Source organism: Schistocerca americana, chromosome 1 (genome assembly GCF_021461395.2).
Source record: "Schistocerca americana isolate TAMUIC-IGC-003095 chromosome 1, iqSchAmer2.1, whole genome shotgun sequence".
Lineage (NCBI taxonomy): Eukaryota > Metazoa > Arthropoda > Insecta > Orthoptera > Acrididae > Schistocerca > Schistocerca americana.
The window spans coordinates 593,180,069-593,252,157 of record NC_060119.1 but is presented as its reverse complement, the minus strand read 5'-3'; the positions used below and the strand labels follow the sequence as shown (position 1 = coordinate 593,252,157).

At 40.0% G+C, this 72,089-nt stretch overlaps 2 protein-coding genes across 2 annotated transcripts; one reads left to right on the top strand and one right to left on the bottom strand.

Moving 5' to 3' along the window:
• Positions 1-13,389: 13,389 nt before the first annotated feature.
• Positions 13,390-32,739, bottom strand: LOC124606806 (probable 28S ribosomal protein S23, mitochondrial). Its single transcript, XM_047138877.1, has 3 exons — positions 32,474-32,739; positions 32,202-32,363; positions 13,390-14,047 (listed from the first exon to the last, which is right to left on the bottom strand). The coding sequence occupies exons 1-3, from the start codon at positions 32,515-32,517 to the stop codon at positions 13,726-13,728; spliced, it is 528 nt and encodes a 175-aa protein (XP_046994833.1). The 5' UTR covers positions 32,518-32,739; the 3' UTR covers positions 13,390-13,725.
• A 209-nt stretch (positions 32,740-32,948) lies between these two features.
• Positions 32,949-70,809, top strand: LOC124606796 (deoxyhypusine hydroxylase). Its single transcript, XM_047138868.1, has 3 exons — positions 32,949-33,325; positions 69,849-70,169; positions 70,263-70,809. Exons 1-3 carry the CDS (start codon positions 33,046-33,048, stop codon positions 70,568-70,570), a joined length of 909 nt encoding a protein of 302 aa, XP_046994824.1. The 5' UTR covers positions 32,949-33,045; the 3' UTR covers positions 70,571-70,809.
• The last annotated feature ends 1,280 nt before the right edge of the window (positions 70,810-72,089 follow it).

Below are 72,089 nucleotides of genomic sequence, written 5' to 3'. Positions count from 1 at the left end.
TTGTTGTGGTCTTCAGTCCAGAGGCTGGTTTGATGCAGCTCTCCATGCTACTCTATCCTGTGCAGGCTTCTTTATCTCCCAGTACCTACTGCAACTACATCCTTCTGAATCTCCATAGTGTATTCATCTCTTGGTCTCCCTCTACGATTTTTACCCTCCACGCTGCCCTCCAGTACTCAATTGGTGATCCCTTGATGCCTCAGAACATGTTATACCAACCTATCCCTTCTTCTATTCAAGTTGTGTCACAAATTTCTCTTCTCCCCAATTCTATTCAATACCTCCTCATCAGTTATGTGATCTATCCATCTAATCTTCAGCATTCTTCTGTAGCACCACATTTCGAAAGCTTCTGTTCTCTTGTATTGTATTGTATTGTATTTTTATTGATCCAGGCAATCATAGTATTGTACAGCTGTACATATGATATTGGATAGGTCAAGAGAGATATTTACAGTAATTTTTACAAATTGATGTTTACATTATTTTGTAGCAAGGAAATTATCTTTCTTCAACAAAACAGTTAATACAAATCAAAGAGATGTAAGGTTTTACATACGATATTGGATAGGGCAAGGGAACATATTTGCAGGTAATATTTAATAAATTGTTTTTACATTATTTTGCAATGAGGAAGTTAGCTATCTTTAACAAAACAGTAAATGCAAATGTTGTATGGTAAAATACAAACAGCCAATACAAATGTAATAGTAAAGTAGTCCAGTGTATTTCATAGACATGCACAGTATATAATTTTCAGACCTAATTGAACATTTATCATATTTTTTACATTTTTAACCCCTTTCAAAAAAATGATCAACTGCATAAAAGCAATGGTCCAAGAGATATTTTTTTAACTTATGTGTGAAGGCTCTTGGGTTCTTTGTTGCTTTGATTTCATTGGGTAAATTATTATACATTTTTATCCCAACATTTAAAACACTTTTTTGGTAGCAGGTACTTCTGGACTGAATCATATGTAGGTCAGATTGCTGCCTTGTTGCATAGTTATGAATATCTCCATTGAATTTTAGTGTGCAGTCATTGTTTAACAGGTATGACTTGACAAATGAGACGATATTATAAATGTAAGCAGAGGGCAGTGTCATAACGCCATTTGTTTTGAAATGTTGTCTGCATGATTCATTATGTCTTCGATTACATATTATGCATATTGCCATTTTTTGCATTTTGAAAATATATCTACCTCCAGGTGTGTTCCCCCAAAATATGATTCCATACTGTAATGTAGAATGGAAGTAAGCATAATATACATGTATGAGAACAGATTTTGTGACTGATTTTTTGAGTATCCTTAAAATGTAACACACAGTTGAGAGCTTTTTTGAGATATAATTTGTATGTGTCTCCCACTTAAGATTTTCTGCAAGCCATATACCAAGAAACTTGACAGAGTCCACACACATAAGCTCTTGGTTATTTAGAATCACATCACGCATTTCTTGTTTTTGGGATGAGAGTCTGAAGTTGATGTAGGTTGTTTTCTGTATGTTTATAATCAGTTTGTTCTCGTTGAACCATTTGCTGAGTGACGACATAAGCGGTTTAATTTTTTGGTTGTGGTCCTCTGTATCAGTACCCGTTATTAGAATACTTGTGTCATCAGCAAATAGTGTGGTATGTCCTGTAGCAAGCTTTGTGCTTATATCATCAATGTATAGCAGAAACAGTATGGGTCCCAGGATTGAGCCTTGTGGCACACCATATCTAATAGGCATTGTGTCAGAGGAGTGGACAGTAGATTGATGGGTGGTTGTATTCTTTTTTTCAAAATTAATTTCAACTTTTTGAAATCTGTTTGACAGGTAAGATTCTAACCATTTGTTTGCAATTCCTCTTATACCTTTATTTGCTAACTTCTTAAGGAGTATGGTATGGTCAATTACATCAAACGCTTTGGATAAATCTAAAAAGATACCAGAAGGTTTCGTTGAGATATTCATAAATAGCTGTGGTAGTTGTCTTTTGCTTTCTAAAACCATGCTGGTGTTTTGTCAATAAGGATAGTTTATTAGTAAAGTCTTCCAATCTGGTGTAAAATAATTTTTCAAATATTTTTGAGAATGAGCTGAGTTGTGCTATGGGCCGGTAATTGGCTACATCATTTTTAGAGCCCTTTTTGTGAAGTGGGGTAATTTTAGAAGTCTTTAGTAGGTCAGGGAAAACTCCGTTTGTAAAGGATGCATTTATTATGTGGGTTAGGGGTTCTACAATGGATTCTCCACATTTCTTAACAATTAAATCAGGAATATTGTCACTACCACTGGAGTACTTATTCTTTAGTCCTTTTATAACTGTAAGTACTTAAGGATTGGAGACTTTGTGAAGAAACATTGATGCCTGTACCGGTGCGGTTTCTATTAGTGTTTGGTGTTGAGCATTTGGTCTGTGGCAGTTGTTCTTTATCAGGTTTTCTGCTATTTTGCTAAAATAGTCATTAAAACCATTTACTATTTTTTGGGGATCTGATGTGACTTCATCATTTAGGTTTAGTTTTAATGTTTTGTTTATAACATGCTGCTTACTGTTTGTTTCATTTTTTACAACCGTCCACAAGCCTTTCATTTTATTGTTAGATTCCTTTATAAATTTATCATTGTATAATTTTTTTGCTTGTTGGATAACTTTCCTATAGATTGCAAAATAGGTCTTACAATATGACCTAAACTGATCATCGACGTCATGGTGTTTCATGTGATTTTATAAGTCACGCGTTTTTTGGCTGGAAATCCTTATCCCTTTTGTTACCCATGAGTTTGTGTGTTTGTTTCCGCTTTTCCTGGATTTCCGTGGAAATGCAGTATTGAAGTGTTGGAGAAATGTTTCATGGAAGGAATTAAATATGTAATTTACATCATTTTCTTTATAGACCTCTGCCCAGTTTTCAGCCCTTAACAGATAGTTAAAAAGCCTTATATTATCATCATTAAATTGCCTTTGCATTTTAGTTATTGTGGGATATTGTCCTATGTAATTTAAATTCACTGTTAGTATTTGGGCTTCATGGTCACTGTAACCTGTGCTGATGACTTCGATTGAGTGGTGCAGTTTGTCTGTGTTTATGAAAATCTGATCTAGAGCTGTTCTTGAATTTTTTGTGATCCTGGTTGGTGTGTTTACAGCTGGGGATAGGTTGAATGAATTTGTAATATTCAACAATTCATCTTTGTTTTTTCCAGGTGTGAGGAAGTCAATATTAAAGTCTCCACTTATTAATAGATTTTTGTTTAGTGAGTGAATTTTTGTGAGTAGTGCTTCGAGGGAGTGTTTGAAGGTTTGGATGTTTCCATCAGGGGCTCTATATATATTCAGTATCAATAGGTTATAGTCTGTTAAGATAATTAAGGAGAATTCAAAGTCTGTTTCTATTTGCATATTATTGTACTTTGTGAGGCTTTTGCATCTTAAATATTTTTTGACATAGATTGCTGCAACACCTCCCTTACTTTTGCTCCGACAAGAATAACCAGCTAGAGTAAATTCGCCAAGTGGGATTTTTTTAATTTTGTCTTCTGTTAACCAGTGTTCAGTAATACAGAGAACATCTAAGTGTGGCTTTGTTTTTAGGAAGAGATCTATTTCTAGTAACTTATTAAACATTGACTGCACATTATGGTGTAATATTTTAAAGGATAATAGTGACTGTTTTCCAATGGAATGATTTTTGACACCACTCACCGGGTTTTCTTGTAGTTTTGGTTCATGAAAATTTTGCTCTGCACCTGTTTTCCTTTGGTTTGCTGCTAGCAGGGAGCTACTGGTGTTCTTGCCCATAAAAAATCCTGGCTGTGGACTGGAGGTCTGCATTTTCGTGTTGAAGATCTTGTCACAGTTTCCAGTGGTGCTGATTTGGAGTGTGGCTGCACATTTTTTGCTGTTTCCACTTGGATGTCGTGGGCTGACTGATTTGTGGCACTTGACGAGATATTTGCATAGGATGTTGTTGGTGACTTAGTGCTGACTGTGGATACCTTCTTCTTTTCTAAAACTGTTTCTGGTGTTTTTCTTGATGACCCTGACTGCATATTCACTTTTGTTGTTGTTACTGATGGCTCTTCAGCTCCTGGTGTTGCTGTTGGTTCAGCTGTAGTATTGCTCATTCTTCTGAGATTGTCCACCAAATTAGCTTCATTGGACCACGAATATGTTTGATGTCCTGGTGTAACACGTTTTATGGCACTTCTGGTTACCAGTGGACTTTTGATGGCATTCAGCAGATTAACACACAGTTTCTTTTTCCCATTTTTATGTAAGTGAAGCCCATGCCTGGTGAAGTCTTTCCGTTGGAGGAAGCTATTTACATCTAAAACTCTGATGTGTTCACTGTAAGATGCCTTCTGCATCAAGTAACTGTTCATTTGGTAGATTTTGCAGTTTTCATTTGGCATCATGTCCAAACTATTTATTGTCCATGTTTCACTTCCATACATGGCTACACTCCATACAAACACTTTCAGAAACGGCTTCCTAACACTTATCTATTCTCGATGTTAACAAATTTCTCTTCTTCAGAAACGCTTTCCTTGCCATTGCCAGTCTACATTTTATATCCTCTTTACTTCGACCATCATCAGTTATTTCGCTCTCCAAATAGCAAAACTTCTTTACTACTTTAAATGTGACATTTCTTAATCTAATTCCCTCAGTATCACCCGACTTAATTCGACTACATTCTATTATCCTCGTTTTGCTTTTGTTGATGTTCATTTTATATCCTCCTTTGAAGACACTGTCCATTCCGTTCAACTGCTCTTCCAAGTTCTTTGTTGTCTCTGACAGAATTACAATGTCATCAGCAAACCTCAAAGTTTTTATTTCTTCTCCATGGATTTTAATACCCACTCCAAATTTTTCTTTTGTTTCCATTTGTGCTTGGTCAATATACAGATTGAATAACACCGGGGAGAGGCTACAACCCTGTCTCACTCCCTTCCCAACCACTGCTTCCCTTTCATGTCCCTCAACTCTTATAACTGCCATCTGCTTTCTGTACAAATTGTAAATAGCCTTTCGCTCCCTGAATTTTACCGCTGCCACCTTCAGAATTTGAAAGAGAGTATTCTAGTCATCATTGTCAAAAGCTTTCTCTAAGTCTACAAATGCTAGAAACATAAGTTGTAGGGTCAGTATTGCCTCACACATTCCAATATTTCTACGGAATCCAAACTGACCTTCCCTGAGATCGGCTTCTACCAGTTTTTCCATTCGTCTGTAAAGAATTTGCGTTAGTATTTTGCAGCTGTCACTTATTAAACTGATAGTTTGGTAATTTTCAAACCTGTCAACACCTGCTCTCTTTGGGATTGGAATTATTATATTCTTCTTGAAGTCTGAGGGTATGTCGCCTCACTCATACATCTTGCTCACCAGATGGTAGAGTTTTGTCCTCTCCCAAGTCTGTCAGCAGTGCTAATGGCATGTCGTCTACTCCCAGAGCCTTGTTTCGACTCAGGTCTTTAGTGCTCTCTCAAACTCTTCACACAGTATCGTATCTCCCATTTCATCTTCATCTACATCCTCTTCCATTTTCATAATATTGTCCTCAAGTACATCGCCCTTGTATAGGCCCTCTATATACTCCTTCCACCTTTCTGCTTTCCCTTCTTTGCTTAGAACTGGGTTTCCATCTGAGCTCTAGATTTTCATGCAAGTGGTTCTCTTTTCTCCAAAGGTCTCTTTAATTTTCCTGTAGGCAGTATCTATCTTACCCCTAGTGAGATATGCCTTTGCACCATTATATTTGCCCTCTAGCCATCCCTGCCTAGCCATTTTGCACTTCCTGTCGATCTCATTTTTGAGACATTTGTATTCATTTTTGCCTGCATCATTTACTGCATTTTTATATTTTCTCCTTTCATCAATTAAATTCAATATTTCTTCTGTCACCCAAGGATTTCTACTAGCCCTCGTCTTTTCACCTACTTGATCCTCTGCTGCCTTCTCTATTTCATCCCTCAAAGCTTCTTCTGCCATATTTCATTCCCCCATTCCTGTCAATCGTTCCCTTAGGCTTTCCCTGAAACACTCTACTACCTCTGGTTCTGTCAGTATGTCCAGGTCCCATCTCCCTAAATTCCCGCCTTTTTGTAGTTTCTTCAGTTTTAATCTACAGTTCATAACCAATAGATTGTGGTCAGAGTCTACATCTGTCCCTGGAAATATTGTATAATTTAAAACCTGGTTCCTAAATCTCTGTCTTACAATTATATAATCTATCTGAAACCTTTTAGTATATGCAGGGTTCTTCCATGTATACAACCTTCTTTCATGATTTTTGAACCAAGTGTTAGCTATGCTTAAGTTATGCTCTGTGCAAAATTCTACCAGGCGGCTTCCTCTTTCATTTCTTACCCGCAATCCATATTCACCTACTACGTTTCCTTCTCTTCCTTTTCCTACTATCGAAATCCAGTCACCCATGACTATTAAATTTGCGTCTCCCTTCACTATCTGAATAATTTCTTTTATCTCATTACACATTTCATCAATCTCTTTGTCATTTGCAGAGCTAGGTGGCATATAAACTTGTACTACTGTGGTAGATGTGGGCTCTGTGTCTATCTTGCCCACAATAATGGGTTCACTATGCTGTTTGTGGTAGCTTACCTGCAGTCCTATTTTTTTATTCATTATTAAACCTACTCCATCATTACCCCTATTTGATTTTGTGTTTATAACCCTATAGTCACCTGACCAGAAGTCTTGTTCCTCCTGCCACCGAACTTCACTAATTCCCACTATATCTAACTTTAACTTACCCATTTCCCATTTTAAATTTTCTAACCTACCCACCCGGTTAAGGGATCTGACATTTAATGCTCCGATCCGTAGAACACAAGTTTTCTTTCTCCTGATAACGACGTCCTCCTGAGTAGTCCCCGCCTGGAGTTCCGAATGGGAGACTATTTTACATCCGGAATATTTTACCCAAGAGGACGCCATCATCATTTAACCATACAGTTACGACTGTAGTTTCCCCTTGCTTTCAGCCATTTGCAGTACCAGCACAGCAAGGCCGTTTTGTTTAGTGTTACAAGGCCAGATCAGTCAATCATCCAGACTGTTGCTCCTGCAACTACTGAAAAGGCTGCTGCTCCTCTTCAGGAACCACACAATTGTCTGGCCTCTCAACAGATACCCCTCCGTTGTGGTTGCACCTATGGTATGGCTATCTGTGTCACTGAGGCACGCAAGCCTCCCCACCAACAGCAAGGTCCATAATTGATGTGGGGGAGGGAGGGGTGCATATCCCTTAGTGTGCAATAAATACAAACTATGCCACGCATCAACAAATTCAATAAAAGGTAATTCCGTGGTAACCGGTTCACAAACAAAGCCAGCTACATTGTTGAAAGTAACCTCTGTATCAGTTCTTCAGGGAAGAAAGTCCCACGTGGCACGCCTCCTGGTAATTCAAATTTTTGTGTTAACAATGACGCCTTTTGTAGCGGATGTGTTGTTGATGTGGGCACCTTATCTTCTTTGATAAAGGAAGTGGCGAAATGTAAACAATGTGATGGTGTAGTCTGTCTGGAAATAACTGAACAACAAAGTAGCAGGAAGGGTTTTGCATCAAAATTAGTTGTTATTTGTAAATCCTGCAATAAATCTACCTCGAAAATGACTTCGAAACATTGTGCATAATTCATATGATGTGAATTTGAAGTTAGTGTATGCAATAGGAAAAGGAAAAAAGACGGCTCAAACGTTTTGTGGTTTGATGGACCTTCCTTGTCCTCCCAGTAGGTTCAGAAAGTATATAAAAATACTTTTAGGTGCCTTGACAATTGTGTCTAAAGCATCTATGAAACATGCAGTAGAAGAAACTGTAAATATTAGTGGAACCAGGGACATTGCTGTTGCACTTGATATGACATGGCAATGTCGAGGACAATGCCATGTCCTCTGGAGAATGAAAACATGTTGATGTTGAGTGATAATCTAAGTACTGCCACAATAACACTGAAGGACATATTGTACATCACTGTTCTAAGAATTATGATGGTTACATTGGAGGTATGGAGTGTGATGGAGCTCTAAAACTATTTCAGAGGTCGGTGCCCATTTATAACGTTAGATATACAAAGTACCTTGGCAATGGGGACTCTAAGGCTTTCAATAAAATTAATGAGCTCAGTGTTTATGGTGATACCTTGGTAACAAAACTGGAGTGTTGCGGACATGTGAAAAAGAGGATGGGTGCTAGATTGAGGAAGCTATGAAGAGAAATGAAAGGAAAGTTGCTATTTGATGGAAAATCTCTGATAAGTTGTCCACAGATGATCACCCTGTTCACGGACTTTGCCCTAAAGGAGCAGAATTTTGGTGTGGTTACCAAAAAGCAAAAGAAAGTGGTCAAATATACCATCATAAGCATTCTCTGTCTGAGCCTGTTATGAATGAAATAAAACCAATTTTTAGACCCCTGAGTGACCCTGTTTTGCTTAGTAATGTCTTCATGGGGAACTCACAATATAATTGAATGTTTCAGCAATTGCATATAGGAAAGATTACCCAAGAATGTTATTGTAGAACTAAATACATTAAAAGTTGGTGTACCAGATGCAGTGATATGTTTTAGTGGTGTAGTTACAGGAAGGTTGGAAGTCCTGAGAAATTTAGGCATAAAATGTGGCTCTAATGTGGAAGATCAATTGCTTGCATGTGACAGACAATGCAGGCATGAAGCTGAAAGATTCACTCGTCAAGTTACCAAAGAAGCAAGAAGTGCTCAAAGGAATGGCAAGAGGAACCTTGAAGATGAAGAAATGCTGTAGAATGAATTCAGTTATTATATTAAATCTGTACATAAATATGTTCCACCTTTTTTTAAAAGTATGATTGGGCTGTAACAGAATAGGGACATGGGCGTAAGTACAAAAGAAAGGTAATTTAGTGTGTTATTACTGAATCTAGACTTATTGCTAATTATAAATGTATTATGGATTTAAAGGAAAAAATTAACAATTAGCGATTTAATGTTTCAGGTGCCACATTTTTCTTAAATGCAGTGTTAGATGTCTGTATTTTAGGTGCTTTCTTGTGTGACAAGGCTGATTAAAAAAAGATCAAACATATACATTGCAGGTATATACAAAGTTTAAAAGAACAGTTGAGCATGGACTGGATACATAAGTACCCAACAGAACAGTTCATACAGGTGGGGACCCTCAATGGTACAGTGTCACTGTAAAGAAACTTCTAAAGAAACAGAAAACTTATCGGAGTATGTGATTAAATAAATTGCTGTGCACTGAAATATATCATAAATTAGTGCCTGGTGTAGTTCACACTGTCTGAAAGGCTGTCACAATGCATGCATGGAGAGTAGGTTCACCCACAACAGCAGTCAAATACAGAAGAGGCTTTACGTGAAAGTTCACAGGATTTACGTCAGGCAAACAGGGCGGTTAAGCAATCGTTCTACTTCTGCCTGTCCAGCACTCATGAAATTGTGCACTCGTGTGCCTCCAGGCAGTCAGACTGAATTGTGCAAGAGTACCACCATATACAGAATGTAGTTGTTGATGGAATGCACACGGTAAGTCTTCAGGCAATGCGGTATGCAGGAACTCTGTGTAGTTCTACACAGTAAGTCTCCCTGGAAGGATGTAAGGGCCCAGAAGCAGTCACCAACAATGGCTACTCAGTTAAGGGAGAACCTCTGTTGGTGAGACAATCGAAAAGTTGCATGGGGATTTGTGCCCACCCACAGGTGCTGGTTATACAAGTTTTGGATTCCATGTGAATAAAACAACAGCTCCAGCATTTTCCTCCACAACATTGAGTAGACCTTCCTCATCCTTTGGTGCTATACATTTTGGCCAAATACCGCTGCCTGGTAGATGTGTGAAACCTCTGTAATCACAGAGGTGGCAATGAATTCCTTCATATGTCTTTTGGTCTGGTAATCTGCACATTGAGTAGCATTCCTGGTACACGTGACATGCCTCCAATGCACTGCCACCTGCAAAATCATACATGTAATGCATGGTTGCGAGCTACTGCTTGGTGTATATTTCCAGACTGCAAGCCATCAGCACAGGGAATTAAACCACCCCATACACACTTTTGCTAATGGCTACTCATACATTTAACTTTCCGATTCACTTCAGAGCGGACTGCATATCACAATTACTATCCACGTAAATATTTAACTGGTGACCACTGTACTTCATCTGCACGTTCTGAAGGATATTCAGGCCCATATCACATTGATTCATAATTTGATTGAAAACCAGAATTATACATTTTCCACTGGCAAACAACACTTGACAATATGCACTGTGTAACAGTAACAAGTTCGAATAACTTGGCAATTATCCGTTTCTGGACCCATGTTGACACATCCTTTTCTTTCTTCTACTTCTTATATAAGGAATCAATTCCTGAAGTTCTGCCATTCAGTTTTGAAACACCCAGTATATGACAGAGGATGAAAATTTATCTTGGCTGGTGGCAAATTTTATTTTTTGTTTGAAATGCATTTCTTATTTTGCGTCATTTGAAGATATTAGCAACTTTCTGGGAGATATTACCAAGGAAGGGGATTTATGTTGTATATTCCTGTTTCTTGATGGTTATCTTCCTTTTTTTACTTTTTTAGCTAAATTGTCTATTAGTGTGGGTTTATACCTGTTAGATGTAGCTATTTGTTTTATGACTCTCATTTCATCCCAGAGGTTCTCATTACTCCGTGGGATTTTAGTGCTCTATGAATCACCAAGTGGTATGCCGCTAGTTTGTGCATGTTGGGGTGGCAGGAAGAAACATGTATGTTTATGTCAGTGATGGTTGGCTTCCCATAGATTTGGAAGACATATCTGTCATCTTGCTTTCAGGTGGTTAGATTAAGGAAGTTAATGATATTATTTGTTTCCCATTTACTGTGCATTTTGTTGAAGGTCTGGAGGGTGTCTTGGATGTCATCTTTGTTTATCCCGTCAGTGACTAGAAATGTATCCTCTATGTATCTTCTGTAGAACTGATCTTTTGGAGTGGATGCTGACTTTCCTTGTGGAAAGTTTATGCTCTTGGTGCTTGAGAAAAATTTCAGCTATAATTCCTGTTATGCTGGCACCCATAGCTACCCAATTTCTTAATTTGTAGATTTTTCCATTGAAAGAAAAGCAATTATTTTTCAATGGCAGTTCCAAGAGGTTAACGAATTCCAAGATTTCAGCAGGGGAAAGTTTCTTTGAGGTATATTTAGAGTCAAAAAGGGAGAGCCAACAAAAGTAGATCGAAGATACACGCTGTGGGCAATAGTGAAATAAAGTGTTTCTTTAATGCATACAGAAGAATAATAAATAAATCAACAAACAGGACAACTTTTCGTGTCGATATATCTGTGTATCTGCACCATGGATAAGAAAGAGACAAAACATTATGAACCAACAAAACCAAACAACATTAGAGTATGGGTAAATGATAAATTTAATTTAGGGTGAAAATCTGTGAGTTGCAGGTATATTCATATTATCATTATAAACCATTAAAACCTGGCAATGTGATGTTAAGAACAAGATTAAAAGGGTTTTGAATAGAAAAATCAACATAAACCTACTGACACATTCTCTAGAGTTAGGCAGAGATATTATGTTGAGGGTGTGCTGAAAAGTAATGCCTCTCAATCTTTTATGTAAAAGCTCATACAGCTTTCTAAATAAAATTAGCTTTATTAACATTCTACATCTTTATTTTTCATATTTATATATTTACTTCTCATAATAGTCACCCTGGTGACAAACACATTTCTCATTGATATTGTCACTATAGAATGTTTGAGTTTGTTGACAGAGCCAGTGAGGACAAGTTGGGACTGACGGAGGATGACTGATGACAGCTGTCAGATTATTGTACATGTCACAGTGCTCATGTGTGACATACCGTTGTCATGTTGCAGGAGAGAGTACTCCATGTGCAGATGATCTCTTCAAATTTGTGCTTCCAGTTCTTCTCATGAAGCGACGTAGTTACGTTACACACTGCCATATTACACGCTACAATTCGGACTCCTCTAGAGGTAGATGGTTGCAACTTGCATCAGGGAAGTGGGAAAGTCAACCAAGTAAAATGTATGACTTATAATTACCCAACCAATATTGAGCATGTTTAAAAGAACTTAAAGGCATCACTTTTCAGTGTGACTCCATATTAGAAACAATTACTATAGGATTCAGTTGTATACAGTATTGAACATTTAACTACTTAGGTTTATGTAGTTGTTCTGACATCATTCATCCGAGGAGAGGGATGTGTGTTACATATCTCTCCAGTAGAGTGATGTGGAACCATACGTCTACCTAGCTGATGAACGATTCATCAAGACCTTTAAGCAATATAGCAATTTATTAATTACGAATGTGAAAGTAAAAGGTTTTGTTATCTGTTTTTGCAAGTAGTGAGTATACAGTGGGCTGTGACCGCAGTATCTCCATTAGATGAAGTATCTGTGTGGCATTGTCATCTCATGTTGGAGTAAAATGTAATCTCATAGAAAATGGGTGCAGCATAACAACACTGTGTGAGATCAGGACAAGAACACACAATATTTATTCATGTTACATTTTTATGTCAGAGCTTGATAAGTCACCTTCCCTGTGTTGTTTCCTGGGTTGTAAAGTTCTGAATGGAAGAAGTTGTATTTTACAGATCAATATAAAGAAATCATTCCAGAAGAAGCTCTTTGTATTTATTGATAAAATTTCCACATCTTCAAGTAGTTCAATTCCAGCATTAAACAACTCTGCAGCATCAACCAACCTGCTCCGCTACAATGATATGCAAGAAATTTGAAGTGCAAAAAGTTAAAACAATGGGAAATCAAGGAACTCAAATCTGAGACTATACAGATACATACAGGGATGATGCAGTGTGTTTGTGTGTAATTTACCTTGCGAAATAATTTTTCCGTAGCTAGCAAGTTTTCACTCTTTTGCGTGTGCCTGTCAACGGCCCAACACTTCTACTGTTTGGTGAATCAACTCCTCTACTTCCAAATTATTTACTTTTTAGAAATCACTTATGTAAAAGATGCTTGACTGAAAGCACAAGGTGTGTGAATTTACTAGCCACACACAAGGCATTTGGCCTTAAACCAGATGTAACTAAAGCATCCAAACAGAGATAGTCCAACTCGAACACAATTCAATATTACCAACATGCACAGGAATAATAAGTTTCCATGCAAACAAACCCAAATAGGGAAAAATTACAAATGATAAAACTAACCCACCCCTCTTCGCAAAAAATGTGAAATGATCACATCCAAAGCCCACATTTTTGTTTGCAAGTGTCAGATTAAAGTTTGGAACTGGATTTAACAAGACACAATAATAAATAAAACTGCAATGAGAACCACTGATATTGATGACTTATAACATCCTCATTATTTGTAAAGGATTGCAGCAGAATTTAAAATATTCTGATGGTTCCTTCATGGTTGTTGTTTGCTAATAAACATGTGTAAACAAATCCTTCACAAAGCATCCATCAATCAACCCCAAGGAGCTTCACAAGTAAATATAGCCAGTCTTCGTTACTGTTCCATGTGAATATTGTTCATTGTAATGTTCATTCAACATAACGGGCATATTTGAATGAGTCAGAGTTTTCAAGCAATAATACCAATAAAACATCTTAAAACTACATTTGGTTCTAATCATTTTTACAACAGGTTTGTACATTACATGGCAATAAACACTATTCTTTCAAAATTTCAGAAAGTTTTAATTTTTCACTGCCACTTCTATCCATTTCTCTTTGAGCTGCTTTGAATGATGAAACCAAATCACTTTTTTCCTCTCCATGACCTTCTCCAAAATTCTTCTCTTCTTGCTTCACTCTGCTTTCTCTCTCAGCTTCCAGCAACTCAACAGCTGACAAAAACAAATCCTCTTCAGCAGTATTTCCTTCCTCTTCTAGTTTTTTATACAATGATAGAAACTTCTGTGTCATTGAACGTCTGCTCTCATCAGCAATGTTAACTGTTGTCACGAGATTGGAATATTCCTTGTGGAACCGTCTGAAAAAAGAATTTAAGCTATGATATCAAGATGTCAATTTATTTTGAGACAAAATACCATCAAAAGGGAAATCTTAAGAAAAAGAAAATAACAAAAATGACAAAAATTCTTCAAATCAACTGGCTTTTCTAGTAAAAAGCAAGTACATATTACAGTAAACATGGAAAAATGCATACACAGACAAATACACATACAGGTATCAGATATATGGAATTTTTATATTGCAACACTTGTCCCAGTGTCCAAGCAACTTTTCTGGGACTTCCTATGCACTGCCTCTACAGCCAGGACCTTTCACTGTAAATTTTTGCTTCTTGCCTGTAGAAAAGTAACATATTTTCTCCAGGTGACAGAATACTGAATATATTAACAACCCATAGCAACAGTGTTTTATTGATGTGGTGTTTTTAAGTCCATTTTCCAATTACGATATTAGTTAGTGTACAAGAGAGGAGCTGTGTTTTGATCACTATCTGTATATGTTTATAAAGTTATTTTATGTATGGACTCAGAATAAATACAATTATCATGTAGGATAAAAGTTGGCTCACCATGTTTTTGTACTATTCTTTTTCAAAGTATCTAGAAAGTAGCATAACCATCTGACTAACTTGTAAGTGGCTCAAAGTTGCTTTCCAAGAGGATACATGTGTCTTGCATGCTTGATACTGATTTCAAGTTGATCACATTTCTGTGGTTATTAACAGTCATTCCCTGTGCAATGGACAAAGTATATGTTACTTTCATAATCAAAGTTAATTAGTTTCATGTTCCATGGATCATTTTGCACACAAAATCTTAATGTTGTGGAATGAATAATTTTACAGTCACATAATAAATTAAATGGTAAACATGGCTACATGCTGAACACACAATGTTTCTTAAACAGATGTCTACAAGATGATCAGGGATAATCACCACATATTATTCTTACAGCACATTATTGAGCTATGAAGACTTTCTTTCTTAAAGATGAATTACCCTAAACATCATTCCATATGACATTGTTGAATGACAATAAGCAAAAAATTTTAATTTACTGATTTGTCTTCCCACAATTTGCAATGATTTTAAGTGCAAATGTGGCCGACTACGATTTTTTAGGAGTTCCAAAATGTGTTTATACCAGTTTAAATTTTGAAGTTTCCATCCTATGTATCTGCAGTACCGGCTGCTATCTTGTCGGCCGCACAGTCAAATGCGTGTGCTGCCAGTTAGCCCACCACGTTATCTACAGCCGCCAACACAACACGAGGGCACTGCAATGAATGATTACACCACTGCCAATGAGATGCAAGCAAAACAGAGGACAGTTTTCCAAAACACAGAATGGACAATTGTATTCAGAAAACACATCACACGATGTGGATTAAACTGCAAATTTGTAATCAGTCAGTGCCTTTTCAACTAGCTACTGGAGCTTCTGTCATGTCGCTTAACCTATGAAAAAACTACTGCTTAACACATAAGAAATTTGGCCAACCACCTTTGCAAAAATCAAGTCTGCATCTCACCACATATAAAACGATAGTGTTTTAGTGCCTGCAACACACTGCTTACCTGCAAAATACAAAAACATGACTAAGGAAGTCCCTTTCACTGTAGTTTGCTCATGGGCAAGTCCAAATATTTTCAGCATGACTGTGTTTGATTCCTACCGATAGGATGTGCAGGACAATGTGCATGTCACTGACACAAAAGTTTCCCATGCCAAAATTCAACAACTCTGTGACATGTATCAACATTTGTTCGACAGACAATCACTGATTCCTACTGCTCCTATGTGTAGACAAAATTTTTGGATCACCTAGAGGGAAGACAGTTCTTCTCAAAAATTGATCTTGCTGAAACCTATCATCAATTACCACTGGATGAAGAGACAAAGAATATTTTTGTTGTGAATATTGATGTCGACATGTTTGAATATCAATGCCTATCTTCCTGAAAGGCTTCTGTACCTGTGTTGTTCCAAAAATTCCTTTAACAAGTAACATCCAAGATGTCTTCTAGCTTTAATTATTTTGATGACATCTGGATGAACAGCGGAACAACACCTTAAAAATTTGGACTGTCTTTTTCAAGTTTGTGGGCCTCAAACATACCTTGCAGAAATGTTCTTTTTTTAACACAATCACTGAATACTTAGGGCATATCATCGATGCCAATTATGCTCGTCCTATGATGAAACATTTGCAAGCAATTCAGCAACTGCCATCTCTTAAGAATTTACATGAACTGCAAGCTATTTTTGGAAAACTGACTCACTACTTGGAGTTCATTCCTAATGAAGCACAAATTGCCATGCCTCTGAACCACCTCAGATGTAAAAATGTTCTGTTTCAATGGTCAAAAGACTATGACTAGCTTTTCAAAGACCGAAAAATGCACTACTTTGTCAACACTGCTTTATCAGACCACTTGTGCTTGTGGTCAATGCCTCATCCCATGGTGTTGGTGTGGTTTTGTCCCATAAAATTGGCAAAACATAACACCCCATCGCATTTGCTTCAAAATTTGAACAGTGCTCAGATTAATTAGTCAGCTGGAGAAGGAAGCCCTGCCTATAATATATGGTGTCACCCAATTACATCATTATGTGTTGACAGAAAATTATTCCTGGTCACGGACCACAAGCCTATGACTACAAGGTTTCATCAATCGAAACAAGTTGCCAACCACGCAGCACAAAAGCTTCATTGTTGTTTGCTATTATTGTCAAATTATCAGTATGAAATTCTGTATCGCCCAACAGTGCAACACACACACACGCTGAAACACTGTCTCGTTTACCTGTCAGCACAGATGCAGCATTCGATGCATTGGAATCTTCTTTTGTAATTACTGATTCTAGTGGTTTGCAATCACTGGATTCTTTTCCTAGTGATTCACAGCAGATAGTGCAAGCCACGGAGCATGACCAATCACTACCATTGCTAGAAAGTTACATTCACAAAGGTTGGCCATGCTTTCAGAAATGTATTCCTGACTCCTTAGTGTGAAAATACTTTGTGTACTGCAACAGTTTATCTCTTCTGAATGATGTGATTCTGCTTCTCATGCCCAAAGACCAGACAAGAGTGTTAATCCTCACCTCATTGCAACAGCAAGTTTTAAGTCATCTACACAGAGTTCATTCAGGAACAGTTCGCACTAAGCAGCTGGTGCACCAACATTGTACATGGCTTGGTTTAGATAAGGAAACAGAATTCGTGACAGCAAAATGTCATGCTTGCATGGACGACAATCAGGCTGCTCTGCGCCAGGACTTTTTCTCCTAGCCGCATTCTGATACTGCATGGCGATGCCTCCATATAGACTCTGCTGGCCCCTCTTGGTAAACAGGTTGGTCAGTTATTGTCGATGCCAACTACAAATATCCTTTTGTTATCCCACTAAACAATTGTTTCTGGCAATGGACCTTGTTTTCCTTCCAAGGAATTTGCACGATTTTACACGTGCAATGGAATACAGCATGTCAGGACGGCAATGTTTTTGCCACAGTCTACTGGCATGACCAAACTTTTGTTCAAATGTTCACGACACAAATGTCAAAACTTCGAGTTTCACATTCACATGAAGATGTTTCTCAGTTTATATAACACTTTGCTAGCTCCCAACAGTTTTCTGACAGAATGTTTGCATGGGAGATGCCACAGAACTTTGCTGCATTTGCTCTGATCCAGCTTCAGACCTCAGCATGAAGTTACACCCAAATGTCAGAGTTCAATATCAAGTGTACAACAAGCCACAACTATGGAGATCCAGCATTGTTCTCAGATCAGCTGACAGAGCACAGTACACTATTCGTGGCAGTGCAGGTATGCATCAGCACCATCAAAATCAGCTACGGCTCCACGAATTCAGTGATCCTGCAGTAGATCAAACTGTTTTAGATTTCTTCACAGCATGACGTCCGGCCACTGTGATGCAGCCACATCTGTCTGATGCAAATGCATTGCTGCCAACGTTGCAGGTCACCTCTTCCAAGGATATCAATGCTGTCACCATCAGCTAGTTGCCGGCAACCTCTGCAGCACCCTCCAAGTCGTCGGACGCATCATGCGCCTGGCTTTCCAAGGCAGTTTCCCTCGTGCTTGCAAGCTGCAGTGTCTGGATACGGTTCGGTCTGCTCTGCCCCCAGACACATACCCAGCCTCATCACTATACACAGCACACGCCTTCACCCACACCCTCCAAGTTAGTCGGCCGCATATCCAAATTCGAGCAACGCCAGTTACGCTGCCACCTTTCCTACAGCAAGCACGGCAGCACAAGCGCACTACCATGAATGATTACACCACTGCCAATGAGATGCAAGCATCCCCTCTCTGGAGCTCCAGCAGCAGGTGTACTTAAGTTCAAACATACTTGCACTGACTCCATTTTGTATGTTTGCCAGTTGAGTAACATTTACAGACTTCCATAGTGGCCAGGGCTCATGATCTACTGAATAGTTATTGAATTGAAGACTGACTGATTTATAAATCTGCAGTATCTGTATGTATTTAAACATTCAAAGCTACTATTAGCAACTGACATTCCAACTACAGATACAAAGTTATTTATTATTTTTACTATTTGATCTTAGATGTAGAATAACCCCCCCCCCATGAACCATGGACCTTGCCGTTGGTGGGGAGGCTAACATGCCTCAACAATACAGATAGCCGTACCATAGGTGCAACCACAACGGAGGGGTATCTGTTGAGAGCCCAGACAAACATGTGGTTCCTGAAGAGGGGCAGCAGCCTTTTCAGTAGTTGCAGGGGCAACAGTATGGATGATTGACTGATCTGGCCCTGTAACACTAACCAAAACGGCCTTACTGTTTTGGTACTGCGAACGGCTGAAAGCGAGGGGAAACTACAGCCGTAATTTTTCCCGAGGGCATGCAGCTTTACTGTATGATTAAATGATGATGGCGTCCTCTTGGGTAAAATATTCCGGAGGTAAAATAGTCCCCCATTCGGATCTCTGGGCGGCGACTACTCAAGAGGACATTGTTATCAGAAGAAAGAAAACTGGCGTTCTACAGATCGGAGTGTGGAATGTCAGATCCCTTAATCGGGCAGGTAGGTTAGAAAATTTAAAAAGGGAAATGGATAGGATAAAGTTAGATATAGTGGGAATTAGTGAAGTTCGGTGGCAGGAGGAACAAGACTTTTGGTCAGGTGACTACAGGGTTATAAACACAAAATCAAATAGGGGTAATGCAGGAGTAGGTTTAATAATGAATAAAAAAATAGGAGTGCAAGTAAGCTACTACAAACAGCATAGTGAACCCATTATTGTGGGCAAGATAGACACGAAGCCCACATCTACTACAGTAGTACAAGTTTATATGCCAACTAGCTCTGCAGATGATGAAGAAATTCATGAAATGTATGATGAGATAAAAGAAATTATTCAGGTAGTGAAGGGAGATGAAAATTTAATAGTCGTGGGTGACTTGAATTCGACAGTAGGAAAAGGAAGAGAAGGAAACGTAGTAGGTGAATATGAATTGGGGCTAAGAAATGAAAGAGGAAGACGTCTGGTAGAATTTTCCACAGAGCATAACTTAAGCGTAGCTAAAACTTGGTTCAAGAATCATGAAAGAAGGTTGTATACATGGAAGAACCCTGCAGATACTAAAAGGTTTCAGATAGATTATATAATTGTAAGACAGAGATTTAGGAACCAGATTTTAAGTTGTAAGACATTTCCAGGGGCAGATGTGGACTCTGACCACAATCTATTGGTTATGAACTGTAGATTAAAACTGAAGAAACTGCAAGCAGGTGGGAATTTAAGGAGATGGGACCTGGATAAACTGACTAAACCAGAGGTTGTACAGAGTTTCAGGGAGAGCATAAGGGAACAATTGACAGGAATGGGGGAAAGAAATACAGTAGAAGAAGAATGGGTAGCTTTGAGGAATGAAATAGTGAAGGCAGCAGAGGATCAAGTAGGTAAAAAGATGAGGGCTAGTAGAAATCCTTGGGTAACACAAGAGATACCGAATTTAACTGATGAAAGGAGAAAATACAAAAGTGCAGCAAGTGAAGCAGGCAAAAAGGAATACAAACGTCTCACAAATGTGATCGACAGGAAGTGCAAAATGGCTAAGCAGGGATGGCTAGAGGACAAATGTAAGGATGTAGAGGCTTATCTCATGAGGGGTAAGATAGATACTGCCTATAGGAAAGTTAAAGAGACCTTTGGAGAAAAGAGAACCACTTGCATGAATATCAAGAGCTCAGATGGAAACCCAGTTCTAAGCAAAGAAGGGAAAGCAGAAAGGTGGAAGGAGTATATGGAGGGTCTATACAGGGGCGATGTTCTCGAGGACAATATTATGGAAATGGAAGAGGAGGTAGATGAAGATGAAATGGGAGATATGATACTGCAGAAAGAGTTTGATAGAGCACTGAAAGACCTAAGTCAAAACAAGGCCCCGGGAGTAGACAACATTCCATTAGAACTACTGAAAGCATTGGGAGAGCCATCCTGACAAAACTCTACCATCTGGTGAGCAGGATGTATGAGACAGGCGAAATACTCTCAGACTTCAAGAAGAATATAATAATTCCAATCCCAAAGAAAGCAGGTGTTGACAGATGTGTAAATTACCGAACTATCAGTTTAATAAGTCACAGCTGCAAAATACTAACGCGAATTCTTTACAGACGAATGGAAAAACTGGTGGAAGCCGACCGCGGGGAAGATCAGTTTGGATTCCAGAGAAATGTTGGAACGCGTGAGGCAATACTGACCCTACGACTTATCTTAGAAGAAAGATTAAGGAAAGGCAAACCTACGTTTCTAGCATTTGTAGACTTAGACAATGATGACTGGAATACTCTCTTTCAAATTCTGAAGGTGGCAGGGGTAAAATACAGAGAGCGAAAGGCTATTTACAATTTGTACAGAAAGCAGATGGCAGTTATAAGAGTTGAGGGACATGAAAGGGAAGCAGTGGTTGGGAAGGGAGTGAGACAGGGTTGTAGCCTCTCCCTGATGCTATTCAATCTGTATATTGAGCAAGCAGTAAAGGAAACAAAAGAAAAGTTCGGAGTAGGTATTAAAATCCATGGAGAAGAAATAAAAACTTTTTGAGGTTCTCTGATGACATTGTAATTCTGTCAGAGACAGCAAAGGACTTCAAAGAGCAGTTGAATGGAATGGACAGTGTCTTGAAAGGAGAGTATAACATGAACATCAACAAAAGCAAAATGAGGGTAATGGAATGTAGTCGAATTAAGTCAGGTGATGCTGTGGGAATTAGATTAGGAAATGAGACACTTAAAGTAGTAAAGCAGTTTTGCTATTTGGGGAGCAAAATAACTGACGATGGTCGAAGTAGAGAGGATATAAAATGTAGACTGGCAATGGCATGGAAAGCGTTTCTGAAGAAGAAAAATTTGTTAACATCAAGTATTGATTTAAGTCTCAGGAAGTCGTTTCTGAAAGTAATTTGTATGGAGTGTAGCCATGAATGGAAGTGAAACATGGATGATAAATAGTTTAGACAAGAAGAGAATAGAAGCTTTTGAAATGTGGTGCTACAGAAGAATGCTGAAGATTAGATGGGTAGATCACATAACTAATGAGGAGGTATTGAATAGAATTGGAGAGAAGAGGAGTTTGTGGCACAACTTGACTAGAAGAAGGGACCGGTTGGTAGGACATGTTCTGAGGAATCAAGAGATCACCAATTTAGTACTGGAGGGCAGCATGGAGGGTAAAAATCGTAGAGGGAGACCAAGAGATGAATACACTAAGCAGATTCAGAAGGATGTAGGTTGCAGCAGGTACTGGGAGATGAAGAGGCTTGCACAGGATAGAGTAGCATGGAAAGCTGCATCAAACCAGTCTCAGGACTGAAGACCACAACAACAACATGTAGAATAAATTAATATCTGAATTCTCTGTTCATGAACAGTGTCCATTCCTCACACCTGTACCCACTAAAGAACCACACAGTGAGCAAGGAAGTTATAACAGTATTATTTCCTCACCATTTGTTAATATAGACATATGCTACACAGTGCCAAACATAAGAACTGATGTCTTTTATGTCTCTAAATCTGCAACATTACTCCAGTCCTAGCGATAAATATGAATCATCCAAAATCATAAGTATCACCTAAAACATTACTCATTGCTGAAGATGAAATATGTGTATGTACGTTTCATACGACTGAAATTAAATGTATGTCTTCAGGAAATGGCTTGGATTCAGGTAATCAGCTTAAACTGGAGACATTTAAACCACAAACTATAGAACTTGAAAATTATCAAATCTGTGATTATTGTGCTTTCATATAGCTTAGTCCTGCACACTAAGGCAGAAATTTTTGGGTCTTTCTGAAGATGTCAGTCATGCACTACACCTAGAAAGCAGCTACTCAGATAGCAGAGAATGTGTGGCATGTAAATGTACACATCTGAAGTTAGAGAAACCCTCTGTAGGGCCAATAAGGAATAAATATGAAGCTCTATAGACAAAATAATGAGTTATCTGTATTTAGTATGTATGTGGGGGGGGGGGGGGGGTGGAAAAGAAAGGGGGTGGGAGTAATATACAGTCTTGCAGGTCAGGAAAAATAAAATGTTACATAACATTAGTTAACTGCAAACGCATTCAGGGAAGCAGCTCAGAATTTCTCTTACTCATCAACCATAAATGCAAACATAATACTTGGTACATAATACTGTAACCAGACATGAATATGTATGAGAACATTCTTAATTTCTGAATGGAAGAAATATTGTTAAATTGGCTGGACAGACAAGTACTAGCAAAGGAACTATTGCCATACAAAACTGAGTTATGTTTCATTAAATAATTACAAAGAGTATGAACATATGATAATCTTGGTGAAGATTACCTTGAAAGTTGGAGCAAAACTATACCGTAATCCTATGTTCCCATCAGGTGCCCACAGTAAGTACTACAGAGGTAAGATGCACCACTGAAGGTTACAAAATATTGCACTTCAATTTACTGGTGATGATATAGGCTATTGATAGTACCAGCCAGCCACATACTGGAACAAGCACTCTTTTAAAATGAGAATGGGTAGCATGGACAATGTTGCGTAACACACTGAACCAAATGTATTTTCCAAAGGCATCCAGAGATGATGGTTACACAATCCACCCAAGAGAGAGTAACACTAGTGACAAAGAAATACAGCTTTACGATTTACTGGATCAAGATACAAATATCAATAGCCAAGCACCATTAATCTCTTTAGTTGAGAGGCAGGTAAACAATCCTACATGAAAGTGTACAAAAAAGTAAAAAGAAGAGCAGCCAATAGCTAATATTTAACTTTGGTAAGAAGAATGAGAAGCTATTCCCATTTTTGGATCTCGCATATTGATAGTAAGAATACCTATCAAAAGTGGGGAAAATGGATTATCGCTAAATACAAAAAATTAATACAATATAAAGCTGTATATCAAAAAATGTCATTGTAATGTCTTTTAATAGTGTAAGATTTGCTTGTAGTTTAGGGAATGTAACTATGCTAATAAGAAGTGTTTATACATCATTTTACAGTATATCGTAATGGAATGTTATGTTGCTTTGGAATGTTGTAATCCTACAGTGCATGGTGGTGCATATATGTACTGTAAATCAGTTTCCATTAGCATTATAAACCAGCAATAGTTTTTTAAGGCTCTATCCACGCAGCAGTGATACATTGCTGAATCACCAGTTTCAATTATTGCTTTCATTATTAGCAATTTTCACAGAGTCAATTTTCTGTGCAGAGTGCTGTTTGGTGTTGACACTGTACAATCTTAGTGTTGAGTACTGAGTGTTTGAATAATCAATAATCATTGTTGTAGCTAAAGGTAAGCACTAAAACAGTATGTATTGATGGCCTAATTTGTATATTTTACATCATCTTACCAGGATAAGCCCATCCACTGAAGACATGGGTGTCATTGATGCTTGCTTTACTTCTGAAGGCCCAAGGCAGCATTACTAAGGTAATTGCCACAGCTGCTGGTGTGAGCCAAGTAGATATTGTTCAAATAAAAATGGAAGAGTGCCAAAAACTTAAAGATAAAGACACCTTAATTGAAGAACTTAAGATTAAGCTTCAGGCTTCAAGAAATTGCAGTAAAGTTCAAATTTTGATCCTGGCCACAAATAGCTGGACTATTGAAAAAAATGGCTAAAGAATTTGCTGTTTCAACTAAAATGGTGAAAAAGTCTAGGAAACTAAAGATGGAAGATTGGATTTTGGCAACACCTGCAAACCAAAATGGGAAAAAGCTCAGTGATGAAGTAAAACAAAATGTCCTCACTTGTTTGGAGATGATGAGTTTTCTTGTTTATGCCCAGCTAAAAGGATTATGATGCAGTAAGAGTAACTGGGAAAAAGATTCACAAGCAGGAACCACTGCTCCTTTGTAACATGTAAGAAATGTTCATTGCTTATTGTAAGCAATATGGAAATGAACTGAGCTTCTCAAAATTTTGTGAGCTCGGGCTGAAATGGTGCACTACAGTTGGTGCATCTAGATCACATTCGGTATGTGTATGTGCAATTTATCAAAATGTCAAATTAATGTTGGCTTCAGAAACATCCATCCGAGACGACTACAAGGTTTTGAGAAGAAACTATATGCAGCTTGGAATCAAAATATTATATACTGCAATGTTGCGACAAATGTCCAGGAAAAATACAACTAGAGGCTTTTCTTAAAGATGCTTTTAAAGATTATGACCTTGAAGAAACAATGTAATACAAGCAATGTGTCCATACCGACAGAGGCACATTAGACACATGCCTGAGAACTGTTGAAGGTTTCATGGAGGCACTGATTTTGAAACTTACTGGATTAAGAAGCCATCACTTTGTGACATAACACTGAAGTTTATACCTTAAGCAGCTAAAAAGAAATCTTGCAGGAAATGAATTAATTGTATTAATGGATTTTGCTAAAACTTGTTCATTTGTTGTTCAAGATGCTGTGCAAGGATTTCATTGGGAGAATAGTTGGACCACATTACATCTGTTTGTTATCTATTTTGGTGGCAAAGAATGTCAGAGTATTAGCATTTGTATTATCAGCGACTGTCTTCATAATGATGCCATTGCTGTTCACCCCTTTCAAATAATGTTAATAGCATATTTAAAGATAAAGAACGAAAACATTAAGAATATTTATTTCTTTAGTGATGGTTCATCAGCTCAATAAAAGAATTTCAAAAATTTCATCAATTTATGTATGCATGAAAAAATTTTGCCATCAATGTTGAATGGAATTTTTCTGGAACAAGCCACAGTAAATCGCCTTGTGCTGGCACTGTGGGAACAGCAGAAAGACTAGCAACCTGTGCTAGTTTGCAGAGGCCCTTTGATAACCAAATATTGACGCCATACGATTTTTTTCAAATTCTATGGTGACAGTATTCCAGGCATAGTTTTTTGTGTATAAAAAAAATTTGAAAAAGTTCAGCCTGATCAAGTAACAAGAAGAGTTTCCAATGATGCTACAGCAATCACAGTTAATGCCTCTGAAGTAGATGAAGAAATTCCAACAATCTTAACTGCAAGTTTACAACCAGGACAGTGTGTTGCATGGGTGTAAGACAATTTTTGGTGGGTAGGAAAAGTTTCATATGAACAAGATGATGTCCTCATCAGCTTTATGAACCCATATGGTTCTGCTCGTTCCTTGCACTGGCCAACTGCTAAAGACACCTGCTGGATTTCTGAGCAACATATTTTCATGACTTTAGAAGCACCATCATCATCAGGAAGACAATACAGTTTTCCTCAGTCTGTCATTGACAAAATTGTAGAACTATTTAACCAAAAATGGAGCTCACTCTTTAGTGTTTTTGTTTTGCAAATTTACTTGTGTTGTGTATGGCATTTGTTAAATTAATGTTTGAAACTGATTTATATACTAAATAAAAAATTTATTAGAGGACTTAATGAGCAAAATATCTCACTTTTCGATCTTCAGGAAGTGCTAAAATAATAACTTCTGAAATATATTCTTACTAATCAGTATGTAAGCTCCAGAAATTAAACAATATAGCTTTGAAAGCTTAAGCATGCTCTTTCCAGCTGTGGCAAGAAAAAAATGGTTTGAACAAGACACAGTTGAGATATTGCCCCCCCCCCCCCCCAAAAAATACGCTACAATTTGCACTTAGAAAATTTTGGCCAAACTTGCAGATGCATACCTTCTCATCTAGGCATCCAATGTTAATTAAATTTGATACATATAAAGACATCATAGGTAGGAATAAACCTCTGAAGTTTTGGTGTGACTGGTCCATATGAAAACAAGCAGTGGTTGGTCAAACCTTGGCTCTTAAAGTAGTGCGACAAATTTTTTAGCCATTTTAGAGGCTTGTATCTATGTTTAGGAGTGGCTAAATCTCACATTTTTGTCATGGTGTGATTCAGCATAGAAAGTTGTCTGTGCATATTAATGTACATGACCAAATGTTTGCTAGAAATTTTAAAAAAGCCTACCAAACTTAGGACATTTGTGCCTTTGTACATGATGCGAAGATGAATAGCCTCTCTTTAAAAGCTCCTAAGAATTCAACCACTGAAGGTACTGAACTGAAATTTGTTATATAACCATCAAAGACCATACACCTTGACAAGGAATGACTAAAAAGTAAAAATTGCAGGAAGGCCAAGGTTGAATAAATTAAGTAGGTGTGAAATGACAATGGGTTGCAGTTGGTGAACAGAGATGAAGGAACTTGTTTAGGTTAGGCTAACATGAATAAATGAATCAAAATTGTCTCAGGTCTGAAAACAACACAACACACTTATATTATTGTTGTTATTTCTTGAGTTCCTAAATTTGCACATTTTATTTATTGTTACTGGGTCATTCCATGCCAAGTGGTCTAAACCTTCCCACCATCATGTCTCCAATTTTCTTCAAATTTTATCTGTAGCACTAGTCAAGTGCTAAATTAAGTTTCTCAAGATTTCAAGCCTCTAGCTGCAATACTTGCTGATCTACACCCCCTTGTCTGAAGGGTAGTAAGTTCGCATGCGCGCGACATCAGACAAAATGCCATTTTTGGGGTCTCATAAAATTGAAACCAATTCATAAGAATGGTTAGTAAGATGAGACCCTGTACAGTTTTTTGTGCTGATTCAAACGAAATTAATTATAAGATTACTGATGCAAAATCCGGTCAAACAAGTCGACTCAAAGTGTACCCCTAATTCTGTCGTGACTTAATGCGACAAATTTTGACCAATATTCAGACTGCAATAATTTCCTTGCAGATAAAGATATGGACTTGAACTTTTTACCAAGTCTTATCTTTGTGCTGGACATAATACAGCTGGATTTCCAACTACCCAGGCTTTATAGTCGCCTTGCAAAATCTCTTCAAATTTGGCAGTGTCAGCGCAAATGGCTTTATTTACCAAAGTTCAAAGCCCATTACTACAAAATAGTCAGCCTGGATTTAATTGTGAATAGTATCATCTGAAAGAGAAACTCTTGCTCTACGAGATGGATATATTTTTCTTTTGCAACGCTTCCATTAAGTGCTTATTTACTCAGGTCAAAGTATCTTATATTTTGTGTGCGCAGTGCCCTGCGTTGGTCCATGATGGCTGAGCCATTACTGGTTATCACAATAAAACCAGCATCCCCATCGCCATAGGGGCCACGCCCGATAGCCATGCAGTAACAGCCACGGGTGGGTATCTTTACTGCAGGTTCCCAAGCCTGATTACAGGGTGTCTTTACCACAGGATCCCAAGCCTGATTGTGGGTTTCTTTATGCAGGTTCCCAAGCCTGTCTTCCTCAGTTACTTCATCATTCTGGAAGCATCGTTGATTTGCAAGAGAATGCTTTCAGGAAAACTGTATTGCCGACCAGATGATGTCACTGATGGAGCTGGAATAACACCAATGATAAGTTGTTCTGGAATCCAGCAAGTATCACGTCTTAAGGGCCAATAAAATGAACTTGCAGGACCATGAGGATGCATAAAGCTTATGAAAGCATCTTTCTGTTCGACTGAGATTTCAACGATGTTTCCAATCCACCATTTCTTTTCATAAATGCAAGCAACATACTGCCCAGGCTGAAGATCCATGACTTGAACTACTACTTCAGCAGCACTAATTTTGGCCAAAAAAGATGTCGCATCATTAGAAACTCTACTGACCTTAATTGTCGTCATATCAATGGGCAAAAAATGGTGGTTTTCTCTTGTGCCAGCTAGAGTGTGCCCTTGCAGGAATCTTTCTTCTTGAGAAGCTTTTTCTTCTTCAACTTCCTCTTTGCTGATGAAAAAGAATTTGATTCCATTGATATTATCATTGCAGAAGTTGAAAAGATCTTTGGGTGTTAGAATCTGGTTTTCATATGGACGTTGCAAACTTGCTCTTGCTGCCAACCGTTTTGTTGTGCCTCCAATGCCATCACAAGGCGACTTTCCATGGCTTGTTCCAAAGAAATTCCATTCTGCTGTTATTTCAAAATCTTCTTTGTGATAGCATAAGTTGAGAAAATTCTTGAAATTCTTATATTGTGCAGCTGAACCATCACTGAAGTAGTGGATGTGGCTTATTTTGGAAAATTGCATCTTCAGGTAATTGATTACTTTTCCAATGTAAACATGGACAGTAATCGTATCGTGTCGAAGGCAGTCACTAATAACACAAAGATTCACACATTGCACCTCTTCGTTTTCACAGTAGTAGACTACAAATGGATGAACTGTTGCTTGACTGTTTTCCCAGTGAAAGCCTTGCACTGCATCTTGAACAATAAATGAATAGTTTTCAGCAAAATCCATTAGTATTATGAATTCGCCTTCTTTCAAATCAGTTTTGAGAGCTTTCAGGTGCTGGCTTTGATGCTTGGCAATGTAGTGATGACAAGACAGGTTCCAAATTTTTGCTGCAATATCTTCAACATACTCTTCTGTTGAAAGCTGCTTTGTTTCTAAAGTATCCCTGTCGGTATGAATCCATTGTTTGTACTCAATCAGTTCTTCAGGGTCATTATCTTCAAAATATGTTGCAATAACTGCTTCTACACCTTCTGGACCAGGGCAGTTTTCACAACGATGAAGCATACAATCCTTGTTTTCCAAGCTGCAAACAGCTTTGCTAAGAATTTCCTTGTAGTCTTCATTGATTGATGCACCAGTGAGCATAAGCTTGACATTTTGGTGTATTGTACAGACACAAACTGAGTGCATTCCAGCAGAGCCAACTGTAACACACCATTTTGGTCTAAGCTCGCAAAACTTTGAGAAGCCAATTTCTGGTCCATTTTGCTTCTGATAAGACACGTACATTTCCTTCAAATTGCAAAGCAACAACCGCTTTTGCTTGTACACCTTTGTTCCTGAAATTCTCACAGGCACACAGTCTTTCTTCCCTGGACAAAGTCTGCTGAATTCGTCATCTTGAAAAAAGTCATGTACTTTCTGAACAACTTCATCTGAAAGCTTCCTTCCTTGCCGATTTGCTGGAAAAGCTAGAACACCTTGCTCATTCTTCAGTTTTCTCGCTTGCTTTACCATTCTTTCTGATACATTAAATGCTGTTGTCGTATCTTTAATTGTCCAGCTTCTTGGAACCAAGGTCAATATTTGAACTTTTGTCCTACGATTTGACACTTTACATTTTTCTTTCAACTCTTCTATAAGATTATCAAGATCTGCACAATTATTGCATGGGCGACTTTTACTTGAACTTGGCTGTTCATCGTAATTGATTCCTACAGCAGCAGCAATTTGATTCCCAATTAAACTTTGTGCATCCAAGATCTTTCTTTTTGCATAGCTTTGCTTATCTCTTTTACTTAGTTGTCTTCTTTTCAATGGTGAAGCACCAATAAATGATAAACTTTTGTTGATGGCTGGTTCAGTTTCATCCGTTGTGAAATCTTGTTCAGATTGGGTTGATAGTGATGATGAATCTTCTAGCTTTTGGTTCAGTGCCGACATGCAGCGAGGGCAAAGCTTCTGACCAGGTTTTATATCAATCACTTCTTTTTTCTTTAACAGGCAAAGTTTGGCAGCTGTTTCATTATCAAGCAGTCTAAGTCCAGCTTTTACATTGTGATTCCTCTTCTTGAATGGATTGCAACATTTCTTTTGCATCGCTTGATATTCATGTAGGAAGAGGGCTTCATGGTGGAAGCAAATGATGGAATTTTCGTCAAGTTTGGCTTCTGAACGCGAAACAAGCAATTTCTGGTCACATTCTGTGAAATCACTAAACGCTTTGAATCCAGTCTTCTTAGCATAGAAGATAACATGGCACTTCGATGCAGCAGCATCTTTTCCAATTGAACAGGGGGCCAACGATTCTTCTTCTTCATTAACTTCTGACATCTCTCACTGGCCAATCACTGAATAAAACACGAATGAAATATCCAATTATATCAGTAATTCTAAGCGACTATTAAGATTCAAATTCCTAGAAATGAAGAAAAATTAGTGCATCGCGCATACAAAATATAACAACTTTGATGTGAGTTAATGAGTACTTAATGGTCGCGTTGCAAAAAAAACAAATGTCAGTCTTGTAGAGCAAGAGTTTCTCTTTTAGGTGATACTATTCACAAGCAGATTCAGGCCAACTATTTTTTAGTAATTGGCTTGAAACTTTGGTAAATTTTACCGTTTGTGCTGACACTGCCTAATTTGAAGAGATACTGCAGGGCGACCATATGGCCTGGATCATTGCAAATCCGGCTGCATTATGTCTAGCACAAGCATGAAGCTTGGCCAAAAGTTCAAGTCCATATCTTCAACTGCAAGGAAATCATTGCAGTCTTAATATTGGTCAAAATTTGTCGCGTTGTGTCACGACAAATTTTGAAGTATACTTTGAGTCGAGTTATTTGACCGGGGTTTGCATGAGTAATGTTATACATAATTTCGTTGGAATCAGCAAAAAAAACTGTACAGGGTCGCATCTTACTAACCATTCTTATGAATTAGTTTCGATTTTATTAGACTCCAAATATGACATTTTTTTTATGTTGCATGCACACGGACTAAGTACACTTCAGACAAGGGGGTCTAGATCAGCAGCTATTGCAGCTAGAGGCCTGAAATCTTGGGAAACTTACTTCAACACTTGACTAAAGCTACAGTTAAAATTTGACGAAAATTGGAGACCATGATGGTGGGAACTTTTTTCAGTTTTAGACCACTTGGTGTGGAATGACCCTACTCTTATCTCTATTTCTCTCTCTTTCTGGTGTAGGGAATGGGGGAAGGGGAAGAGGGGGGGGGGCAGGAACAACAAAATTACAGGGAGAACTGGGACACCAAGGAAATTATTCCAACAGGATGCCAAAATAGTTACACTTCCAAAACTGTTTTAACATTCAACACCAATGAAGGCTGATTGGAGAAGGTGGGCTCTGTTGGAGATGACCCATTTTTGAAACTTTCCACTGATTTCAAATTTCCAGCGAATCTTGAAAAAACACATCGAATATAAAAATAAAGAAGATTTTTCAAAACTTTTGTCATGCAACTTTAAATTTAACGAAATTGCGTTATGTATGAAGCAAATGTACACCTATGGGTACTCTACAGAGGAATTTGTTACTATAGTATTTATGTCGTCTTCACACACATTGGCTTCATCAACTCACAGCCAAACTGTCCTCTTCCAACATAACCGAGACCCCAGACTACTTTACGAGATCAGTGAATCATCCCAATAAAGATTTCAAGCGGACAGCATCAGCACACTGGAAAGCAAGCGACATCCAGCTGCTGCAGAGGACTGGGTGTTGTGTGTACTTCATCACCATTTTCACCGTCATTGACACGCAAGTCACAGAAGTGGCGTCAACTAAAAAAACTTGCAATACGGCGGCCGAACCCTGAAGGGGATATCTCGGCCAATAAATGCCATACGATCATTTCATTTCATTGCCCCAGAGTTTGTCCACAAACATCTGTTCCACATTTACAGCCACGCACCAAATCAGCATGTCATTAGCACACCTTGAGGCCGTTTTTTTATGTAGTTTTCTACATCTTTACGATTCACATGATAGCGCCAAGATCTGCCGTGGTATATAACATTCTACCGTTTTGCAGTGCTCACTGAGATCGCCGAAGCATGCCCAGAGCGCAGAGTATTTGAGTTAATTGAAATTCTTACGCTCGCAAATTATCCTCGGGGTAAAAGATATTCCTTATGGGTACATTTGGAGCAGGTCTGGAGAAGGTTGGCTCGTACTTCGGTGGAAAGGATTTGTACACATCGTACCAAATTGGTCTATCTTCATTCTTCATGGCACCAGACTTCAGAAGACCGGTAACCCTGCGAACGAGAAACACGGACATAGTTTCCACCTGTGAACTACACTATCGTCATCATATGCAACTTAAGCCCACACGATGTGAGGTAGTAGCAAAACTACTAAAATTTACCTTGAATATATAGTTCCAACTTTTTCTAATCTGCTACTTGCCATGTCTCACAAGGACGCAATATTTCGAACAACACCACTTCTGTTACACTACGAAGAAGAGATGGTTTTCTCCTATAGACCAATAAGATATCTACACATCGCTAACATTGTTCACAACAAAAATATAGTACAACGCTGCTGCGGTCGTGGTTGTCTAGTGTTTGTAAACACACGAACTTATAAAGGCTCTATGCCACGCTACACTCGATGTTTACACATGACAGTGAACGAAGTCGCGGCTGCGCGTAATATAGGCGGCAGTGACACAGCTTGAAAATGAATAGAAAACCATTCCAAATAGAAGTAGCAAATTAGTCAAATAAGTAGAAAATATGCAGGAATAGTTTACTTTGTGTTAAAGGGAAATTAGAGGGAAAAATTATAAAAACAATACATGTGACAACCTAACAGCTTTCAGCGATATGCGTTGGTTGTGATTGTCACATGTCTTGGTGACTGGTGTTGTGACGTTGAAACGAAGTGTGTAACTGTGTATGTTTTGAATTAAGTTCGTTATAATATTGCAGCAAGATGAGTTTGATTCCTGAAGAGAGAATACGAGCTATTGGATCAGTGTTGAACGACCAGGAAAGGCCGCTGAAAGAAAGATTTAGAGCATTATTCACATTGAAAAACATAGGCGGACCTGTTGCTGTTGAATGTATTAAGCAATGTTTTAATGATCCTTCGGCGTTACTGAAACATGAACTGGCATACTGCCTTGGACAGATGCAGGATCCCATCGCAAATCCTATTCTGATAGATATTTTGAGAGACCGCAATCAGGAGCCCATGGTCAGACATGAAGCAGGTCAGGTTACATTAGTCGTGGAACTTTTAATGACATATCAGTTAATTTTGTTGAGAACTATAGTATTTTCAATGCAAGACCCTATACCGTAGAGAAATTAACATTAGACTATGTGATATCTGATAGTGTAACAGCAATATTATCTTAAATCGTTATCGATACGGAAAGCATTAGTAAAGATATTTCTTTTGTTTCAAGAATAAGCACATCAGCGGTTTCTCACAATTTTGTGATATTTTCTTACCTTTGAAGTGTTATGTTCTCGTAGAGTAGTGCCTATACTTAACGCAGTTGAAATAGCCTAAGTCATATCTACTTCATTACTAAAAGTTCTCATTGTTTATTTATATTTGCTAGTAAACGAAATGGTACCTATGATGCCTGGTGTATATGGGACCTTTTTCTTTTTTTTACATGGGCTGTATGAGTAGTAGGGCCTAGTGGTATGTAAGTAAAATACTGGTAGAAGGGAAAAAGAAAATTTATTTGAAAGATGTTGATTACACTTCTTTGTACTACTATATGCAAATCTTTTGGGCTTAAAGATTATCTCTACTAGTTGATAAAGCCTTTCGAAGTTTCTGCATGTTAGATCTCACTTAGCCAGTGATAACATCTTGAAATTTTTTGTCAGTGCTGGAACCCAAGGCACTTTGGATGCGTTAAATAGTGAATAATTACTTGTAGCGAAGTCCGAGCTACGTGGGCAGTCTTACAAAGTGAACACTTCGAATTGACACACTAATTATTTGCCAAGAAGTGCAACATACCAAGAATAACTGTTGAATCTCAGAGTAGCAGTTGCAACCTATGTCCTCAATTATTTGCTGGATGTGTTCCAGTCTGTCTTCCTCTACAGTTTTTACCATGTGCTGCTCCCTCTCGTACTATGCAAGTTACTCCCTGATGTCTTAACAGATGTCCAATCATCCTGTCCTTTCTTGTCCAAGTATTCCGTATATTCCTTTCCTCACCAATTCTGCTGAGAACTTTCTCATTCCTTACCCAGTCCACCTAACTTACAAAATTTTTTTGTAGCACCACAGCTCAAATGCTTAGATTCTCTTCTGCTTCAGTTTTCCCACAGTCCTTGTTTCACAACCATACAGTCCTGTGCTCCAAACATACATTCTCAGACATTTCTTCCTCAAAGACTATATTTGTTACTAGCAGACTTCTCTTTGTCAGGAATGCCCTTTCTGCTAGTGTGGCGGACAGCAGGTAAATAATCAAAATGGTCGTTACCTTTGTTATGTCACCATGAAAATACACTTAAATTGGGTAGCTGCGTGCTTTAAATCTACCTTCGCCATTTACGAAAGCCTGAAAATGATAATTGCAGTCAGTGAGAAAGTTGTGGAGAACATATTGAACATAATTTCCAGTCTGCCAGTCCACATAACTCTTTGAACTCATTGAAAGAAAAAAATTCCTACTTGCTGTTTACCCAGTTGGATCAGGAACTGCGACTGTAATTAAAAGTTCTGAGTTTTAACTGATTGATACATTCTTTAAAGGTTGACATGCACAAAATATGATGATTTCCCTATCAGAAACAGCAATATTAACAGTTCAGAGGTGACCTCTGTAGTAAGTTCCAAGTTAAATGGTCTATTGCCCTGACTTCTAACCAAAAGTTAATTACTTGTCTGAAAAGTAGAAATGATCTCTCCTCTTGCCTTGTGGTTTTGTCAACATGACGGGCAACACACAAACAGTTACGTCCGTGAAACCTTAACGACCCACAACAGTGTTCGGTCCTCATGAGTTCACTTCCTAATTTTACCAATAACACTTTTGATAGCTGCATGGCTCTGATGTCATCTGAAGCACAGCACACACAGGCGTTTGATTGACTCGGACAGACTGGTATCTTTGTGCAAAGTCTCTCTTCTAACTGCATCGCTGGCTGTATTTATGCACAGCAGATGTCCAAAAGGAATGTGTGCTATCTACTGACCTAGGCACAGGTAGCAGCATCTAAATGGCCCTTTCTTGGACATGTATTAATTAATAGCTCTCTTTAACAATTTACAATCTTCTTAATTTTTATATAAAGACAGTTATTTTTTTCTTTAGTTACTGAAAAAGTTTTTGCTCTACTGTGTTTAAACTTTGCTGGCTAAAATTTTAGTATGGATCTGATAGTAGAACATGGCCTTTGAACTGCCTTTTTAAGATTCCTTGTATTAGTAGTTATTTACAATACATTCTTGAAACTTCGTACAGCTTTATTATATTATGAATATAATGAAGTGCTATAATTAGAACTTTCTATTACAAATACAAATGATACTTAATCTATTATGAATAAAAATGTTTTTGTTCCAATTCGGTTTTCAGTAAAAATTTGAAAACTAGCAGAGGTACCTTATTTCAGCCTCTTAGTCTTATTATTTGGTGCCACTTATTTTATTCTTTGGATCATATATTATGCCTAATATATTCATTTGGTCATTCTGATTCCTTATGATGTTAACATTAACATACTGAAGAATACACTGACAAAGTTTGGAAAGTTGTTTTAATTTTTCAATTTCTCCCTTAGATTAGGGTGCAATTCTTTGACTGTTGAGCACAGATATGTTCTGATGATGTGGCGCTGGTAGTAGTGAATGGGGGTAAGCCCCAGCACACTCGCACGCTTCTGTACCTCTTACAATCATACAGTGCTTGTTTTGCCTCAAGAACGAGTCTGCTTTTTACATCCTCCTTGCTCCATCTGTTATGACTTATTTTATTGTCTAGGTACCAGAATTCCCTAAGTTTATCTGGTTTGTGATACCCAATTCTGATGATAAGTTTCTCGCTTTTCTCATTTCTGCTGCTTCTCATTACTTCCATCTTTCTTCGATTTACTCTGTCCATATTTTGTGCCCATTATACTGTTCATTCAAAAAATCCTATAACTCTGCTTCACTTTCACTGGCGATATCAATGTCGTCAGCAAATCTTATCACTCATACCTTTCATCTTGAATTGTAAACCCATCCTAGAACCTTTCTTTTATTTCCACCATTACTTCTTCAATGTATGGGAGCAGAAGACTACATCACTGTCTTACATCTTTTTTAATGTGAGCACTTCATGCTTGGTCTTCCAGTGTTATTGTTCCCTGTTGGGTCATGTACATATTGTATATCACCTGTCTTTTGCTGTAATTTACCCCTATTTTTCTCATAATTTTTAACATCTTGCACCAATTTACATTGTTGAAAGCTTTTCAGAGTCGCCATATCCTGTGAATGTGCCTTGACTTTTCTTCAGTCTTCATTCCTTATCAACACAGCATCAAAAGTGCTTCTCTGGTGCCTTTACCTTTCCTAAAGCCAAATTATCATCCAACAGCTCCTCAATTTTCTTTTCCATTCTTCTGTATATTATTTTTGTCAGCTACTTGGCTTCATAAGCTCTTAAGCTCATTGTGCAATAACACTAACATTTGCCAACGCTTGGCACATCACCAGTCCATACATTCTACAGACCAGTGTGAATAGTGGTTTTGGGGCCCCTTCCCCCAATGATTTTAGAAATTACTATGGAATGCTATTTATCCCTTCTGGTTTATTTGGTATTAAGTCATCCAAAGCTCTTTTAAATTCTGAGTATAATACTGGACACTGATCACCTTGCTGTTAAGTACCCATACGTTCCATCTAATACTGTATTACATATCTCTGTCCTGTGGACTTCTATATCTTCTTCTATCACATTATCAAACAACTCGTAGAGGCCTCCATTGCACTCTTTCCACCTAACTGCCCTCTCTTCTGCGTTTAACAGTGGAATTCCCATTACAGTGTTAATGTTACTGCCCTTGCGTTTAATTTCACCAAACATTGTTGTTACTTTCCTGTATGCAGAGTCAGTCCTTTATACAGTGCTGTACAGATATAGTTCAGCAAGTGTCACACATTAGTGTCACACATTAGTGTCACACATTAGTGTCACACATTAGTGTCACACACATTAATCAAAAATGGAAAATCCATGCTTGAAGGTAATAATATTATGAAAAGGATAGTTGCTACTAACCAAAGAGCGGAGATGCTGAGTCACAGATAGGCAGAATGAAAAGACTGTCAGAAAGTGAGTTTTTGGCCAACAAGGCCTTCGTTGAAAATGGACCGCCCCCCCCCCCCCCCCCCCCCCCACACACACACACACACACACACACGTGCGTGACTACAGTCTCATCTGGCAGCTGAAGCCAGATTGCGAGCAGCAGTGTGTCAGTGTGTGATGGGAGAGGCAACTGGGTGGTGGGGATGAGGAGGCTGGGGTGCGGATGGGAAGGGATAACAGGGTAGTATTGGAGGACAATAAAGTGCTGCTTGTGGTAGCATGCAGGAATGAAGTGGAGAGAGGGCGTGCAACTAGATGCAGTCAGGAGTTAGGTGGAGGGCAGGGGAGAGTGGGGGTAGCAGAAAAGGAGAGAAGTAAAAAGATTGGATGTGTTGGTGGAATAGAGAGCTGTGCAGTGCTAGAATGGGAGCAGGGAAGGGGCTACATGGATAAGGACAATGGCTAACGGAGATTGAGGCCAGAAGTGTTACAGGAACGTAGGATATACTGCAGGGAGAGTTTCCACCTGCACAATTCAGAAAAGCTGTTGTTGGTGGAAAGGATCCAGATGACACAGGTTGTGAAGTAGTCATTGAAATAAGAGTGTCACGTTGCATGGCATGCCCAGCAGCAGGGTGGTCCAACTGTTTCTTGGCCACAGTTCGTTGGTGGCCTTTTATGTGGAGATATGCTTGTTGGTTGTCATGCCCTTATGGAATGCAGCACAATGGTTGCAGCTTGGCTTATAGATCGCATGTCTGGTTTCACAGGTAGTCCTGTCTTTGATGGGGTAGATGAGGATTGTGACTGGACTGGAGTGGTGTGCGCTGAAATGAGAAATGTCCTACTCACTATCCTTCTCACCCCTCCCACAGTGGTATTCTGCCACCCACCGAACCTACACAATATCCTTGTCCATCCCTACACAACTCCTGCTCCCACCTCTTTGCTTGATGGCTTATGTCCCTGTAATAGACAGAGATGCAACACCTGTCGCATACACCACCACCTACTCCAGTCTTGTCACAAGCATCACCTATCCCATCAAAGGCATGGCTACCTGTGAAACCAGTCATGTGATCTACAAGTTAAGCTGCAACCACTGTGCTGCAATTTATGTGGACATGACAACCAACAAGCTGCCTGTCTGCACAAATGGCCACCGACGGGAAAGTGGCCAAGAAACAGCTTGTCCACCCTGTTGCTGAGCGCTCCACCCAATGTGATGTTTCTGAATTGCACATATGGGAACTGTCCTGTAATATATCCTATGTTCCTGTAACTCTCCTGGTGTAAATCTTCGTTAGTCATTGACCTTACCCATCTAGCCCCTTCCCTGTCCCCACTCCAGCACTACACAGCCCTCTATTCCCCCAATGCACCCAGTCTCTTTACTCCTCTCCTTTTCCATCACTCGCACTCTCCCCTGCCCTCCATCTAACCTCCTGACTGCACCTAGTTGCATGCTCTCTCTCCACTTCATCCCTGCACACTCCCACAAGCAGCACTTCACTGTTCTCCACCCCTACCCTGCTATCCCACCCCAGCCTCCACCTCACCCCCACCACCCAGTTGCCTCTCCCACCATGCACTTCTGCTCACAGTCTGGCTTCAGCTGCCAGAGGAAACTGTTGTCGTCTCTCTCTCTCTCTCTCTCTCTCTCTCTCTCTCTCTCTCTCTCTCTCTCTCTCTCTCTCTCTCTCTCTCTGTGTGTGTGTGTGTGTGTGTGTGTGTGTGTGTGTGTGTGTGTGTGTGTGCGCGCGTGTTTGTAGAGGGGGGGGGGGGGGGGGAGGTTGGGTTGTCAGATAAAGACCTTGCTTGCCAAAAGCTCACTTTCTGACAATCTTTTCGTTCTGCCTATCTGCGACTCAGCATCTCCGCTCTACTCTATCATGAGTAGCAATTATGCTTTTCATAAGATTGTTACATTCAAGCCTGAATTTTCCATTTTGTGATTAATAAGTGCGAAATTAATAGATGGCACTTGCTGTACTATATCTTCACTTCAAAATCTCAAACTGGTACCCACTATATTGCATACTTCATTGTTCGCTATGTACATTTGACAGCAGAAAGTGGTAGTTGCTGAAAGTTGAGTTGCTCACCCTTTACACTTAAACCAGTCACAGGTCATGCCATGTCAAATCGACACAATTTTGGGAGATTTTCAGAATTGATGTCTCAGATTTTCATGATTTTTGGTATGCAGCAATATATCATAGACTTATGAAAAAATACCAAATTTCAGTTATACTGCACAATTATTTTTGAAGCTATTAATTTTTAAAGATTAAAATGTTTTAAAAAATTTCGTATTTTGGCACCTTTAGATGCCCATAGGCTGGCAACCAGTGAGGATATAAACCTGGAAGTGGTCTCATTTTAAAGCTGTTGAATGGGGCTTTAATATGATATGCCACAAGATAGGTGTTACAATTTTTAAAAAATTGAATATTATAAAATTTAAATTTCTCTAAAAGTGGTGATTTTAAAAATTTCAAAAATTATCAAATATAGTTTGTAATGTCTTAGTACATATAGCAAAATTCTATCATGGGATCTAATGGGATCAGATACACAGGGCTTCAGATACACACACGTTTTGTAAAAAAAAAAGTACCAAATTAGTAAAATTTTATTTTTGAATTACTAATTTTGCTATGCAGTGTGCAGGACACTATTAAATTAATAAAACACAATGATTACTTTATAGTGTACCATATTTGGAAACTTCTCTTTAAAAGAAAACTGGAGCTGATTGCCCTACAAATAGAGGGAAATCCCCTTTTACTCAGATAAAAAGGGGATTTCCCTCGTGGGAAATCCCCTTTCACAAGGTGGAAGCTGATTGGTCAAGCAGACAAGACCACATTTATAGCCAGTGTAGCATCAGAGTTGCTTGTATGAAGTTCGTTTGATGTTTCCTGTGTTATTGTATATTTAGAACACAACCCATTTCTTGGCCGCTATACTTTTCCTTGTTAATTTCTCACTGTTTTTCCCTTGCGGGATGAGTACCACTGACAAGATAGTGAGAATGGATTGTTTTAATCCTTTTAATAATCCTAATCACTCCCATGCAAGAAACGGTTTCAGACATGTTACTTCATGGACATTTGTCTTGATTCCAGGAACACCTGAGTTATCCAAGGTCTGTGACCATTGTAGGAAGCAGCTGATGAAGTTGAAAAATGAAAAACATAGAGAAATTTCCACTGGAACTAGCAACATACATGAAGAAAGTCAGTCTGATACTGGAATTGAAGAAGCTATTGATATCCCATTTTCAAATGAATGTGAAGCTCTAACAGCTCTCTTTTAGAGATGGGAGAGTCGCCTGTAAACAAAAAGAGGATGCAATCCAAAATTTACTCTACTGAGAAGGCCAACAGAATCAATGTGCCTGGCAAGAGAAAACTGCTAGTGAATGCATCTAGCAATGATGAGAATAATGGTTCACAAGATGAGTTCTTAACACATGTAAAGTAGGTGTACAACAGCTTCACTAGTAGGAAGAAGCAGCTTCAACTGCTGACACTTATGCCTGACAGCTGGAGTGTGAGGAAAAGTAATGCAGGAATTTTCGGCCTCTAACTACTTAGTTCAATAAATCAAGACGTAGAAAAAAAGGCCGCCTTGTCTGGTCCTGATCTGAAATCAGGAAAAGGTCTATCAAATCATACCATTCATATTGTTAAAGGATTATTTACAAGTTATGAAATGAGTAGAGTGATACCAGGGATGAAGGACTTTATATCAGTGAAAGAAGACAACAGCACAGGTGGTAAATAATATGTTTCAAAAAGGTTGATGCTTAATAATTTAATTTAAAAGAAGCATACACTATATACATAGTTTTCAAAGAAAAATTCCCACCTGTAAAAGTGAGATTTTCTAAGTTTGCAGAACTTAGGCCTAAAAATTGTGTGCTTGCGGGCCAAAGTGGAACATACTCAGTCTGTGTGTGCACCACTCAACGGAATGTGAAGCGAATGTTTGAAAATGCAAGAATGAGTTCAGTGATGGATGGCAGAATTAAAACATACAAGGACTGCCTGCAAATGATGGTTTGCAGCCCACCATCAACTGACTGCTTCTTTTCAAATTGTTTCATGTCCAGGTACCAAAAGGATTAGAGAACTTTTGGAAAAAGCATATAAAGACAATGCAATTGAGACTGTCACATACAGACTGTGGAGCGATGTAACTTGGAAATAATTCAAAAACCAGTAAGTGAATTTGCTGATGTATTTTGTGAAAAACTTCCTGTCCTACTTCGTCACAACTTCACAGCAAAGGAACAAAGTGCATTTCTAAAACATACTGAGGAAAATCTTCTGGAATGTGAAGTGGCTGTCATTTGTGACTTTTCTTAGAATTATTCGATCATTTTTCAAGATGAGGCACAATCCAATCCTATCATTGGTCAAATAGTCAGGCAACCATTCACCCTGCTGTGGTGTATTTTAAAGAGAAAGAAGCCAAACATTTAAATTTTGTAATAATATCAGATTGCCTCCACCACAACAATACAGCCGTCTATCTATACAAAAATAAAACTTTATTAACTTGTGTAATCACAAGCAAGATTTTGAAGCTGAGGCTGAATGGCATTTTTCAGCAACAGCACATGGCAAAGGACCATGCGATAGGTTGGGGGCCACAGTAAAAAGACTAGCAGCCAGAGCAAGCCTACAAAGACTGTATAAGGACCAAATTATGGATGCAAGGCAACTGTTTGAATGGTCACATCAGAACATATCTAACATAGACTTTGTATTTGTGACCCTTTAAGAATGCGTTAAAACTGAAGAACTGGCCAACTGGTACAATACCGCTGGAACTAGATCACACACCCAGAAATTTCATGCCTTCATACATCTGAAATGTGGAACCAAAGTAAATGTGAAATTATTTTCTTCTGCAGTTGTTTCAAACATATTTCCTGTTGTAAAGGACATACACCAGATATTAGTAGGTATGTAACATCAATCTGTGGTGACATTTGGTGGTTGAGTTATGTTCTGGATAAAGATGAAGATTGCAGTAAAGTGCAAGTTACATTCCTCCATCCCTCAGGTCCGTCACCCACACATATATATCTCATACCACATGATACACCATGGATCCCTTTTGCAGATGTGATATGCAAAGTGAACCCCGTCTCACAGACTGTCTGAAATACAGTTTACCAGACAGTGAAGTGAACAAATGTATGGGTATGTTCCACTGATTGAAGTCTCAATGAATTAATTTGTTAACCCTTAACTTTACTCATAATATTGGATTTTTGAAGTTACACTTATGTGTGTATGTGACCTTTTTCCATTAAAAAATCTAAAAGTAATTGCTACTGCTTGTTTCATTGTAATGTGTTGCTTGTTTCATTCAATGAACTATTCAAAATTTTCTGAAGTGATACTAATTCTGGTATTTTTCACAAAACATGTATTTCTGAAGTCCTGTATCTCCTGAACCCATGATAGAATCTTGCTATATATATATTAAGGCCTTACAAACTGTATTTAATAAGGTTTTGGAATTTTTAAAATTGCCACTTTTGAGAAATTTAGATTTTAAAATTTACAATTTTTTTAAAAAATTGTAATCCCTATCTTGTGGCATATCATGCAGCAGCAGCAGCTTTATTTATTGCAGATATCTTTTTACTAGGATATAGGACACGTCAAAGTATTTACAAATTTAGATCAATTTAAAATGAGCTAATTCGTATACACATATATTTACCGACTTCTAGTTAGAGACAATCATTACATTTACTCCTGGTATACAATACTTTTTTTACAAATAACGTATTAAATCTGGTGATCTCTGGGCCATTTTCTGTACTGCAACTTCCCATTTGCTATCCTGAAAAACTGAGTCAGCATCCCTCCATAATGAGTGAGATGTTGAGCTCAGAAAGATGAAGAGGTTTTAGTATTGTGCCATATGCATAGCTTGGGGGTAAGTATTTCTAGAAAGGAAAAAAAGAAGGAAAAAGTATGTCTAGAAAGGAAAAAAAGAAGGGGAAAAATATATAAAGTGGAAGGTGTTATGTAGAATGTTGGATATTTTATAATTATTATTATTATTATTATTATTATTATTATTATTATTATTTGTATAACATTTTTTATCCAAACCCTACTGTGTTAGCTAAGTAATCCTTCAATGTATAAAATGTGTTACATAATTGGTACTTTTTAGCTGCCTTTTTAAATAAGTGTGTTTTTGCAATTTCGTTAATCTCTTGTGTGATAATTTATTGTAGTTTTATTCCTTGGTAGAAAATGCTGTTTTGAGTTTCATGTGTATTTTTTCTTGGTAAATGTAAGTTGAGTCTCTCTCTCATTGCATGGTCATGGACAGAGCTGTTTGTGCAGTAATTGCCAATGTTATTTTTGATGTGTACAACTGACTGGTAAATGTATTCACATGGAGCAGTCCCCAGTGTTCTGAACAGATCTTTACAATGAGCTCGACTTGTATTTTTGGTTATTAGTTTTACGGCTCTTTTCTGAAGTTTGAAAATTGTGTTCATATTTTGTGCATTTGTTCCCCAAAAAAGAATGCCATAGCTAATAACTGAGTGTACATATGAATAATATGTAACTAAAAGACACTGCATGTTACACACTGATGATGGATTCTAAGGGCATAAAGTGCTGATGACATTCTGTTTGCAAGTGCCTTTGCGCATTTGTTCCCCAAAAAAGAATGCCATAGCTAATAACTGAGTGTACATATGAATAATATGTAACTAAAAGACACTGCATGTTACACACTGATGATAGGATTCTAAGGGCATAACGTGCTGATGACATTCTGTTTGCAAGTACCTTTGTGTGTTCACACCACTTCAACTGAAATTCATTCCTAGAAATTTTGCATTTGTTGTCATTTTTCCTCTTCATACTGAAATTCATGGCATTAGTTTTCTTTGGGTTCAATGTCACTTTATTACTTATTGACCAATTGTAAACTTCCTTGAGAGTTTCATTTGCTTTCACAGCAAGGAGTTCTCTTGTTTTCTCGGTGACTATAATATTGCTGTCATCAGCAAAGAGGATTTTTTCACCATGAGTAACACTACTGAGAAAGTCAGGAACAATATTGTTCCTAATATGCTACCTTGTGAACACCTATATTAATGTATTTTGGTTCTGATAAGTGTTTTAGTAAATGTTTAGATCTTTTTGAAGTATGTGTTACCTCTACTCTTTGTACCCTATGTATTAGGTATGATTGAAACTAGTCATTAGCTACTCCTCTTATTCCTAATGCTTCTAATTTATTTAATAGTATCTTGTGGTCAACTGTATCAAACACCTTAGAAAGATCCAAAAATATGCCTGTGACACACTCATCTTTGCCAGGAGCATCAAGTACAATTTTTGTGAATTCTACTATGGCTGACTCCATATTTTTGGCACTTCGGAAACCGAACTGTGATTCACTTAAAAGATTGTATTTATTCAGGTAATTCATTTATCTGTCTTTCATAATTGCTTCTATTATTTTTGAGAATGCTGACAGTAGGGAAATGGGCCGGTAATTTTCTATGTCTTCTGCATTACCTTTCTTAAGCAAAGGTACAACTCTTGCCTGTTTTAACTGCTCTGGAAATGTCCCTAATGTGAAGGATTCATTTATTATATTTGTTAAGGGGCCTTGTATAATCCCAATGTATTGTTTCTGTACACAGATTGGTACTTCATCTAAGCCTACTGACTTTTTATTTTTTAGTTTTTGAATTGTTTTACTGACTTCATTCTCTGTGGTTGGAAATAACATCATTGTATTTAGGGCAACATTATTTACAGGTGTTATATTTGTTTGGGGGAATTTTTGCTGTACCTTCTCTGCAATACTTGAAAAATGCTCATTTACATAGTTTGCTAAGCGCTGTGAATCATTTATTACTTTATCCCCCTCCCTTAGCAGTATGTTATTCTGTTTGTTTGCCCCTCCCTGTTTCTTTTTTTATAACGTCCCAAACTGCTTTGCTTTTATTCTCTGCATTGTATATCATTTTGTCATTAAATGACTTTTTTGCAGCAATCAGCACCTTCTTATAGATCTTTTTGGATCTGTGATAGAAATTTAAGAATTCTGGATAATTGCAAATCTTTTTCATGGAACTGAGGTGTTTGTTTGGGAGGACTTCTTAATACCTGCTGTTATCCATCTGTTTTTGTGGGATGTTGATACAGTCATGCATACTTTTGGAAATGCCTTTTCAAAGTTCAATTTAAACACTGTGGAGAACTTAGAGAATTTCATATTCAAATTGGTTTCCTTATACACTTCATCCCAGCTTTGTTTTTCTAGTTCCTTTGAAAAATCTTTTATTTTGATTTCTGATAGATGTCGTTTGTAGGCTTGTAGTTTAGGGAATGATTCGATGCCCGATTTTACTGTTGTTTTTTGACAGAGATGGGCTGATAGAGATCTTTTACAGCTACATCACATTTTTCCCTGTCCATATTTGTGGCCACATGGTCAATTACTGATGAAGTTGTCGTGGTAACCGTTATTGCACTATTGACCAATAGGGACATGCTAAAACTTTGAAGGATGTTTATGAAGGATTCATTTATGTTGTTAGTGTTGATGTTAATGTCCCCACACAGAACTATGTTGACCTTTTTTACTTGAGACTTTATCTAAAACTTCTGTTAGGTTACTGAAAAAAGTGTTCACACTACCACTGGGAGATCTATACATAAACAAAATGATTAATTTCTTTGTGATATCAAGCCCTGTTAATTCAATAGCCGATATTTCAAAGTGTTTGTCTTCACATACAGTACTGAGGTCATGTCTTGATTTGAACTGTGTTCCTTTTCTGATATAAATGCATGATCCTCCACTCCTTGAATTGCCCTTCCATACAAAGATAATACTACATGTTGGATTTCTGTGTCTCTACACCAGTTCAAAGACTGGAGCTCAACTTCTAATAGTTGTATTTTATTTTTTATTGATTGCATGTTTTGATGGATGATTGTTAAGTCTGTGAAATGTCGCATGTTACTCTTTCCAATGGTTTGTTTTTCTTTGTGAAATCTGAGATGTGAGATATTTTAGCTGTTAAAATCTGTCTTGTGAGTGATTGTTTCAGTATTTTTTAAAATGCTGGAGATACTCTTTAGGCAGGGGAACCAGTTGTCTGGATTTATCCTAAAAAAGACCTACTTTTCCTACCTATGACAACAGGTATTTGACCATTTGTGGCCCGAGATCCACACCCTATACTTTCATGAATCAGCTGTACCAATCTTACCTTCCCAGTCATGTTTAGGTGTAGGCCATGCCTAGTGAAACCCCATCTGTTGATAGTTCCGACAGGCACCAGAGAAACACGAACAAAGTTGGCTGTCCTCAGAGTCATCCCTAACCCAACATTGATTCGCCTCACAGCTCCATCAAGGTGTGGTTGATCATGATGCCGGAACAGCTCAACAAAGTGTATGTTGATGCTATGAGTCAGGGAAGCTTTCTTGTCCAGATCACCAACTATGTCTTATGCCCATCCCTGTCCAAACTGTTTCCCACCCCACCCACTATCACTACGTGGTCCTCTTTTGTAAAGTCCTTACATAAAGACCCTACTTCCTCCATCACATGACAACCCTGCATTTGGCTTGAAGATACTGGTGGCCTGGTATGCTGCCCCTAAACTTTCCTGTAGCTGAAGGCCTACACCTTGCCCATGGCTACTACCTAGCAGCAGCACTTTCTTCTTCCTAACACTTTGTACATTCCTAGGCTTCTTGGCCTTCGTTGAAGTGTGCTGCAGATTTCCTGCTCCTCGTTCTACCTGAGGCTCTTTTCCACTAAACTCTGGCAGTGGTAGATACTCGTTTTTGATGTTGATAAAACTGTCAGATCGCGTCCTTTCTTCCTATCCTCCTACCAGCTGCCAGTTCCCAGCCACCCTCCTCCCCTCCTATCTCCCTTGATCCCTATGAGTTCCTTCCTTGCTTCCTCCAACTGTGTCTGAAGGGCACAGATTTTCTTTTCCTGTTCCCCAATCAAAATGTTCCTACTGCATACTCTGCAGTTCCAGGGGAGAGCCTCTCTATTCTCCCAACATTCTCCCCACTGCATCCCCCCCCCCCCCCCCCCCCCATGAAAAATATTTCCTAAAAGATTGGCAACAAATCCCTGTACGCGCTACCATATAACAGCTCCCACATTTCTCACTCAGTCAGTTTCGAAAGAATAATTAAGTTTAAAGAATGTTTTAAATTTGCCAAGGACGCGAGATTGGTTGTGTGTAAACAAAAAAGACACAAAGGTCTTATGTGCAGTGGTTGTTTTTTTGTACTGATCTAGAGATAAAATGACAGAAGACTGAATTTGTAATTAATTTGCTTTTAGAGAATTTACGTTATCAAGTTTGTTTGGTCAGTTTTTTAAAAGTTTATAACTCGGAAAATTTAGGCCAAGATCGCGTCCATTTAACTGGTAAGCAATACGAAGTGTGTCAGTTACGTACGATTTAGAAACGTTACACTTTTATTGCAACAATAGACACTGATGAAACTAGTAGCAGCCTTTTGTAAACAAATTTTGCACTGTCAAGAAAACTTGCATAGAATTTTTTGTGTTTGTCACACAAAATTTCAGGGTATGTCGTAATTATCGGGACTTCAGCTAAAGAACAAGCGCAGCTGGGATGCTAATATTCAGTTGTGTGACAAGAACGGACACTACAGCAAGTATACAAAACAAAGAAAATTTAAAGTTGACTCTATTTCCTCTTAAATAAGTTCTTTTAGCGGACAAAGAAAATACCTGTGATCTCACTCGGCGGCCATCTTGAAATTTCTTCATAAAAATTTAAATCTTTGAAAATTAATAACTTCAAAAATAATTGTGCTTCATAACTGAAATTTGGTATTTTTCCTCAAGTCTATGATATATCGCTGCATACCAAAAATCATGGAAATCTGAGACATCAAGTCTGAATCAGTGTGTTGATTTGACATGGAATGACCCTCACTTCAGATGTGCACTTGGCTTACTACTCATAAAAGTAAAGGCTACTTGTAACTGTGACTAATTATGTCCTGTTGGCTCTTGGCACAAAGCACACTGACTCTAAAAACGCACAAGAAAATCTGCTCAGTGTCATTCCTAGGATTCCACACATGAAAAACTCATGTGAAGTCTTGAGGTGGAGTCGGGGTGGAATGGCACTAAGAAATATCTGAATATCACAGAATTTAGTATAGTCCCAGATCATGTAATAAGACCATTCCATGTCAAGTGGTCTAATTTCAGAAAAAAACTTCAGAATAAATTCCAGCATGACCACACAGGTTTTTCTGAAATTTTGTGTGAACATTGGGAGTTTTTACTTCCAGTAGTTTAATACTTGCAGAGATATACCCGTAGTCATTTGTTTGATCCTGTAGTGCAGCAGTGAGTTTTCGGCAAAACTTCGACGTAGTATCTCCGGAAATATTTTCTTGAAAGAAACAGAAATAGGCCACCTTGTACAACTTCTTGCACTCTCCTGAGTGAAATAATAAAAAAAGATTACTGAAATGATTTGTATATGTGTAATTTGAATGAAAGTCGGCTGGAAACCTACACTTGAAAAAAAAAAATTTAAATTTAGGCTTTTATATCTCCAAAGCTAACAGTGGGATAAACCTGAAACTTTGTGCCTGTAGCTTACCAATACAATGCCTTAGAATATAAAATTTCATTCTCCTTTTGATTTCCAAAAGCTGAATTGTGGTGTCAAACAAATTACTATACAACCGGAAGTATTGAATTAATAATTATGAAAATTTACCAGTGTCATTGGGGACATGTATGGTTGTTCATACAAAATTTTGTCAAACTCCATTATGATCATGTGGGAACCTGTAGACCACTTGACATGGAATGGACTCCATTTACCCTTACATGATTAGGGTATAGTGACTTCACAGTTCAGTAGCGTAGTCAGCAGACTTCCAAGTAATTATATGATCGCAGGATTTGAATCCTACCACACCTCAGGTAATTTTTTCTGTTTTAATTTAACTTGTTGAATCCATAGAACACAAAATTAATGTAACAAACAGTTAACATTCCTTATTAAGATATTTTTTGCCTTAAAACTTGCACAGTGTTTCACATGGTCCATTTCATCTCTGTCAATATGTTGTCATTGGGGCTGAGGTTTGGTATAAATTCTTGGTGAGAGTATGCTGGGCAGCATCAAGCCAGTCATATGTCCTGTAAAACATCCGAACTCCACATGAAGACATCTACGTCCAAATTGCCACAGACATGTGGCTGGTCAGTCAGTCAGTCAGTAAGTGTTCCATTGATAACGTCCACAATAAATCGCAATGATTTAGAATGAATCATTTTATATTCACATCATAAAGTACTATGTAAATGTGCCTACATGCTGATCAGTTATAGTGTTTTTTTTCTGCCATATTGTGCAATTGAAATAGTTAGCAACCTAATATGTGGTGACCAATATAACTTGCCATGTTAAAATGCCGGTCAATGTAGTAGATTATGCCACCACAAGCAGGGGTAATGTCCAATGTTATATATTACACCAGAATGATGTTCCCCTTCAGGTATGATGCTGCTAAAATGTTTAGCCCTGTACACAGTTTAGATCACTAAGCCTTGGTTAATGAAAGAAACATAGTCTACAATCATCACATTTGATGACTAGTTAGGACTGGAGAGTTGATGGGGCATTAGGTGGATTACTTGCTCACTTGGACATTGTGGCTTCAAATCCCTAAACTTAACAGTTTTTGTTTGTCACATGAATAATTAGAAGTGTTTAGTAAAACTGTACTTTGTGTGATAATTACGGGAAAATCTAATAATGCAGGTAAAAATAATGCAATGTACAGCTACAGTTAGTTCCATGTTCCATGGATCATTTGCATGATAAATGGTAATTATGTGAAATGAATCATTTTACATTCACATCACAAATTAATTTGTAGATGTGCTGAACATTTTTGTTTTGTTTATTATTATTAAATATACAGGCATGAGTTAGCAATTCCTGCCCACAGCCTTTTACACACTACAATAAGAGAAATTCCTCTATGGAATAGGAGTTGCCAAAGGGTTTCTCCTCAATTCATTTTCAAATTTTACTTTGCTGTGTCAGACATTTTATATCACTGAGCAAGTTATAGATAATTTTAGTTGTCATGTGCACCCCTTTTTGTGGTAAAGAATAGCATAATGTGGAGTAGTGAATATCATTTTTCCTTCTCCCATCATAATTATATACATCATTGTTCCTTTTGAAGTACATTTGATTATTTACAAAAAATTTCATGAGAGACTAAATGGCTGAAGCAATAGTCAAAACTCCCAACTCCTTAAACAGGCGTCTAAAAGATGATTGTGGGTGAGAACTATGTATTGTTCTTACAGCATGATTTTTAGTGAAGAAGATAACCTTTCCTAAATATGAGTTATCCCAGAACATTATTCTGTGTGACATTATTGAATGAAAACATGCAAAATATGTGAACCTACTGCTTTGTGTGTCCTCAAGATTTGCAGTGATTCTAGGTGCAAATGTTGATGAACTAAGTTGTGTTAGGAATTCCAAAATGTGCTTTTTTCCATTTTAAACTCTAATCCATATGGAAACCTGTGTATTTTGAAGTTTTGGCTCTATTTATTATTTCCTTGCCATTTGTTACATCATTGCTGTAATACCCCTAGCTGCACAGAACTGAATATGTTGTCTTTTTAAAATTGAAGGTGAAACCATTTGCAGAAAATCTGTCAATGATGCTTTTGAGAATCTCATTTACCATTTCTGTGGTTGCTGTATGTATGCTTGGATTGATTACAATACTAGTGTCATCTGGAAAAAAGAACTATCTTGCTAGTAATTGTGGTGCAGAAAATTTGTGTGTTTTGAGTGCCTTTGACATTTATCATTAGACAAATAAAGACAAAGTTCAGGAAGAGACTGCCTGAACAGTAATATGAAACAATAAACCTGTATTTTTACCTATATAGCTAAGACCTAGTCACCTAAATTGTTTCACAAGAGTTACTTTTGAATGGTCCACTGTCAATGTGTCAAAGCGCATCAGAATCCTTGGTTAGTTGTGTGTATCCACCCCTTGTCAGAATTCCGTAATATAATTGTAAGATAATATGCAGCTGTTGTGTAGACAGAATACTCAGCTGCTGATGGTAAACTTACGGAATTAATGTATTACTAGTATTATAGTTTTTTTTGCATAGTTTTCAGAGCCATCCCATACACGTGAGCTAGCAGCAAACATTGGCCCCAGTTTTATCGTATTTTGGCATTACAAATAACACTCATTGTTCTACGGAATAGTGTTTTGTACATACAAGAATCAATGTTAATTGGTATCAGGAATTCAACAATGGTGCAGAGTGGGCTTTGTAGAAGTTTGACTTTGTTCACCTTCTCATCCGTACACACATTTTGATCACTTCATATTGTATAACTTGCACGGCATTGGGTCTCATTCAATTAACATCATGGGCCAATTGAGCTACAGGAACTTAGTTGATAGAGTGTGCAATGGAACAGGATGATGCAATGTATTGCATATGAATGACATGTAGCAGAAAAGTACTCTATCCCCTGATTGGTTCAGGGCTCGGGAATAGAGGTCAGCATATTCCAGTACAACATTAGCAGCGATGTCTTGAGATAGTATTGGGATGATCTCCTGGTGGAGGGATTAATAGAGTTGTTTAGTTACTGTCATTAATATCATTCAGGATTTGTACTCTCTTTTGAGGAGAATTGCCGTGCAGTTGGTTCCTTGGTTTTGAAATCAAAGTTTGCAAAAAATGTTGAGTGTTTCAGTGGTTTTAAAAGAGGCTTGGAATAGATTGTGTGAACAGAGAGGCCAAGTTTTTGTGGCCAGCACATTCCATGCAGCTAACAAGGACAGCACTTCCATTATATTCTGCAGTCAAACAAAACTTTATTGATTGCATACATATTTGAGGCAATAGATTACCACAGACATCTTCTGCATATGGTGGCTTTGTTGTTTTGCGTCTTAATGCATCATTTGATTATGATCTCATTTGAATATAATCTCATTTGAGCAAGCATTGCAGAATGTCTTCAGATTTTTCTGGATGTCTGTTTGTGGCAACCAAGGATGTCACAGTTCACGTGGATTCCAGCCTATGAGGAGACTGAAGATTGGCATATATCCAGGAATACACCACTGTAGTTCACTATAATGGGCTAAGCATTGATCAGCACTCGAGGGCCATGTTGGTATGACTCTAGGACACACAACAAAAATATTACAGTTTGTTATTAATAGTGCACACCAGAAATTTAAACTCATACTTTATTAGTATAATCAGCTGCAGTGCATTTATGGTTGTGGTATTCATTTTGGGAAAGCGTACTGTGATTCCACAAGTGGAAATGGCTGGTATGGGCACACCCTAAACCCCCCCCCCCCCCCCCCCCCCCCCCCCCCCCCCCCCCGATCTTTGGCAGGTTTGTGCTTGACTACCATGTGTCCCCAGCCTTTGCAACATCTTTTCCCTTCCGTGCTGCATGTCTGTCCTCTTGCTGTTCTTTTTCCCCTCCCTTGGGGAACATGTCTGGGGTATTTTTCGTAACGTACTCTGCATTTTCAGTGACTGACATCGGAACAGTCTCACCACTGTTTTTTCATTCCTTTTTTTTCTTCTTTCTTCGTTCACTTTCTCCTATCCTTCCGCCACTTCAGCATTTGAGGTTCCTCTTTTTCTTCTTCCTCCCTGTGCACTCCTGAAGGCCAGCTCACACATCTGATATGCAACAGGTGAAGGTAAAAGGTAATTCCCATCCCTGGGTTGACAGGTAGGGTTTCCACATACTGCCTGGTACAGGCCAGGCTCAGGGAAGGGTGATTGCCTGAGCTGCTACCTTCCCATATTGCCGATTGGTCCCTCTGTCAGGTGTTTGGGAGGTGTCGCTTGAGATGTGAACAATCACCTAAGGTGGGTGTGTCCCCTTCTGAAGGGGGCCCCTAATTGGAAGGATCGCACCACCAGACACACTGGCAATCATGGTGGATTTTCTTGCAATGAGCCAATTATCTTCTTTACAGTCAAAGTCTACAAAATGTAAATGGAAGTAGTTAAACAATTCAAAGACCCTTCCAGTGGCACCACGGTACCTCATGGTTTCACATACTGAAGATGCAGTCCTTTGCATTGGTAAATCCTTTTATTATTCAGAAAGTTGTTGATGCAATTGCTGGCCCTGTGAAATCCTGCTCTTTTTTACGCAATGGCACTTTGTTTTTGAGGACTACTTGTGATTCTCAAGCATAACAACTGGTTGCAGCTCTGCTCCTCCATGGCTATTCTGTTCGTGTCGAGGCCCATTGAATGATGAATTCTTCCTGTAATGTTATTTACATTAGGCTGCTCGATGGTCTGACCGAGACAGAAATCCAAATATATCTCTCTGATCAGGGTTTCATTGCAGTCCATCAGGCGATGATAAAGGGGAATGCCTCTTTAATGACAAAAACACTCGTTTTCTGACTTTTCTCTGGTGTTCCCATCAAATATCAAACCAGGTTATGAAGTTATCACTCTCAAGTCTGTACGTTCTGAACCCAATGCGCTGCTACCTGTGTCATTGTTACAACCACTCTAGAGTCTCCGGTCGACAACTGGCCAATGTGTCATCTGTGGTAGGGATGCTCACGAGAGCAATTGTCCACCTCCTCCTTCCCAGTGTATCAACTGCACTGGCGACCATGACGCAGCCTCCAGAGATTGTTCCACGTATCTCGACGAGTGGGCTGACCAGGAGATCTGGGTGAAGGAAAAAGTGCCTTCTTCGCTCGCTCACAATTTGTTGGCTAGTCGGAAACCCTGCATTCTACCACCCAGCACTTAAAAAGTATTGTTCTTGCTGCTTCTCACTCCATGAACGACACGGTTCTGCAGACAAATGACCTCAAATACAGCATTGCAGTTGTAAAATCGCTCAGTGTTATGGTAGCAGCCCAGTCTCCTCCTCCAGCTATGCAGCAAGCCACGAAACTTTGGGTGAAGTCACCTGCTACACAACCAGCAGTCCGGAAAGAATGGAAGGAATACTCCCATGAAGACTTAATATGTCCCTCCAGCCAACCATCATCTGAGCCCCCTTTTGCCAACCGGAAAGGCTCCAAGGCGTCAAACAAAGGCAAACAGTCATATCCTTCACCGACTTGAAGTTCCTCTTCAATGGTGTCGCCATGTGGTACCCTCACGCAGCCGTCGTCCATGTTGCTGGTGCATACCACCAACAGTTTTTCCGCCCTGGACCCCGCAGACTGACAGAAGGAGAATGGCGGTGCCTCTGTAGGTCTCACAGAGCAGGGTCCTCCAGCCACTGTGCCCTGTAGTAGTCCCCCTGTGGGCCTGGGGGTTAGAATAGGCCCGAGGTATTACTGCATGTAGTAAGAAGTGACTAAAAGGAGTCTCACACGTTTCGTCCTTTATGTCATGGTCCCACGTAGGGTTTGACCTCCATTTTTCAAAATTTTGCCGAAGAGTGAGCCGATTGGGGAAGGGCACTTTACATGATGCATCATGTCCCACCTTACATGGTGCACCGTGTCCATCATGCATGTAGATCTTTAGCCCACTTTCTCGTCGTGGCATTGCAGTCATGCTCACCCTCCATCTCTTGAGCGAGGACACCTTCCTGGGTGCGTTTCCCTCCACCAATTATGCAATATAGTTTTCTGCGCCAACGATGACCGTGGAATTCTCTGCACCTCACACCCAGCACGGTAGCCAGTCCATTGTGATGAGGCTGCCATGTACCCTGTTGATTGTAACCCCTGACTACACAAGGATCGTTCTGCTGATGCCTGCACATTTAACTCCCCTTGTATGCCATGGAGTAGATGCCCATCTCCTTGGGGCATCAGGACTCCCGGCAATGGCCATCCTGCCAGGTGGCCTTTACTGAGGCTGGGTGATGCCCCTGGGGAGGGCCCCTGGTTGGAGTGGGTGGCATCAGGGCAGATGACACGCCGTGAAGTGTAGTACGTGATCACTTGCTGGTGATCAAACGCCAGCAGTCTCTAAGCATTCCAAGTCTCAGTACAATGGAAGGAAGTACGATCCTAAATCGTTCCCTTCCCTGGTCACACCATGGGAGGAATGCCAGGTTAAGGATGGCAGTGAACCTTATTCACCCCGGTACCTTATATGTACAAGAGCTGATGGGGACTCCTTTGTCTCGATGAAGCCTCAGTTTTTTGTAGAGCATTTAGTGGACAAGTTTGGGGAGGTGGAGGGCTTGTCCAAAATGCAGTCGAGGTCAGTCTTGATAAAAACAGCATCCTCTGCCCAGTAACGGGCATTACTCACTTGTGACAAGTGATGTTTCCATTACCATCACGCCTCATAAGAGCTTAAATGTGGTCCAGGGTATTATATTCCACAGGGACCTTCTTTTACAGTCTGACAATGAGCTGCGCGCCAACTTAGAGTGATGAGGAGTTCATTTCGTCCATCGCATCCATCAGGGCCTGAGGGATAATCAGGTTGCCACCGGTGCCTTCATCTTGGCCTTCAAGGGTGACACATTACCCGAGAGGGTCAAGGTGATGGTCTACCGCTGTGATGTCAAGCCATATATCCTTCCCTCAGTGCGGTGCTTTAAGTGCTGGAAGTTCGGCCATATGTCTTCCCGCTGTACTTTCAGCATAACATGTCGAGATTGTGGATGTCCATCCCATCCCAGTTCTCTATGTGACCCGCTCCCATCTGTGTCAACTGTGGAGAACGTCATTCCCTTGCTCAGCAGACTGCAGGATTTTGCAGCGAGAAAGGAAAATCGTAGAATACAAGACCCTGGACTGACTGACCTACACTGAGGCCAAGAGGAAATTTGAGCACATACATCCTGTGGCAATGGCCTCCTCTTATAGCGCCGCTACAAGAACAGTTGTAGCCCCATCACTACGGCGAGTTCCAATCAGCTCTCAGAGCTGGAAGACTGCACCTGCCTCCTTGATGGTGGGGGGCACTTCCCTCCCTGATGCTCCCACATCGGGAGCACTGTCCCCCCAACCATCAGGGACACCAGTCCCCACTTCTCAACCGGAGAAGTGAAAGGGCTTCATGATCGTCCTCAGTCCCGGAGACTGAATAAGTGAAGCCCTCCCAGCCAGAGAAACCCAAGGATCAACAAGAGAAATCCAGAAAGAAAACCCCCAAGCCTAAGGGAATTGCGGTGCATCTGCACCGTTGCTGCTTACAAGCTCTGCATCTGAGGATGAGGTGAAGACTCTGGTGTCTGTTCAGGACCTAGATCTCGCCACTCTCAGACACAATGGATATAGGCTGTTCAGGAAATAAGTCGGTGGTAGCAGGTGACCCTGAGGCATAGACTGCCTCATTGAGTGTTTCGTGCCTTCCCAGTCTCACGATCACGTCATCCTCTAGTGGAATTGCTGGCTGAGCTACGGCAACTCTTAAACTTTACACCTGCTTTCTGCATTGCCCTCCAGGAAACCTGGTTCCCAGCAATGCGGCCCCCTGCCCTTTGCGTCTACAGGGGATAGTACAAGAACCATAGCGAATATAATAGTGTGTCAGGTGGAGTATGCGTTTATGTCCTGAACTCGGTATTTAGTGAACCTGTGCCCCTTCAAACTCCACTTGAAGCTGTGGCTGTCAGGATACGGACAACGCAGGAAATAAGTGTCTGCAACATATATATCCTTCCGGATGGTTTGGTACCCCTGAATGTCTTGGCTGCATTCATTGATCAACTCCCTAAACCTTTCCGACATTTGGGAGGTTTTAACGCCTTGTGGTGTGGCACCATGCTTACTGGCCATGGCGGAGATGTCCAGAATTTACTATCCCAACTCGACCTCTGCCTCTGAAATACTGGAGGCACCACACATTTCAGTGTGGCTCATGGTAGTTACTCGGCCATTGATTTATCAATTTGCAGCCCAGGACTTCTCCCATCTATCCACTGAAGAACACATGACGAACTGTGTGGTAGTGACCACTTCGCCATCTTCCTGTCACTCACCCAACGTCAAGCCCACGGACACCTACCGAGGTGGCTTTAAACAAGGTAACCTCTGCTGCCACCAATGAATCTCCCCCACGTGGTGCCATCAATGTTATGATTGAGCAGGTCACTATAATGATAATTTCTGCAGCAGAAAACGCGATCCCTTGTTCTCTAGGGTGCCCCAGGCAAAAGACAGTCCCTTGATGGTCGCCAGAAGTTGCTGAGGCAATTAAAGAGCATCAGCGAGCTCTACAGTGACATAAGTGACGCCCTTCTCTAGAGCACCTAATAGCCTTCAAGCTGCTCCGTGCGCGTGTTTGCCTGCTTATAAAATGACGGAAACAGGAGTGTTGGGAGAGGTACGTGTCGACCATTGAGTGCCATACGTCACCTTCTCAAGTCTGGACGAAGATCAGACGTCCTCTGGGTACCAGACCCCAACAGGTGTCCCTGGTGTTAACATCAATGATGTGCTCTCTGCTGATGCAAACGCGATTGCCGAGCACTGTGCTCGAGCCTCTGCATTGGAGACCTACCCCCCAGCCTTTCACACCCTCAAATGGCGAATGGAAAGTCCTCTTGTTCACTACACGCCACAGTGAACCCTGTAACACCCCATTTACAGGGTGGGAGCTCCTCAGCAACCTTGCACATTGCCCCGACACAGCTCCTGGGCCAGATCGGATCCACAGTCAGATGATCAAACATCTCTTGTCTGACTACAAGTGATAATAGCTCCTTGTCACCTTCAACCGGATCTGGTGCGATGGTGTCTTTCCATCGCAGTGGCGGGAGAGCACCATTCTGGTGCTAAAACCTGGTAAAAATCCGCTTTATGTGGATAACTATTGGCCCATTAGCCTCACCAATGTTCTCTGTAAGCTGCTGGGATGTACTGTGTGTCGGCAGTTGGGTTGGGTCGGGTCGGGTCGGGTTCTGGAGTCTCGTGGCCTACTGGCTCCATGTCAGGGCGGCTTCCACCAGGGTTGCTCTACCACTGATAATCTTGTATTCCTTGAGTCTGCAATCTGAACAGCCTTTTCCAGATGCCAACACCTGGTTGCCACCTTTTTTGACTTAGGTAAAGCATACAACACGACCTGGCAACATCGTATCCTTGCCACATTGTGTGAGTGGGGTCTCCTGGGCCCGCTCCTGATTTTTATCCAAAACTTCCTGCCACTCCGTACTTTCCGTGTCAAAGTTGATGTCTCCTATAGTTCCCCCATATTCAGGAGAATGGCATTCTGCAGGGCTCCAAATTGAGTGTGTCTCTATTTTTAGTGGCCATTAATTGTCTAGCAGCAGCTGTAGGGCCATCAGTCTCCCATTCTCTGTACGCAGATGACTTCTGCATTTCATATTGCTCCTCCAGTACTGGTGTTTCTGAGCGGTACCTACAGGGAGCCATTCAAAAGGCACATTCATGGGCTCTAGTCCACGGCTTCCAGTTTTCAGCTGCAAAGTCGTGTGTCATGCACTTCTGTCAGCATCATAGCGCTCATCCGGAACCTGAAATTTATCTTAATGACAATCCACTCACTGTAGTGGAGACATATTGATTCTTAAGAACATTTTTTGATGCTGTTTGACTTGGCTACCTCACCTTCGTCAGCTTAAGCAGGAGTGCGGACGTCACCTCAATGCTCATCGCTGCTTGCGCAACACCAACTGGGGTACAGATTGCTCTACGCTGCTGCAGCTCTACAGAGCCCTTGTTCAATCCTGCCTTGACTGTGGGAGTCTGGTTTACGGTGTGGCAGTGCCCTCAGCGTTGTGTTTACTGGACTCAGTGCACCACTGTGGCGTTCGCCTAGGGACGAGAGTTTTCAGAACGAGTTGTGTGACCAATGTCCTAGTGGAGGCCAGAGTCCTCCATTAAGGATCCAATGTGCACAACTGCTCACCAGTTATATTGCACACATTCGTAGTTCTCCTGAGCATCCGAATGACCATCTCCATTTCCCACCCATGGCAGTTAATCTCCCTGATTGGTGGTCCAGGTCAGGGGTCACGATTGCAGTTCACTTGCGATCCCTTCTCTCCATACAGGAGTCCTTCCCTTTACCATCTCTACTTGAGGTCCATTCACGTACACCTTCATGGTGTCATGGTGTACACCTCGGCCGAATCTTCGTCTGGACCTTTCGCACAGCCCTAAGGACTCCGTTAACCCCGCCACTCTCCACTGTCACTTCCTCTCGATTCTTGACTTGTTCCGAGACTCTGAAGTTATTTACACCAACTGCTTGATGACTGATGGTAACGTTGGCCTTGCCTATGTCTGCAGAGGCTATACTGAACAGCAATCCTTGCCCGCTGGCTGCAGCGTATTCACTGCAGAACTTTTGGCTATATCTTGTACACTTCAGAACATCTGTTCCTGTTCTGGTGAGTCGTTTCTTCTCTGTTCTGACTCCCTGAGCAGCCTGCAAGCTATCAACAAGTGCTACCCTCGCCATCCTTTGGTAGTGAACATACAGGAGTCCATCTCTGCCCAGGAACGGTCCAGTCGTTCAGTAGTGTTTGTGTGGACCCCAAGACAGATCGGAGTCCCAGGCAATGAACTTGCTGACAGGCTGGCCAAACCGGATACGCAGAAACTGCCCATGGAAATGGGCATCTCTGAAACTGACTTGCATTCTGTCTTACACCGCAAGGTTTTTCAGCTTTGGGAGACAGAGTGGCATAATAGTATGTACAACAAACTGCATGTCATTAAGGAGACTGCGTACGTGTGGAAGTCTTCCCTGCAGGCTTCTCGCAGGGAATCTGTTGTCCTTTGTCGGCTTTGCATTGGCCATACGTGGCTCACACATGGTCACCTCCGTCGTCGCGAGGACCCACCTCAGTGTCGCTGTGGCGCCCAAATGGCAGTCATCCACATCTTGCTGGACTGCCCACTTTTATTCTCTCTGCGGCAGACTTTTTTCCCCAGCACTCTACCTTCGGTGTTGGGTGACAGTGCCTCAACAGCAGCTTTAGTTTTACATTTTATTGGTGAGGGTGAGTTTTATCATTTGATCTGAGTTTTAGTGTGTGTCCTTTGTCCCTCTGTGACCTTCACAGTAGGGCTTTTAGGGTGGAGGTTTTAATATGTTGCAGAGTGGCTGACTTCTCCTTAATTATTCTCATGGTAATCTGCTTACTTGTTTTTAATCGCTTCTCCCTGTTTCTTGCATCTCTCTGTGGTTTTCTTGTCCTGTTTTGCCCATTGTAGTGTTTGTTGTCCTTCTGTCGTTCTTCTGGTTCTTAATTTCTCCTGTTATTGTGCCGTACATCTTCTTTCCCTTGGGTGAAGGTTCTAGTGGAAACAAGGGACCGTGATGTTGCAGTTTGGTCCCTTCCCCCCCCCCCCCTTTCTCCTTTTAAACCAACCAACCAACCCTGTAGTAGTGAGTCTTTGAAGGCTGGCACTCGGCAGCCGCTGAGGTGAGAACCCTTCATTTTTTCCTTACTCCCCTTCCTTCTTAGCCTTCGATCCAAGAAAGAGAACTGAGGCTGCTCTTAGAATCACAGCATCCGCTTGTTCTCTATCTCCTGGAACCAAAACTGCGTCCTCACAACCACTGTGACCTCTTGCATTTCTCTCTGGTTTGTTTTGACCTTCCCCCACCTCCTCCCACTGAGAACTGAATTCCCTGATGTGTGGGAGTCACGGTGCTCATCCGGGATGACATTCATAGTCGCACGATGTCCCTGACTACCCGGCTGCTTCAAGCTGTTGCAGTTCACCGTTTCTTTCCTCACTTGATCTTTTCCCTTTGTACCATTCACATCCCTCCGTCATTTGGTGTCAGGAGGGCAGACTACCTCCAACTTATTGGGCAGCTTCCTCACCTATTTCTGCCGTTCAGTTACTTTAATATGCACTTTGGGGTTCTCCCAGGTCCTGTTGGAGAGGTGCCCTTTTGACTGAACCTCTTAATCAACTTAACCTCTTTGGCCTTAACACAGGAGCACCCACATTCCTTTCTGACTCCTCACACACTTATTCCCATTTGGACCTATCTTGTACTTCCCAGCTTGCCCATAGTCTCGACTGGTCCATTCTTTCTGACACCTATTCGAGCGACCACTTCCCGTGTGCTACCCATTTGCTGACTCCTACCCCACCTGTGTGCACATCCAAATGGTGGCTTACTAAGGCCGACTGGCGGCTTTACGCCTCCCTGATGACCTTCCAGAGTTGTGATGACCAGGTGGACTACCTTACAAACATTATCCTTACCGCAGCAGAACAGTCCATTCCTCGCACTTCCTCTTTATCATGCTGTGTCCTGGTCCCTTGGTGGACTGAGACATGCTGCGATACAATTCATGCGCGGAGACATGCTCTGTGTTTTTAACAGTCATCCTACAATGGAAAACTGCATTAATTATAAGCAGATGCATGAAAAGTGTCATTGCATTCTTCAGGATAGCAAAAAAGCTAGCTGGGTTTCATTCACTAGTACTTTTAACAGTTCCACCCCTTGCTCTGTCATGTGGGCCAACCTCCGATGGCTCTCTAGGACTGAGATCCATTCGCCAATTTCCAGCCTGACAGTAGCAGACAAAGTAATCGTGGACTCTGTTGCTATCTCCAACACCCTGGGCCACCATTTTGTGGGCTCTGAAGGGCTCAGCATTGATTTGCTGAGTATGGGCTTGGCGACCCTGGGGTTCCTTAGCTGGGGACTGGTAAGCACTGCCAATCCCCTGTCTCCGTAAGCTCTGGGTATGCTTCTGCGACCAACGTGTGGCACGGCGGTGGAACGTTGTGGCTTAGGGAATGGGGATCTGGACTTGACTTCCTGGAACGCAAGGACAGAATTAAAAGGGAAAAAAAGGGATGCATGGCTGTTGAGATGGAACAGTCGTTAGCTGGCAGCCTCTGGGGAACCTGCCGCACATCAGTTGTATAAGGCTTACTCAGGCACACAGGGCTCTGTCTGAGTGGATCCTTATTTCCCTTGCTGCTCGTGGGACTGAGATGGAACTCTCGAAATCATCTTCTCTTTCCAGCAGGAATGGTGTACCGCCTGGGAGTATCTACACACATTCATCCAAAAGAATGAGAGCGGCTAGTCCTGATAATAAGAATACTTTGGACTGCAGCAACAAGGCTCATGGAGTCAAGAATAACAATGTGTTTCTGGTGATAAAGAGGAAGGAGTGGACATTTGAGAAAGTGTCCCGCTTTTATATCCATATGGGTATGGAAGGCCTTGCTGAACATTAAAATGTATGACGCAGTTGCGTAATGGCTCATCATTGGTCGAAACTAACGGGTCAAAGCAGATAGACCTTCTTAAGAAATCACAGAAACTGATTGATATGATACCATTGTTGAGATGCACACCTCTCTCAACTCCAGTAAGGGTGTTGTCACATGCTGAGATATCATGGACGTGGACATAGCAGAACTGAAGCAAGAATGGGCATCCCAGGGAATAGTCAATGTGGAGCAACAAACTCAGAAGAATAATGGAGCAACTGAAAGACTGCCACTTTCATTGTCACATTCAATTCTCCGACACTGCCTGAACATCTTATGGCAGGGTTCCTTCGACTTTATGTTCAGCCTTACATTCCAAACCCTAAACGGTGCTATAAATCCCAGCGTTTCAGCCATACAACCATGAGTTGTGGAGATAACGCAAACTGTGGAAAAGCCACTATGACGCTGGGACTGACTGCTCATCTCCGGCTATTTGCATCAACTGCTCAGGAAACCACTCAGTCTGGAGCCGAGACTGCCCTTTTTTTGCTGAAGAACGCAAAATACAGGAAACAAGTGACCAAGCGGGTCTCCTATGCCTATGCTGAAAACAGAATGTAAGGCAACAAAACTGCCTGTCTTTGCCACCTTCCATGGTGTAGAAACCTATTCCCAAGGTGGACCATCAACACAGACGACACCTGATTTTATTTGATTTTATCAGGGTAGCGAATACAGCATTGGTCAAGCCCACTGGTGCCCACACCAAAACAGAGTTTATTGTGTGGTATCATTCCCTGTGTGTCTAGTAAAGCCAACCAATGGCCTTGAATGGTGCAAGGAGATCCTTTACCAGTGCTTTGCTAGACACAGTTTCTTCAGGTCTGATTGATCCGAATGTTCTGTGTCTCTTAATCTCCAATGCCTCACATTCGAAGATCAAATGTGATGCAATTTCCTCACCCACACCACTCATCCTACATTTGGGGTCTTCTTCTATTAACCCCATTGTATGTAGGTGTTTTTTGAAGTTCCCATGGCCTTTCAATAGTCCAACTATGAGTATCATTTCTCCCCTGTTCAAGCCCAGGATTGAGACACATCTTTTAGAACATATCTTCGGCATCAATACCTTGCCATGTTTTTGCTTTTGGACCTTAGCCCAATATTCTGCATGCTGACTCCTCATCCAGTCTCGAAGTTTTATTTTGATCATTGCCTTGGTGATTGTCAGGACGGGTTCTGGTCCAATAAATGGTGTCATTGCCCCTATCCTGGCCAACCTATCAGCTTGCTCATTACCACTAATTCCTGAGTGAGCAGAGACCCACAATAGGTTTACCCTATCACTTTCCACTAGCTCCAAAAGGACTTTGTGGCATTCTGGTACAATCTTTGATCTTGTTGCAGAGGCTGCTTCTTGGACCCAAGTTGGTAACACACTGTCTGATAAATTTGAACAGGATAATGATGTTCCTCAGGACAGTGTTTTAAGTGTTACCCTCTTTTCCATAGCCATCAACAGTATCACATCTATCAATGAGCCATCTGTTGCAACTTAAAATGTGTAGTTTAGAGGAGTGGGCTGCAAAAACTGGTTTTCAGTTTACTGCAGATAAGTGCGTGCGAGTTCTTTTTAATCATTCTCATTGCTGTCTTATTTTGCCTGCCTTTAATATGGGCTACATCATCCTACATTTTAGAGACACAGTGCCATTTCTGGCCCTCATGTTTGACTGCCAATTGCCGTGGTTACCGCACCTGCGAGACCTGAAAGCCAGAACCCTGAAGGCATTGATCATCGTCAAGTGTCTTAGCCACAGGTCTTGAGGAGCGGACAGAGCACATCTCCTTCAGTTTTATTGGGCTTTTGTGCATTCGTGGCTGGACTATAATTGCATGGTGCATGGGTCAGCGAGGCCCTCTTACTTGCGGATCATTGATGCTGTCTGTTATGAGGGGATTCAGCTGGCCACAGGTGCTTATCGGACCAGTCCCATACCTAGCATCTGTGCTGAGGCAGGGGAACTGCCACTTACCACCTGGTGGCAGTGCGGTTCGTCAGGTGTGTAAGTTCCATGCAGCCCCAACTTCACCCGCACACTTCACTGTTGAGGTACAAAGTCATGAATTGATGGGAAGACAAATGGCTGGCAGTAACTGATAACAAGCTCCGTGTCATCAAGCCCACAACTCGGCTGTGGAGTACTTCCTTCCAGCCAAGTTAGCAGGATGAGGTCCTTCTGACCCATCTTCGCATAGGCCGCAGCTCTATGTGTATGTATGTGGCCTGTGACTAGGGCCTCCCGTTGGGTAGACCGTTCGCCTGGTGCAAGTCTTTCGATTTGACACCACTTTGGTGATTTGCGCGTCGATGAGGATGAAATGATGATTAGGACAACACAACACCCATTCCCTGAGCAGAGAAAATCTCCTACCCAGCTGGGAATCAAATCCGGGCCCTTAGGATTGACAGTCTGTCGCACTGACTACTCGGCTACCGGGGGCGGACGCCACAGCTCTATGACACATGCATTCTTACTCCAGCGAAAGGACCCTCCTGTGTGTGGTGCCTGTGGCGTGCAGATCACAGTGCGCCACCTTTTATAGGACTGCATTTTATTTGTCGAGCAGTGGACTGTGGCAGATTTGCCGGCAGATCTGCCATCTATTTTATGTAATGATCAAACTAATGTTGTTAGGGTTTTAAAGTTCTGTTAAGTGTCCAACATTTTTAACAAGATTTTAGGAAGATGTTCTTAATGTGTCAAAGGGTGGCTGGCTAATCCTAGATTTTTGTAAGTGGTCAGCCAATCACATTTCCCTATGGTTTTTTTTTTTTCTTCCCATTAGTTCTCTTCCCTCCTAATTAGTTTTAGTGCATATGAGAGTGCATGTGGTACAGAGTAACTGTGCAGTCATTTTGAGTGCATGCGTGTCCAACACTTTTAGATATCTCCACATTCGTTTGTTTTCATTAGTGTAAGGACAGTGCTGACCTCACTGTTGGGCACCCATCATATCTAGTCTCTCACAATCTGGACCCAGACAACTGGTTTTCAATTCTCACCGAAGAAGACTAAGTGTGTCAATTTTAACCGTGCTCGTCGGCGTTTTAGCCAACCAGTACTCACATTGGATGACAATATTTTATGTTTTCAAGGCACTGTTCACTTTTTGGGTTTTTTATTTGACTCGAAATTAACTTGGCTCCCACACATGAAAGACCTATGAACAAAGGGGTTCCAGTCATTGAATATTTTGAAATGCTTAGTGGAAAAACATGGGTAACTGACAGTTCCCACCTCCTGCAGTTTTATAGGGCATTTGTTCAATCATTTTTGGATTATGGCGTCATGATCTATGGATCAGGCTGTCCTTCCTACCTCAGGATGTTAGATGCTATCCACCACGAGGACATTCAGATATCGACTGAAGCCTTTTGGACCAGCCCGGTTCAGAGTCTGTGTGCAGAGGCTGGTGAACCACCACACTGGATTCGGCAACGTATCCTTTTGGCTCGACAGGGGCTGAAAACTCAGTGTCACCTCAGCCATTGACATTCGGTTCAGTGGTCCAACCCACCTTTGAACAACTATTCAGGAATTGGCCCCATGCAACCAAGCCATTTGGTATATATTCTACAGTTGTCTCAAGAATCTGGATCTCTCAGGCATCAAAATACACAGCCAGGGATGGAACACATTGCCGCTTAGGCATCTTCAGAGGCCCAAAGTGATTTTCACAGTACAAGAAAACTTGTACTCCAGATTTTGTTCTTACAACTTTTTCTGTCCATTTTAAGTTCATACCACTGTTTTATCTTTGTTTGTACAGGTGGAGCCCAGCAAGAGAATGCTCTCGATTTTTCTGATGTTTTCCCTGATGGGGTTTTTAAAGTGTGTCTTCCACAACAATTTACAGATTATGATGAGGAATTATATGGCACTCTTATGGCAGTGGAGAGGATTCACAGTCATCGCTGTGGAAGGTTTCTTGTCTGTTCCGACTCTCTTGGTACACCACAAGCACTTCATCTAATGTATTCAGTGGACCAGCTAATTCAGTTCATCCATGACTCCTTATAGCGGCACCAACACCTTTGCAAGGAGGTGATCTTTTGCTGGGTACCTGGCCACATTGAAATACAGGGCAATGACATGGCCGACAAAGCTGCCAAGGAAGCATGTTGGGATAGTGCTGTCCATCAATGTCCCATACTGTTCCATGTCATCATCTCATTTTCTGACAGATGTATCGTGCGTCAGTGGGAGACTGAATGGTTGCAAGTGACAGACAACAAACTGCGGTCACGCAAATCGACCACAAAGGCATGGTGAATTTCTAGTCAGTCCCGCCACTGAAGGAGATTCTGCTTACGAGACTGCACATTACCACGTGACTTCCTCCTCCGGCGGGAGGAACCACCACTCTGTAAAGTTTGTGGCATGCCACTTTCAGTTTGGCATATTGTGGCTACGTGTGTCCTATATACTGATACTGGAGATCTGCCCACCATCCTCATAGATGCCGATTACAGTGTTACAAGGGTGGTGAAATTTTGAGAACTGTCAGACCTCATCCCTAAATTGGTGGGAAAGGGTGGCAGTCTTTAATATATTATAAACTGCTTCACATGTGCGGACAGCCTTTGTCCCCACACGTGAGATTTGTGGGCTGACTTTTCATCAGAGTACTGAAGACCATGATGTCGAGTGCCCTATCTACCCAAATAGTAATCATAATCATCATCATCATCATCATCATCATCATCTGGCAGTGGCCAGTCATTAATCAAATAGGCTGTGTAAGAGAATTCTGCCTTTGAACATTAATTTTTCATAAGGGCTAAGAGCTCCAGTAGTAACAGGGCATTTTGTGCATAGTGGTCCAAAGCTTTGCATGCTGCACAGGCTTGTATACAGTCAGAACCTTGCAAGCATTTATGTTTGAGTAACAGGAAATATGATTCTTCATTTCTGCTTGCATACCATTTTATATATTAAAATGTATGTTTACTGCTGTAGACTTCAGTTCTTTTGCAGATATCTCCCATGAAAAAAGGAAAATCAGGGTTTGTGTGTGTGTGTGTGTGTGTGTGTGTGTGTGTGTGTGTTTTCTTGTCTGAGGAAGGCTTTGGTTGAAAGCTAAATGTCTAACAGTCTTTTCGTTGTGCCTGTCTGCAGCTTAACGTGTCATCTATACTTTTCTCAAGATTGTTGATATTCCAACATGGAGAACTGTGACACTGGCCAGAAATATGTGTTGGAAGCTGCACAGTAAGCCACACAATTTGTGTTCTTATAGACTGATTGTTTATGCTAATCTGCTGTCAATGGTATTGCTGTACGGATGCCCTTATCTGTCTAGTAATTCAACTCTAACAATGGATTTCATTGGTCTGTTTGCATGTTGTCATTAACATTACTCATAATCAAAAGGAGTAAGACCTCTGGCTGCAGTCAACTCTGTTGTTTACTCCTATAGGCCATGAAAACATCACACCGACCAAAAAATTCCCTGTTAAGGGTCTCTGTAATGGATCTACAGCTAATGAGTATCAGTCCTTGGAATAGGTCTAGAATACACACAGAAATAGTTTTCCATAATATTTCAAGTAATACTGCCTTTACACATGTTCTCAATGTAATTTGGATAAATGGCACCTCGCATATCATCCTTGTTGGTGCTGCACTGGACTTTGAATCTGGCTGTGACTTTCCACTACAATCTCTTTTGCTGTCAAGTGTACATTATCAGAGGAAAATAATTATGAATATATTGCACTAGGAAGCCTGTGCCTGGTGGTGGTGTCGAGACAGTTGCAGCATCAGGATATAGATAATTAGTGGAAGTAGTTGTTGAATTTTTGGGTAAATACGGGTTACTACTACGTCGAGAACGAGCAAAAAAAGCTTTTGGACAAGAACAGAGAATTTCAGTTTGGCACCAAGCCATACAAGTAAAACCCAATTTTAAGCCTTTTTTACTTTATGTTGCAATTATTTTGGTTTGTCTGACACTTAATGTTTGTTAGTAAACATAGATAACATGACTGATGCAGTTGTTTGTGATTCCACAACTCTGAAAGAGGCTGCTGCATAACCTTTTGTTGTCAGCTTTACATAGTATTCTTATCACTCAATTCTGCAGAATAAACACTTTTGATACAATAGTGTGTAGCTCCATCAAGCATATTAAATGGATAGTTTTGTTCCATGTAACCTACTGGACACAGAGAATGTTGGGGAACTATGTAATTTAGTATCAGGGTTATCTTTTGAAGTATGTTAAAGTGGTCCTCAGTTTTCAAAATTGGAGTTTAAAAGTCCAGCCATTCAATGGGATGTCATTTCTTTGCATTATCTTCTTTGTGAAAAGCATGGTAATTTATGTAGAGGTTTTGGCAGCATCTCCAAAAATATATTATGATATTTTTTTGTGTGTATCCCTGACAACAACATTTTCAGGTATGCATTACAAAGTATGACTTTCAAGAAAGTGAGACTTATACAGTATTATCAGTAAATTAGATGAACAGATCAAATAAGAAATGAAGTGGATCTCCACAGAATGAGTGAGGAAAAGACTGCTTAAAATATTGACAAGAAGAGACAGAATGGTTGGATAATGTGTTAAGACATCAAGGAATAATTTCCATGATTTAGTGATTGCTTTAGATGATAAAACTGTAGGGGAAGAAATGTTGGAATATATCTAACAAATAATTGAAGACACAGGCTGTTATGTGCTATTCTGTGATGGTGAAGACATTGACAGAGGATTGGATGACATGGTGGGCCCCATCTAACAATTCAGAAGACTGATCACCAGAAAGAAAAGATTTTTGGTGGTTAAAAAGATTTTGACATTATCTCGTAGAACATAAAACAGCAAACAAGGCATCAAATTTGGCCAATGGTTAGGTAGACCCAAATATGTAAAAGATTTTTGTACTTGACCACCATTGAGTGTCTCATTTCTACTCGCAGCAACATTCATGGTAGTGAATATTGTGGGGTTACTACAAATTTATTTCCATTGGATAACCACACATATTATAAAATATTTTGACCTTGCAATTCAGTGTGCATATAATAAAAATTCCTGACACATTGAAATGATTACCATTGTTGTGTTGTTGTTAGATTCTAAAAAGATAAAACTATTCACTTAAGATAAAGGTTTTTTTCATGTTTTAGCTGAAGCACTTGGAGCAATAGGATCAATGGAAGTATCTGACATTCTAAGGAAATATGTTGAAGATCCAGCTGTTGAAGTTGCTGAAACATGCCAGTTAGCTTTAGCAAGGATTGAGTGGCTTCATAAATCCAGGGAACCAGATGATCAGCAGAAGAGTCCATATGCTTCAGTGGACCCAGCTCCACCATCATCTGAAAATGATGTACCCCATCTGAAGAACATCTTGTTGGATGAGAATAGCAGTCTGTTTGATAGATACAGGGCTATGTTTGCCTTAAGAAATATTAACACAGAGGAAAGCATATTGGCATTATGTGAAGGTGAGTGTTTTTTAAATTCTGTAATTGTCAAACTGTCTTGAGATTGAATTTTCTGACAAAATGCCTAATCTTCAAACGTTTCTTGATTTGTAGGGCTAAAAGTCGGAGGTGCCCTATTTCGTCACGAGATTGCTTTTGTATTAGGACAAATACAAAGTGCGGTATCTGTTCCGTTTCTGGAGGCATCCTTGAAAGATGCTTCTGAAAATGAAATGGTGCGCCATGAATGTGCAGAAGCTCTGGGTGCTATTGCGTCTCCAGAATGCTTTGAAATACTAAAGGATTACCTGCAGGACCCAAAACGTGTTGTGAAGGAGAGCTGTGAGATTGCCCTTGATATGTGTGAATATGAAACAAGTACTGAGTTCCAATATGCTGATACATTGCTGAAAGTCCATTGAATATATGATTGTCATCAGCAATGTATTACAGATCCATCTATGTAACTATCTATATATGTACCAAATTACCTATATATTGATAAAGGTAATGTGATGGAACTATTGTAACATATGTAACTGTGAAAGAGCTTGAATAGTGTGAAAATTTCTGTAAAATTTTCCCATTACCAAGTAAATTTGTGTGACAAACCTCTCTCACTGGTCACAAAAAATAAATGATCACTTGCAATGCAAAAAAATGGCATTTTCAATAGAATTGAGTCAGTGAACTTGGAGACTTCTTATGCCTGAAGAATGTAATTTTAGCAAAGGTACACGAACCTTATTCTATCCTAAAGGATTGATAATATAGAATGTAATTAATAATCATTGTGTCTTTTTACAATATTAATAGCTTTCAACCTGTTGTTAAGACTCATTTTGTTAGGTAATCAAGTGATAATATCGATAAGTCAGTCTGCTAATGCACTCAATGTAACTTTGATGAGTTTCTTGATGTGGACACACTTTGATATCTGATTTCATTTACATTTGAGACTAGTGTGTCAAGGACTTTTCAATGCATGTAGATGTGATAAGTTACTTGATAAGTATATCTTTCCACCATGTCACAATAGTCGTAACATGAGCTGATGTACAGGATTTTTGCCCATAGCCTCTTTAACTGTAATGAACATTATGTTGCATCAAAAAGCATTCCCGGGCAGAAGAAATCAGTCACACAAGCTTTTCTGTTGTTTATCACCTTGCCGTTGAGCCAGGACCTGTAGCACCTCAAATGAGACCCTTAGAAAAGCAGAGGTGTATGCGCCACCAAAGTGTATCTTTTTGGTTTTTTCTGCTGTGCGCTGATGGTATGCATGGCTGTTGAGGTGGAACAGTCGTTATTGGGCAATGTGTGGGGATCCTGCTGCACCTCCGTTGTATAAGGGTTACTCAGGCACGCGGGACTTTGTCTGAGTAGACCCTTGTTTCCCTAGCTGCTCATGGGACTGAAATGGAATCCTTGAATATTCTCTCCTCCCAGCGGGTAGGATGTACCGCCTGGGAGTATTTACACCCATCCATCCAAAAGAATGAGAGGCTAGTCCTCCAGATGATAAGAATACTTTGGACTGCAGTAATAGGGCTGATGGAGTCATTAATAACAATGTGTTTGTGGTGATAAAGAGGAAGCAGGGGACATTAGAGAAAGTTTCCCCCTTTTATATCCATAAGGGTTTGGAAGGCATTCCTGGAGCATCAAAATCTATAACCTGATTGTGTAGTGGCACATTGTTGGTTGAAACTTACAGGTCAAAGCCGTTAGACCTTCTTAAGAAATGGCAGAAACTGGGTGACTATGGTATCATTGTTGAGGTTCACACCTCTCTCAGCTCCAGTAAGGTCATTGTCACATGCTGAGATGTCATGGATGTGGACATAGCAGAACTGAAGCAAGAATGGGCATCCCAGGGAGTAGTCAATGTGGAGCAACAAACTCAGAAGAATAATGGAGCAACTGAAAGACTGCCACTTT

Coding starts and splice junctions, on each gene's coding strand:
- LOC124606796 (XM_047138868.1), top strand. CDS start 33,046: ATGAGTTTGATTCCTGAAGAGAGAATACGAGCTATTGGATCAGTGTTG. Junction 33,326..69,848: donor CATGGTCAGACATGAAGCAG/GTCAGGTTACAT, acceptor TTCATGTTTTAG/CTGAAGCACTTGGAGCAATA. Junction 70,170..70,262: donor CATATTGGCATTATGTGAAG/GTGAGTGTTTTT, acceptor CTTGATTTGTAG/GGCTAAAAGTCGGAGGTGCC.
- LOC124606806 (XM_047138877.1), bottom strand. CDS start 32,517: ATGGCAAGTAGCAGATTAGAAAAAGTTGGAACTATATATTCAAG. Junction 32,364..32,473: donor GTTGGAACTATATATTCAAG/GTAAATTTTAGT, acceptor TCTCGTTCGCAG/GGTTACCGGTCTTCTGAAGT. Junction 14,048..32,201: donor CCCGAGGATAATTTGCGAGC/GTAAGAATTTCA, acceptor TTCTTTTTTCAG/ACGGTTCCACAAGGAATATT.